We start from the raw sequence: 72,089 nt of genomic DNA, 5'->3' as shown, positions 1-72,089 counted from the left end.
GACAGGAATCCTGAAATAGGTAGATTGAAGTCCAGGTGTCTGCTCAGGTTGGAACTAAGATCCTGTTACAAGAATAACCAGTCATACTCACCCCAGTAAGAATGTCATATATTAAGAAAACTGACAATAACAATTGTTGGAGGGGATGTGGCTAAAAGGGAACCCTTCATTGTTGGTGGGAATGTAAACTGGTTCAGCCACTCTGGCAAGCAGTATGGAGATTCCTCAGAAGGCTAAATATAGAACTCCCCTATGACCCAGCAGCCCCACTTTTGGGTATTTATCCGAAAGACCACAAACAAAATCACAGTAATGCCACCAGCACAACAGTGTTCATCGCAGCACAATTTGTCATAGCTAGAATCTGGAACCAACCCAGATGCCCCTCAGTAGACGAATGGATCAGGAAAATGTGGTACATACACACAACGGAATTTTATGCCTCTATCAGAAAGAATGACATTGCCCCATTTGTAAGGAAATGGAAGGACTTGGAAAAAATTATACTAAGTGAAGTGAGCAAGACCCAAAGAAACATGGACTCTATGGTCTCCCTTATTGGGAATAATTAGTACAGGTTTAGGCAAGTCACAGCAGAGCATCACAAGAGCCCAAGAGCTATGCCCTTATGAACGCATAAGATGATGCTAAGTGAAATGAACTCCATGTTATGGAAACGATTGTTATATCACAGTTGTAACTACTTTCAACGTCCCATGTGTATCTGTAGTTTCTACTATTGATGATGTTCTTGTATCACCTTCCAGTGGTTGTACCTACACTATCTCTGTAATCTTATCTGAGTATTTTGGACACCGTGTATACTGGTATTAGAACTAGGAAATTGAAAGGGAATACCAATATTGAGAGACACAGGGTAAAAAAAGACAAACAACTACAAAGCAATACTTGCAAAACGGTTGGTGAAAGTGAACTGAACACCTCAGGGGGGGAAAGGAGGGACAGGGTAACAAACAGTACAAGAAATGTATCCAATGCCTAACGTATGAAACTGTAACCTCTCTGTATATCAGTTTGATAATAAAAATTTGAAAAAAAAAAAAAAAGAATAACCAGTCACAAAAGGGCTGTAATTCTGGCTCAGTAGCAGAGCACTTGACAAACAAGCCTGAGGCCCCGAGTTCAAACTCCAGTCCTGAAAGAAAAAAAAGTTCTCTCATATGGAAATTCTTAGTACATACCAAAAGAAAGCAGAGAAAAGGAGGGGGGCAGAAGAAAAGAGAAATTCACACAGAAGAGCATCAAACTGACCCTTAACCTTAAGAGTTTGAGATGTCAGCTGGACACTTGATTTCTGCCCTAATTCTGATCACTTGGCTACAACTACTAAATTGGCTCATTCTTGAGTTGGACGTAGAGGATGATTGTCTGTGCACGCATGTGTGCACGTGCACCACACACGTGTATGTGCACATGCATGCGCAATTGAGAGGAAGGAGGGAGGAAGGAAAGAGTGAGTGCAGTTGGTCAAGCTCATAACAAATTTCATTGACTGATAGTAGTTAGGAAAGAGTTTTAAAATGAATATATTCATGTAATGGGTTTTAACCCTTTAAAGACAAGAAAGATTCCCCCACCTTGAGTGGTTTAGAGCTATATTCACAGAGTGACAAACAGTCACATAAGATGGAAGCATTCAGTCCATTTGGGTATGGACCCTCTTACTAGTCTCAGAAAATTGACCTATTTTATTGCATCCTTTTTACAACCAATTCCAGGTGGCTGAATTGAGTATATTTTTCATTCTGACTTGTTGACTTCTGGCCTATTAAGGCAGCCAATCCAATTAGGCAGGGCTTTCTCTTGCTTTGCCTTCTGATAGGGCATCTCATTGGCTCACTGCTCCTGCTAAGTGACAGATCTTCTACAATTGTCCATTATCTTTCTTAAGAGATCATATCTCCTGTTTTCTCTTTAAAATGATTTTTTGGGGGATATTTCTCTTTTAGATCTTTGAGTTTGGACAATTGAGTTTAAAATTTAGGTTGATGACAAGTTAGCTTGATCTGTTAGGGTAGATATTTTGACATAGTCCTTACTTTACCAACTTTGATAGCTGTGTGAAGTTCCTCTAAAATATATGCATATTAATTCCTAGAACTTGTGAATGTAATATGATATAAACCTGACTTTGCAGTTATTATTAACTTAGGGATCTTGAGAAGGGGAAATTCTCCAGAAGGATCCTTAATGCAATCATGTGTATTCCTAGAAGCATACTTGTTTGGACTTGCTGCTTCTAAGTTTCCAAAACTATGAAAGAATAAATTCTGCTGTATAAATTGGTTATAGAAGCCATGGGAAGCTAGAGATCTACCATAATCATCCCTGCTAGGATTTAAACCCCGATTCTGAGAACTGTTTTGTGTGTAGATGAATACCAGCTCTGCTGCTCTTTATGGATCTGTCACACATGCATTCTCAAGCATAATTTTTATGTGATTTTTGGCACTCTAAATTCATTTGTGATATTATCTAAAATATTTTGTAGCTCAGTATGAGAGAGTTTATTAAACCTCTTAGGTAGCAATCCAGTTTCCTAGATCTGTTAGAATTTTTACAAATCAGGGCTGGGGATATGGCCTAGTGGCAAGAGTGCTTGCCTCGTATACATGAGGCTCTGGGTTTGATTCCCCAGCACCACATATACAGAAAATGGCCGGAAGTGGCGCTGTGGCTCAAGTGGCAGAGTGCTAGCCTTGAGCAAGAAGAAGCCAGGGACAGTGCTCAGGTCCTGAGTCCAAGCCCCAGGACTGGCCAAAAAAAAAAAAAAAAAAAAAGAATTTTTACAAATCAAACTCCAACCTTAAGTTTTCTTATAGATCTTTATTTTTCACTTTGCTGTATGGATGCTTTAGCAATTTGGATATTAAGTGTTCCCCCCCCCAAAACAAACAATTCATGTGTTAGGGTCTTAGTCTCTAGTTACTGGTGCTGTTTTAGGAGGTTCTAGAAACTATACAAGGTAAGACCTACTTGGAAGAAGTAAGATAATGGCAAGGATGCTTGGGAGTCTCTTGTTTCTGGCCCTTACACTCTTTTTTTCTCTCTTCTATTTCCTTTTGGCTCTGCCATGTCTTTTCTCTCTTTTTTCTTTTGACCATGTGTCCTTCACCACAGGCTTCTGCCTCCATTATGTTCCACCTCACCACCGGCCCAGAGTCAACAGAGCTGAAGACAGGACTGAAATAGCTGAAACCAGGAGATAAAGCAAATCTTTGCTCCTTTAGGTTGTTCTGTCAGTTATTTTGTTACCACCGTGAGACAAGTAATACTGATGTCTAGTATATATTACCTATTTCTTCTTGAAATTCTGTCTTGTCACATGGATATCAATATTATTTGCAATCTAAAGTATTTCAAGAAAGAGCTAGTGTTTCAGTTTGAATTCAAAGGTAAAATGTTGAGATGCCAGTCAAGAAGCACTCTTATTACCTATAGGAGGTCACCCTGTGATTCTTTGTAGGCCTCCATCTGACTGGTTAAGGCCCCATACTACTAGCCCATATTTATCAGATAAGAAACTGAAATATGAGAGAGGTTAAGTAGTCTTTGCAGTACATGGTACATGATAGAGGAGAATTAAAACAGTTCTTAGAATGCAATCCTGTAAGCTACTGCTTTCTTCAACTTTGTAAATTTTCTTTCTATTCATATTTCTTCTTGGAGCTATTCCAAGTTCCAGTCTTTACTGTAATCACTAATAGTAAAATTTGGAAACTCGAAACTGGCATTTGTTAGTTTCTTTGCCTGCTTAAAACCCATGAATAGCTTTTTGCACAGAGCAGTTTTTTCCATTTCCATTCTCTAGAGGCTTAACTTCCCACTCTTACCTGCTTCATTACTTATCCCTGTTAGACTTGGTTGGTACCCATACTTTACTTCTTTGTAGTCTTCCATCTGGTTAATTCTCCCATACTTTTCCCAGAGATACATTGCTATGCATCTGTTCATATCCAGTTCATGTACTCCATCTGAAAAGAGACTCCAGGGCCTCTACACTTCCATTTCTTCACTTGGTTCCATAATTCTCCTGACCTTTGGTCTTGTAATATAGAGAGCATGCAACTCATTTTTTATAGTTATTTAGTTACCAGCCAATGCAAGTAATTTTTTTTTAATTTGTTTTGTTTTGGTTGCCAGTCCTGGGGTGTGGACTCAGGGCCTGAGCACTGTCCCTGGCTTCTTTTTTGCTCAAGGCTAGCACTCTGCCTCTTGAGCCACAGTGCCACTTCTGGCTTTTTTCTATATATGTGGTGCTGAGGAATCGAATCATGTACTTTACCACTAGGCCATATTCCCAGACCCTGCAAGTATGTTTTCTATTCTGACTGTTGTCAGGTGTGAGCTTGACAAGGACAGTGGTGGTTCCTTACTTATCCTGGAATTGGTTCTTCATATATCCTTTCTCTTTGAAGACTGAACCAGTCATTCCTGCCCTTTCTGGGAGTGTTTTCAACTGATAGTTCTTAGCTAAGTCCTCCTTCATGATTTGCCTCTAGCTGAAGATAGTGACACAAATGCTATAACTTATTGAGATAGGGGCACAAAAGTTTGGCATTCTGCTTCTATATGGACAACTCTTGAAGGGCCATCCCAGTTCTGGAGCTGACTGAATCATTCATTATCAGCATTTCATCTTCTTGTCTGTCTAGTCCTGCTTCCTTTACTTCTTCACAGGCATTGTTCTCAAGACTATTTTCAACATACTTTCTACCTGTAAATCCTCAGTTTGTCTCTCAGGAAACCTGACTATCTATGACAAAGAGGTCTATGTGTGCTGTCAACAGTATGTCAGCTGAGTGGCATCAGAAAACTGTGCTTAGTTCAGGGTATAGACTTCTACTTTCTGCTTCCACTTCTTGTCCTATAAAGTGACTTCTTGGTAGGGTAGGAGAGGGATGGCAGCTTGGGAGGAAGCTAAGAACTCTGATACCTCTTATGCTAACATTCATCCATTTTGTGTTCTTTCTTTATTTTAAGGTGCCAGGGGCCTCTAATTCCTGAACCTTCCCTAGATGATATGGAGAGAACTGGCATGTTTTTATCTTTGTAGGTTTTTAGTTGTCAAGTTTTTCAACTCCTCCAACTACTTCATGATTTCCAAAAATATGTTACTATGTTCCAATTGCAATTGTTGTATTTTCATTTTCTTTATACTGGGAGGTTTTTAGTTTTGAAATTTACCCACTCTGAGTTTAGCAGAGAAACCAGGTTGCACACAAGTGTATAGCATATCATTCTTCCATACCAGGTGTATGAGTAGTTCACTTTTTATTGCTAACTTACAAGCATTTTAAATGTATTTAAGAACAAAGAAAGTTTCTTAAGCAGGCATGTCTTTTTGTCTGAAAATTCATTTTATTAAGGGGAGATGCAGATTTTCTGTAGAGTACTGGGTAGAATTCAGTGTATTTTTGATTCACTAGAACAGTGTAAAGGGCTCCTTTACCCCTGTCTAACTCAGGACTCATGTAGGATCAGTGCCTCAGGCAGGAATGGGAGTTTTCTTTTAGTATACCTTAGCAACCAGAGGAAAATGACACCTTTAGCCAGTCATCAGGTGTTTTGTTGATGTGTCAAGGACCATCCAGAGGCTCCACGTATATGAATGTTTGGTATTCTATAGACAACACAGTTTCAATGGCTGCCCGAACCTCTCCCATTTAATTCTGATGTTTGCTCTAAAGTCTGAATGCATCATTATGTCTGTCAGTGACTATAGGATCTAAAGGTTATAATTAAAGATCAGCTCTTATTTTTGTTCTTAGGGTATGTTTACAGGCACTTTTTTGTTTTATTTATATTTATTTAGTCCATGTTTTGAGAACATATTAGTGCTTCAAAAAGATAAGGGATAATTTGGAGGATTGGCCATGTGAACTAGAGGTGGTCTGCATAGTTTCAGCCTGTCAATCAGAATCTGCCAGCAATGTCAGTCAAGGTCACAAGCCCAGTGAACCACCAATCAAAGTCAGCAGGGTTGTTTATGTTCACTTGTCAGTGTTAGAAAGAGGTCACTCTCTCAGTGGTGTGGCTAGCGTGTAAACAATGCAAGTATTTCAGTGGTCAGAAGCAAATTCTGCCACCTACCCCCTGGCAATTTCAGAATGCTTGCTTAAGCATGTTCTAGCCTATGGGGATAAAAGGCATAAGAGTGGAGGTGTGGGGAACCAACACTGTTCAAAAAACTGGTTATGGATTGTGAATTCTAAAGCAAACATGATTGCTAATTAAATACAATGCTTTTTTGTGAATGGTATTATTGTCTTAGAATCTGTTCATAAGAGAAGATACTAGAAAAAATACGAAATGTAATTCCAGATACCTAGAAACTGATATTTTCTTTGAATATTTTGTGCTTTGTTTTCAGTTTGCTTTCTAGCCTTAGCCCAGCTAATCATTATCTTACTTAGTTCTTAACAGAGAAGATAATCTTTTCACCTAATGGATAAATGACGCTTTTTTAGGTTGTGTTAACATCATAGAATAAGGCTTTGTAAATTTCATTTTGGGGTCTAGAAGACAGACGTGATGGAAACATTTGGTTCTTTATTTCAGTAGGGCCTTGATGGATTTTCAAAACGCAGTCCTCTCTAGGGGTAGAGGGATAATTCATCCTCATTAAGAATTTGCCATTCTAAATTCTTTCAGCAGCCATAAATATTGGGAGGGCAGATGTTCAAAGCAGAGTTTTGTCTTTCTAATGACAAAACTTTCAAATAAGTCATGCTCTGTGTGTTTTACTTACCTAGAAATATCTAGGTATTTCTCCCACCCAAGTACTAACCAGGCCCGGCCCTGCTTAGCTTCCCAGATTATCTAGGTATTTCTATATATCCATATGCTTATTATTAGAAACAATTGGTACTACTTGGTAAAACGTTCACAATTCATCTTTCACTGTAATTGCAAGAAATTTTTTTAGTCATTCTTAATTATTAGCATATTAACAGTTGCATTTTACAAGTTCAGAGAAAGGCTAAAATGAAGCAAAGTTATCTACATGCAAAGTATGAGTTTTAAGGAGAGGTTTCTATAAATTTGTGAACAGTGAATACAAAATGCATTTTTTTTTTTTTTTTGGCCATTCCTGGGCCTTGGACTCAGGGCCTGAGCACTGTCCCTGGCTTCTTCCCGCTCAAGGCTAGCACTCTGCCACTTGAGCCACAGCGCCGCTTCTGGCCGTTTTCTGTATATGTGGTGCTGGGGAATCAAACCTAGGGCCTCGTGTATCCGAGGCAGGCACTCTTGCCACTAGGCTATATCCCCAGCCCACAAAATGCATATTTAAAGTGTGACCATAGTCATTGAAGCCGCAGGGTTGGCAGGGTCTTTGAGGTTAAAACTTTTGATTTTGTGGGTGGTGGCATTACATGTTCCTGTGGGAGGAGTTACAGGGGAATGGCAGACTTTGAGGCATACCTGCCTTGATCCTTGGCCTCCTCCACCAGGCTTGAACAACCCTATTCTCTTCCCCTCTGCTTGGGAAAGCTTATAGTGGAGATAGGTTTTGGAGCTAAAATAGAGAAGAAATACCATAGAAAATAAAGGCTCATCATAGGAAGGAAGTACTCACCATAGAGGGGAAGTTCTTACCATAGAGAGGAAGTGTGCATTATAGGGCGGAAGTGGTCAGCATAAGGAGAAATCACCTGTCATAGGTAGGAGGTGCTTATCACAGAGGGGAAGTGCTCATCAGAGGGAAGACGTGCTCATCACAAGGCCAAAGTGCTTTGGAAGGAAGTGCTTATCATAGGGAGGGAGGGCTCACCATAAGGAGGAAGTGCTCCTCATAGAGAGGAAGTGCTCACTGTAGGGAGTGAGTGTTCATAAAAGGGAAGTACTCATTACAGAGAGGAAGTGCTCAGCAGGAGTCTAGCCTTTCATCTAAAGGGATGACTGTGAGACTTACACAGGGAGAATGGAGGCCCAGGGATTGACAAGGTAGTTGTGAACAAAGAGATTGCTTTAGGTTACACAGTGAAGCAAAGCATTCTTTTTAAAATGAACATTGCCTGCTCTAAAATTTTAAATTAGAAATATTCTTGGCTATTAGTATCAATAACTTTTTAATGACTTACTCAAAATCGTCACATGGAAATTTTAGGCATGGAAAATTTTAGATGAAGAAAATGCCCAGTTTTAGCTTTAAGCCTTTGCTGGATTTGTTTTGATAGTAGAATATGGGAGTGAGGTATGTGAGAAAAGGAATACAAATAATATTTTTATCTATTTTCTCTGGTATCCTGCTAAACACCCCTAGGCTTGGAGGAAAGATTAAAATCCATGAAGACAAAAGAGTGATTCAAGCATGACTGGTTTCTTTCACAGATGTGAAGGGGCTGGCCAAGAGGCACACGGCAGCCAATTTTCAGCTCTGACAGCTGCCGAGGTCATCAGCTTCCTAATGCCATCCCTTAATTCCTCAGAGGCCAATGTGTCCTTTGAACTCAGTGGTTGTTACACTTCCAAAGCTAAGCTGGGAGGAGAGAAACCTGAACATTTGGTCACCTGAGTACACAATTACCTGGTCATTAAGATCTTAGGTTAAGAATGGAAAGGTCTCTTTTCTTCTCTGGCCTACACACCAGTAGTTGCAGATATCTTACACACATACACACACACATACACACACACAAATATATATGAGAATACGTGCATCCAGACACACACACACATGTACTCATGAAGGAGAAAGGAGGTTGTTCACAGCAGAAGAGTTTCAAGTGGCAGCAGGACTTTTGTGAGTTAGCTTAATGTCCTAGTTCAAAGAAGTTACATGGCACTGAGGACCATTGCCATGGAGGAGTTGTTTACAGGAGACTCTTGTTGTGTCTGTATCTAAGGGTTGAGCAAGTGCAAGGAGACTAAGAGATGCAAGGGTCCTTGCTTTTGAATGGATGTTGTAGTACCTGGGGACTCATCAGGCATTTGTGGTGCTTTAGCTCTGATAAGTGGCAGTGGAGAAGTTCTGTCCTTACAGTTCCATTTCCTAGGCTCTTGGCACGAAGGAATAATGGGGAAGAGGAACTCAGGCCTGCAAAGTCTGTGTCAGTGGGAATCCTTGATAGAGTTACTTGAAGAACTTCAGAAGGTTGGGGTATGATCTACTATGCCAACCCCCCTTCCCCATCCTGAATATACAGCAAATGATATTATATTAGCAATGAACCATCATAGGACATAGAACACCTTAGTAAATACAAATCACAATTTTCAACATTCTTTATCTGTTTAGCATAATTTGGCTTAAGTACCAATTTGTATATAGATATAAATAAAAATTTTTAATCTAACTTTCAATTTTTTCCTCTTTGCACTGTTAATTATCTTTATTTTTAGCTGCAATTCCAAATGCAATTTACTTCATTCCCTCCCTGAGTTCTCTTCTGTTTCTGTCTCATGTGGTACCATTGCTGGGGGTCGGGCTGGGGGGAGACGGAATGTGGCAGAAAGCAACACAGATAAGTTACCCTGCCCCAGTCTGCTTTAAGTAGCATGAGAGGCCACTTTGCAAGGTGACTTTCCGTACTACATGACAGTTCTTTCCTTCTGTGCATTCGCTTGTCCAACCTAAGGTTTGGGCCTAATAGGAAACACATTGGGGAACTGGATCTTCAGTGAGGAAGTACCAGAGGATTCATTGTGTGGTACTGATCATTAGGTAAAGTTGAAGGCTGGATGTCAGTGAACTAAATAAAGCCACTTACACCAGAGTAGTAACTGATCTAGAGAATGACCATTGTCAGGAAGGAGTCAGAGCAGCTGGTGTAAGGATAGGGGTGAATGCCTGGGTTCAAGTTTTGTGTCTGGTGAAGTGGCAGAGCATGGCCTAGGCAGAGAGCCCTTCTGGATTGGGAGTGGAAACAGCTCAGTTAACTCAGTACCTTGGACAGCTCTGGGATACCAGTCTCCTAGCAGCTTCCTCTGCAACTGTGTCCTTGGGTTTGTTTATGAGACTTTATTCTATACTTATCTATACAAGGATTTATCTGCAGGAAATTAGTCTCATTAAGGGCTCCAAACTAGAAGACAGAGAACACATTTTGTAGCCTGGGAGGGAGCTACAAGTTCATTTGTTCAGTCATCTCTATTCATGTAATTATCCAGCAAAATTATGAAAACCTACTATATACGAGACCCTTTCCTGACTGTAAAAGACATAAAAATGAATGAGACATAGGCCTTTTATAGGAGCTGACAGTTACTTGTAGAGGAAGACATCTAAAATAAATAAAAACCCATATAGAGTGTTCAGGAATAAATCTGTCTATAAATTGTGGAAGCATATGAAATTCTGCATAATGCTGAGAGAGTGAATTTCAAGATGTCTTTGTGGCATCATGATGTTTTCTGGAGTAGGGAGAAGAGCACTTCTGTCTAGAGAGCAGCTAGCAAAGCACCCTGAGCATAGTCAGTTTATTTTACAGTTTGAGTTATTTTGTTACACACTCTGGGCCTTGCCTTTTTCTGGAGGGAGTTCACGATCTCTATTCACTGAGTTGACATTTTCCTGCCCTTTCTTTCATTCCCAGATCTTCTTTCTGTCATTCATAATTCTGTAACTCCAGCATAGCCCACTGTGTTTGGCTTTTATTCTTGCACACTTCACAGTGACATATTTTATTTTGCTGTGGAGAATCACCATTTTATTTTGCTATAGAGAATCATCCATCTTTAAGGATTTCTCTAGCATGTCCTGCCTCTTCTGTGGCATATACTTTTCTATATCACCTCCCCTTTTCCCCTGCCTCTGCTCTTTACAAAGTCTCTCTCTTGGACCTGTCAGGAATCTTTTGCATTTATCTGACTGCTGACCACATTTTCACCTTATTACCAGATCCTTTTCATCTCTCCTTTCTCAGTGGGAACCATATTCCTGTCATTCTGAATTATTCAGGGTTCCTTGAAAATACCATGCCCTTTCATGCCTCTGAATAAGTTTTCCATCTGCCTGGAATTTCTTTTAGCCTCTCCCTCTCCTTCCTTTCTTCTGCAGACATGACTTCCTTACCTAATCCCACTGGTTACATTGCCTATTCCCCTGTGAATTCCTATGTAACCTGAAAAATCTTAGGTAGTTGTTTTCTCTGTGTTTTTGTCCCTCTTTTTATGTCATACTGTTTTCTTCACCTTTGGTCGTTGGTAGAGACTAGCACTTTGTATAGGACATTTTAATTACTTCTGTGCCTGTTGCTTATAGAGCAAGGACTTGGCCTTTGTTTTTTTTTTTAACTTTGCACCTAGAAACCTGGCCTACTGAAGCCCATCAATGAATGAATGGATGAAAAACAAAGGGAACAAATCATCCAAACCTGTCTACCTTGATGACTTCTTACTGACAGAATGAGAATTGAAAGGGAGAACTAACGCCTTGAGTCCTGACTCAACTTCTATCAGTTCTATGGTAATTTTTCTCTAGGGCAAGAAGCAAGCAATAGGACTCTGTGGTTTTGCAGAAGCAGATAATTAGTTTTTAAATGGGCTAGTTGGAAACACATTGGACAGAGTAACAGACGGGTTAAAATGCCAATTCATTGGGGTTTTACATATTAGAAAGTTTCTATGTATTGTATAGGTGATATTGTAGTAGTATAAATAAGTAAAGCATTATTCTCCATATACAAAATTTTTCAGGGCTTAGAATTTTGCACATCTTAATGAAGTGTCTTTTGTTTACTTTTGTTTTCTGAAACAGGGTCTTGCTGAGTAGCCCAAGCCTGTTCTCAAATCCCTAATTCTTTTACCTCTGCCTTCTAAATGTTGAGTATGATAGAGCACTGCCATATCTGGATGAATGATAGAGCTGAAGTAGAATCATTTTTTTGCAGGGTTATTCTGGCTAAATGTTGTTGAGTATGGAGTTTCTCTGTATTGGGTGTACACTGTCTTGGAGACAGGCGAAAGCCCAATAATTGGGAATTCCACATAAAAATTCATTTTTAAGCATCACAATCTTCTGAAGTTATGTGAGTCATAACATCTGTTTGGAATTCAAGTTCTTTATTGATAAAAGGTCTTGAAAGAAATAATTTCTAAAGTCTGATCAGGGTGGGCATTTTGTTCTGCTGGAGGCGATTGACACATTTTGTAGCTGAGTACTCTTTATAGAGGGCCTCGTTCCAATTCTTAGTATGGACAGAAGCATCGCCAAGCTTCTCAGTTTTAGACTGTCTTTCATGGATAGGTGAGACTCTGTATTATTATAAAGAAAATCAAGAAAATAGTGAAAAGTGTATGGGTTTTATCATTGTATCTTAAGCTCAGTATTGAATTTTCTGGAATGTTAATGATGTTTTCATTTATTCAGTCTATTTTGAGTATTTATGTTAGGTTCTGAGCCATGGATGAGGAGTTAAAGAAGTATACAAGACTTAGATTTGACTTCATTAAATCCATATTCCTGTTGGAGAAAGGTTTTTCTAAATATATATAACCCTTAGGATCAGGATAAGATATTGATTAAGCAGTAGCAAAAATAAAACCCAACCAAGTATGGAGTTCTCAGTAACAGAGTCTTATCAACTATTATGCCAATTAAATAGATAATATAGATGGTAAGTATCAGAGATGTTAGAGATATTCTCATGGTGATGACCATTATTGGGAACAGATTTAATGAGTCCGAGTTTAGGCATTAAGGTCAGAGCAGGAAATTATTGCAAGTGTCTACATAAGTGATGATGTAGGTTTGAACTCATCTGAGTCATGAGCATGATAAAGGATTGATCAAACCTCATTACATGCTATTTTTCCTATATTTCCCTTTTAAAGCATTCCTGCTACCTTTTTAAAACACAAGTTTAAAAAGACTATCTTCTGTCTAAGTCATATTGATACAGGCTGTTATTTCTTGGATCAGATATGGGCATTTGATCTATTGCTAACACACTGAGTTAGGTAGTGGCCAGTGGGATAGTCTGACACAAAAACTATGACCAGTGGGCATGATTGGACAATTCAATCATTTGATTTATTTGAACTTGAGAAACAGAAAGAGTTAAATAGAAGTAAAAACTGAGAGACAAGCAGAGGAACAGTGGAGTCCCTATGTATATTAGAACATAGGCTGTGATCAGTAAACTTCTGATGGAAAGATATGTTGGACAGTAGAGGCATACTATTCCCAGATGAACTTCAAGTCTCTCAAGCAAGTTCTGATCATTTAGAGCCTTTCTGTATGTCTAAGTCTACGTGGTAAAGCTCCTCATCATTGTTTTTCCTACATAAACCAAGACAAATTCTATACCTTGTAAGCAAAATAATACAACCAAAGTTGGAATTCATAGTATGGGCTGGATATGGGAAATTTTCCTGAGGGGGGATGAGGAAAGCAGAAAGGATTTAATGACCAATTTTTATCATTGTTGATTATTTTCATAAGCTAGAGTTATTGGAAAAGAGGAGGAAGCTGTATTTTACAACAAACCATACAAAGCCAGATCTGACACATGTGGTTTCAAGCCATTCAGAGTCTGAATTTCCAACAAAATTAGAGAGGCAATAGACAAAATAAACGATCAAAAGATATAATATCTAGAACAACATAAAATGGAAAATGAATCATGAGCAATTAAAAGAACTGGTATGGCTTAGAGAAACCACAATTGAATCCTGAAGAAGCTGCCTTGGTTTCTCAGCCTTACCATATATTTGTTTCTGCAGATTAATAGTTCTCCACTCAGGGAAGAAATGTCCTAGATCAGTGTTCCATCTTCAGAACCACAGATGGTGGTGCTCACATTCTATTTAAAACCTTAGGGGTGAGTTAAAAACTAAGTAACAATGACCACAACCTGAATGAGCTTTGCCAACACATCCTTCCTAGTCATTCCTAAACAGACACATCATGGCATGATAATGAGCACAGTTCCACCATCTGTGTACAATGCCAATTTTAAATAAGAGTGAGGACATATGTGTGGGTGTGTTTTCATGTGTATATGAAAAAGAGCTGAAAAATTTATGTGACTAATCTAATCATGTCTTGCATATCAAATAACCTTCAGAATTCACCTCATTGAAGGGGCCACTAGTTTTGAAGAATGTAGATTAATAAGCCTGCTTGCTTAAAAAATGAGCTTCAATATTTGTGCGAATCATAGAGTCAAAAGAAAAAATCGATGGGCTATTGACTACTAGGGATGATCACATTCATTTTTGCCCTTTGTGGTTGGTGAAATCCATGCTGCAATTACAGAGACAGGCTGGCAGCAAAGAGCCTCAGTCGGGCTTTCAGCTCCACATTAATCCAAAACTCCCATTTTAATGCAGATATAGATTGCCACGAGTCAATAGCTGACTACTTGAATTGTGAAGTAGCAGCTCCACACAGCACTGGCAGTGCTATGCTTACAGTATTTGGGAATTTCAAAGCTTTGCTGTACAGCATAGCCAAGGCTGGGGAAAGGAGGAGGGGAGAGGTGTGGTTGTGCTGATGTTATTGAAAAGATCTGTCTTTAGGATCTAAAGCACAGATTATAGAAAATTCAAGGTAGGTGGGCTAGAGAGCTGTAAAGGACCTCTGAGGTCACCTACTCCAGTTCTTTTCCTTAAATATGAGGAAATTGAGGTCCTCAGAGGTTAACTAACTTGCATGTGGTTACATGGCCAGTCTGCAGAAGATCCCATACTAGAAAACCTATGACCTTCTCTGCTTTCTACTATTTTACACACATTATGAAAAATCCAAATTTGCTCTGTTTAGTAGATCAGACATTTGTGTAGATCAAGTAGTGGAATCATCTCAGAAAAGACTTCATTCAACTTATTTTTAGTGTACTGTGGTCTGGAATCTCTTCTAATCACTAGAAGCATATATACAGTGATGCCAACATAAAAAAACTCAGTAACAGCTGACATTAAAAGCATTCAGTGAGACAAGAAGTGAATAACTGCTTTGTAAGTGGTAAAGTACTATTCTTATATTAAGATTAAATGTTATTGTAAGGCATTGTTTTTATATTTCACTAATTCAAAGTAGAATAGGAATACTTTGAGGAGAAGAATTAGTGAGAATCAGTGTCTTTCATATCTCTGTCATCAGCAAACATTAAAGCTATTGCTCAGTAAGTAGTCCCTGTATGTTGAGTGTTTATGAAAATCTATGTAATGAGCCCTTGCACTCTAAGTGTGGTCTGTGGTCTTGTATCTTCAACATCACTTGAGAGTTTGTTATAAAAGTCTGTTACTTAATTTCTTCAATCCCTAATTTCCATAGTAACGGCCTGAGGAATCTAAAAATGGTGGGGCACAGGGTTGGAGGAAACTGTCAATATGAAATAAGCAAAAGCCAGAAACTTTGAGTCCCCTCAAGTCATCCTGGATTGAGAAGAATGGTTAATCTGTAAGTGGCCTAAGAAATTACTGGCAGGGACCTGTAGTAGATCTCCCCTTGGGTCCTGCCTCAGACACATACTTTTAACAAGTGTTTCTCAGGCTCATGAAAGCTGGAGAATCTTGTAATAAGTTAAACCCTATTTCAATGAGGGTCTGCACATGGGGTGACAAATTGTGAACCATCAGAATTCTTTCTTTTTTTTTTTTTCAGGCAGAAGAGAAAGTTTATTACCGAACTGCTGGCCTGTGGCCAAGATGATCCATAGCCGGAGAGAAGGTAGAGAAGAGGGAGACCGACCCCTACCCAGCCCTGCCTTATATCTAGGGCAGGGGCAAGGGGTGTGGCCAGGTGAATTAGGATGTGACCTCAGGGAAAGGGAGGTAACTGCCTCCAGGTCTGCAGGTTACCCAGGTAACTGGGTGGAGACTTAATGAGGTGGGGGCATCTGCATGGAGCCCTCGGAGAGGACCTAACATTCCAGCCTTTTAATAGTTATGAAAAAGGATGAAGACTCTCTCTGGCTGCTTCCTGCTGGCAAGGGGCGTTGGCATTAGGGGTAAAAGGCAGAAATGTGGCCTCTCCTGGAGAAGGCGAGCAGCAGGGTCCCTTGGTGGTAGATGCCAGTCCTTGAACGAAGCCTGGAAGAAGTCTCATGAGGCAGGGGCTGGGCAAAAAAAAAAAAAAAATTAAGGCAAAAGGAAGGGTTTAGAGCAAAAATTGGATGACTTGGACAGTTCTTATACTCAGGCATGGACATTAGATGGACAAGCTACTATCTCTTGATCCCCCGGCTCTGATTAATTTTGAAAGGGCGAGACAAAGTGACTCTATTTAGGATGTGACATCATTCTCCTCTTACTCCTCTCCAAGATCCTTGTTCCCTGAACTGGCTGAGTCCCAGGGGTCTAGGTGCTTGTTGCTGGGATAGCTTGCCCCCATTGGCATTCACGGGGTTTGAACTCAGGGCCTGGGCACTGTCCCTGAGCACTTCTGCTTGAGGCTAGCACTCTACCACTTGAGCCACAGCTCCACTTCCAGCATTTGGCTGGTAAGAGATCAATCTCTTCAGCCATGCTTCCAGCCTGGCTCTTCACTGGTTAGTTGGGAGATGGAGTGTGAGAGAGATTTTCAGCCCTGGCTGGCTTCGAACTGCAATCCAAGGCATCTTTGCTACAAAAGCCCTTTTTGATTTCCAATTAAAACAACAAGGAGACCAAGGGGACTAGAGCTTACCTGTACCTTGTCAAGAATTGACCAAATACTTGCCAGAATTCTGCAATGACAAAACTCAGTAGATGTGATGAGTTTTAGCACAGATATATAGCTAGATGGACATACTAACAAATGACATTTACATAGACATACACACTGTGCACATAGGTTTTACAGCATGCAAAAATGAATTTCAGCAGTAGAGTCTTTTGGAATTCCAATAGTAAATGACATTTTTTTTTGCCCAATATTTTAAAACCACGTGGTCGGTTAGAAAAATAATTTTGCTAGCAAACAACAATTTTCAGATTATAAAATGGAGAAACCATATTTTGATAAACTCCAGTGGGATGCCATGTTGAGGGGGGGATGGCAGGAGGACACAAACACACTAATAGAGAATATGTGGCATGGCATAATGGCACCTGAGCTGGTGCCTGTTAAACCCAATATCCACCACGTGGTCAATGTTAGAGAAAAGAACTTTTAGATATTTTTGCTGACAAAGCACATTGGTGGTCAAGCCTCAGTATCGGAGGTCTGTGAAAAGAGGCAGCTTTGTGAGCAAGGCCACGTTATCAGGATTGTACGACTTGGAGTTTTTATAAAGTACGTAAGTAAGCAGGCAGATGAGAGAGGGAGAAATAGGAAGAGAAAGAGAGGAAAAGAGAGAAAGAGAGCCTGAATATAAGTGACTTCTGGCCATTTACCATTGCAGTGGCAAAAACTGTATCTGTTTGAGTATTTCAAGCAGGCCTCATTGCACTGTCAAGAGGCATGCTAGCAGTGTCCCGGCTTGGGTGTGACTGTGATGCAAAACCCAAAAAGCACGGGAGGGAGGCGCCTGGTGAGTGGATGAGAGCTTACCGGGCAGAAGTGGCAGAAGCGGCGGACGGAGCGGCAGAGAACCGGAGCAGCAGCAGTTTCACTCACTAGGGTAGACAAGTGGTGTGGAGGTGGAGGTGGATGTGGAGGCCAGCAATGGTATTAGTGAAAAGTGCTGCGTGGCGGTTCGCGGAAAAAGGGCCGTCAGGACTGGGGATACTCCCAGAAAAAGGAGAAAAATAGATGGGAATTCCGCCTGTCCTGACTCTTAAGCCCCATCTGAGTCATGGCACCATATATGTTAGGTTTTTAAAGTAGGTAGCCGGTAAAGGAGAATGCCACGCGGTATTCAGGCAGGAGAGAAAGTTTATTACTTGGCCTGTGGCCAAGATGACCCATGGCTGGAGAGAAGGTAGAGAAGAGGGAGCCATCAGAATTATTTCTGAGTGGCTCTGAAATCATTCCCCAAAGTAGCAAGATGTTTTACCAGGGGAGAGTAGTTAGGACTCACTATCTCATTACTAAATGGGGCAAATACTTCAGCAGAATGGCAACATTTAAACACTTCTCTTTCTCCAACTTATCTAGTATAATTTGAATTGAATCCACTTATGATGTGATTTTTTTAGGTGGAGTGATTTGCTTCTTAGTATTATGACCCAAATACGTTGCTCAATTAGCCAGGCTCAGTTATAACAACTAGTCATGTTGAAATCCATGGCTTTAACTTTGTAATGCTTCACTTTACTGGAGTATTATGACTCTAAATGTTTTCTTTCAGTTGGGATTTTGAAACAGAGAGATGAGTCATGAATCATCAGTCTCTCATAAAACCTTTAATACCAGTGGGCTTTATGGTTATTTATGGCTGAGTAGTTCCCTGGATGCTACATATATCTCAGAAGAGGCAGAGGATGGACTTGGTGAATGGATCTGTAGGACCTGAGCTGGCTGATACCTGAATTACTACCATACCTAAGCATTATCATTTTTTTGTGATCCTACCAGAGAAAACTCAAATTAGGTTGGGCCTAATCCAAATGTGTATGCAATATCCTATGGGAGAGCATATCCCTGCATCATTAGTAGTCTAGGTGGTCATGTTCTCTCTTGACACTGTCTTTGTGACCTGAAATGCATAGAGAAGGCAGAAACATAGTTGATGGAGCCCAATGTGCCCCTCAGCAATGGGATGTGTAGAATTCAGCCATGTAAGAGGGCTGTCCTGGCAGTAAGCAGCTTACTTTTTATCACTTTTAAAGCAAACTCTATGAGTCTCTGGGCTTCCACGAAGAGAAGTGGGTTTGCCCTGCAGAGAAATCACTGTAAAGATTAAGAAGTAAAATTGCCCAGTGCTGGTAGCTCAGGCCTGTACCTAGCATCTCAGGAGGCTAAGACCTGAAGATCATAGTTTGAAATCAGCCCAGGTAGGAAAGTTCATGAGACTTTCCAATTAACCACTGGAAAACTGGAAGTGGAGTTGTGACTCAAAAGTGGTAGAGCACTAGCTTTGTGCAGAAAAGTACCTAGGGCCTGAGTTCAAGCTCTGTGACCAACCAAAGACATTTTTTTTTCAATGTTCCCCAAGGGCATGTCTCTTTCCTGCAATTGCTGTTCTTTGTTTCATCCCGGCTGTGGCTGTTGTCCTCCATCTCTGCCTTTTGCTTTCCTGGGCCTTTTTCTTTTTCAGACTCCATCATTTTGTAAGGTCTTGTGTCTTCCTATCCATGCATTCCTCTAACACTCTAATAAAAAGATTTATGTGGTTTAGGATGAGCTTTACTTGTAGGCAGGTTGAGCTTATAAAGAAATAGCTACAGAAGGTATCTCTGTATGATCTTTCTGTTGCTTAAATGAGAATAATTCATTAGATCAGTAAACCCTTTTGCTTTTTGACAAAAGATCAGTTTAAACCTGAACATTTCTTTCTTTTTTTTTTAAAGGTAGGATGTGACTTTTTTTTTTTTTTTTTTTCTTGGCCAGTCCTGGGCCTTGGACTCAGGGCCTGAGCACTGTCCCTGGCTTCTTCCGGCTCAAGGCTAGCACTCTGCCACCTGAGCCACAGCACCCCTTCTGGCCATTTTCCATATATGTGGTGCCGTGGAATCGAACCAAGAGCTTCATGTGTAGGAGGCAAGCACTCCTGCCACTAGGCCATATTCCCAGCCCAAACCTGAACATTTCTTGAAACATACTGCTAGGTAGCCTATTTGGTTATGAGGAAAGCCACTTCTGACCTCAGTACATTGATGATGATGAGCTCTTCTCATTGGTTTGCCTTCAGAAGTTAGCCCATCTCCTGAAAACGCTTAAAAATCAGAGCTGTCCTATGTGGTGCGGCTTTTAACCAAACATGGTTCTTTCAGTGGATAGTTTGCTGCAGGAAGACAATTTTTCCCAAGTAGAATTTAGATATTTCTTTTCTTTTTATTGCTTTTTTGATTGTGGGGCTTGCACTCTGGGCCTGGGCACTGTCCCTGAGCTCTTTTGCTCTACCACTTGGAGCCACAGCACCACTCCCATTTTTCTGATGGTTAATTGGAGATAAGAGTCTCATAGACTTATTTGCCTGGGCTGGCTTTGAACTGTGATCCTCAGATCTCAGCCTCCTGAGTAGCTAGGAATACAGGTGCAAGCCAAGCACCCATTTGGTACTTTTTTTTTTGGCCAGTCCTGGGCCTTGGACTCAGGGCCTGAGCACTGTCCCTGGCTTCTTCCGGCTCAAGGCTAGCACTCTGCCACCTGAGCCACAGTGCCCCTTCTGGCCATTTTCCATATATGTGGCGCTGGGGAATCGAACCGAGAGCTTCATGTGTAGGAGGCAAGCACTCTTGCCACTAGGCCATATTCCCAGCCCACTTTTTTTTTTTTTATTAATGCAAAGGCAACATCATGTAATGATTTAGCTACAATTAACTGTTTTTTGGCAGGAGGTTCCATAAGCAAGATTAATATCAATGCCATTATTTGTTTCCTTTTCCACTTACTACCCGTGTATAATTATGGTTAAAGAGCAAGCTGTTTAAAATGGAGATAAAATTCTGTTACACAATTCCTGCATTCCCAAAATTTCCGTGGTAGTCATTACCCAAGGAAGCTAAATGTTGTGTAGAAGGGGTGTGAAGGCTGTCAATACTAGAATTGGAAGTTTTTAGAGTCTTTTCCAGATGTGCTGATGTTACTGGATCGAGGGGAATGACAATCTTCAAGTAGCCTTAGAAATAATATACAGCAGGCACTTTTTAGTAGATGACTGCTGGAATATGCATCCAGAGTGGCACAAACTGTAAGTGAAGATGAGCTCAGGCCATTGTTAGGGGTCTTGATTCTAAAGGCATCTTAAAGAAAGGCATTATGAACCGGTGTCTAAACAGTGGAGGTACTGTGTGGTGTAACACGCACATTGAATCATCTTGCTGTGTTCAGAGCAAGCAGGGGAACTTCTTGAGGGCTATATTAAAATTAAACATTTTGACTTGAAGAAGATAAATGTTTCTGTAAGAAACTAGGAACTAAACATAAGCTCTTGAATATTGAAATTCTGTCATCAGATTTATCCAAAGACACAAAAGCAATGTGTGCTGTATGTTGTTGAGAGTGAAAAAGACAGAAGTCCAAGAATGCTGTGTTTGGCTGTGGTTACATTCACAGGTTAAGGTAATGGAAAGATGTTTTCAGGCTCTCCAGTTCTTAGAAGCCTATGGACTTTGCAGTTTTTTGTTGTTGGTTGTGGGGCTTGAATTCAGGGCCTGGGTGCTTTCCCTGAGTTCTTTTACTGGGGCAATCGCTCTACCACTTTGAGCCACAGTGCTACTTCTGTTTTTTTTTTTTTTTTTTGGCCAGTACTGGGCCTTGGACTTAGGGCCTGAGCACTGTCCCTGGCTTCTTTTTGCTCAAGGTTAGCACTCTGCCACTGAGCCACAGCGCCCCTTCTGGCCGTTTTCTATATATGTGGTGCTGGGGAATTGAACCCAGGGCTTCATGTATACAAGGCAAGCACTCTTGCCACTAGGCCATATCCCCAGCCCTACTTCTGGTTTTTGAGTGGTTAATTGGAGATAAGAGTCTCACGGGGACTTTTCTGCCCAGGTTGGTTTTGAATCGTGATCTTCAGATCTCAGCCTCCTGACTAGCTAGGATTATAGGCATGAGCCACGGGCACCTGCTTTACAGTCTTCTTGACACAATCTATTTAAGAAACACTGTACAGAATGAAAACAGTGAAAATCAAAACGTCAAGAACTGAGGAGAGGTTATACACAATTGTCTTAGTGAGTAGATTTTTGAAAATTTAGTGCTATTCACCTAGCTTATATTCATGAAAGTTAGCAAAACCATAGAACATTTCTCTTAAGCCAACACCACCCAACAAAATTTTCTGAGATGAATGTTCACTGCACTGTGTGACATGTGACTTCTGAGCAGTTAAAATGTCACTAGTATGACTTAGGAATTAACTTTTTAACTGTATTTAACCTTAGTTAACATAAATTCAAACACCCTGTTCCAATTTTCAAATACTCAACAGTGCAGCTCTTAAAGTATGAGAGACTTGAGGGTGGCAAATATAAGAACACTGGGTAAATCTGCTCTCTAGATAGCAAAACAAGTATAATCTTAAGAGTGTTCACTGTGGAGGCTGGGACCGTATGACATTGCCCCATTTGTAAGGAAATGGCAAGACTTGGGAACAATTCTATTAAGTGAAGTAAGCCAGACTCAAACAAACATAGGCAACATGGTCTCTCTCATTTGTAATACGTGGAATAGCTAGGATATTCTTAGCAGAGGATCACTATAGCTCAAAAGCTGTGCGCATATGACCATATAAAGTGATGCTTACCAAAATGAACTCCAAGAAATGGAACGAGCTTTTTCTAGTGTATTGTTTGCATCTCTTTCTTTCCTTTTTCTGCCCTTTTATTTATTCCTTGTTTTCACTGTTTTTTTTTAAATTTTATTTCTGTACCCTTTGTCCTGTATATAAGTTTATCTGATTTGGGGAAGGGGAGGAGAATCACAGAAACAATGGGACAAAAGGTGAATGGATCACTGATAGTCATTAGACATGATGTTGGAAATGAACTTTACAGTGGAGGGAAGAGAATGGGAGAAAATGAGGGAGAAGGTAACACTGTTCCTAAAGAAATGTACTCATTACCTTACTTATGTAACCGTAACCCCTCTGTGTATCACCTTTACAATAAAATATTAAAAGGAAAACAACAATAAAAGAAAACACTCTACCCAAAGAAACAACAAAAAAGAAAAAACTACTATAGGATGTAAAGGAAGTCATGAGTCAGAGATTGTTTTTTATGTTCCTATTTACCTGAAATGCCTTTGAAAGGAAAATTTATAGAGACAGAAAATAAAGAAGTGGACTGGGTATAGAAAATCTTGACTTACAGGGGCTGGGAAAGTGGCTTAGCGGTAGAGTGCTTGCCTACCAAGCATGAAGCCCTGGGTTTGATTCCTCAGCACCACATAAACAGAAGAAGCTAGAAGTGGTGCTGTGGCTCAAGAGGTAGGGTGCTAGCCTTGAGCAAAAAGAAGCCAGGGACGGTGCTCAGGCCCTGAGTCCAAGCCCTAGTACTGGCAAAAAAGAAAAGAAAATCTTGACTTATGATGATTGTTGCATACATTGAACAAATTACTAAAACTAACTGAATTATGGTTGAATTTTATGACGTAAAACATACCTCAATGAAAGTTTGAAATGCTTTATGTTATATGGGTGGACAAAAAGTGGCATGTAGATCTGAGTTTATGGTGACTAGTGGAACTATCTGAGAGTAGGCTAAATCTGTAAGAGCAAGGAAAGAATAAAATAAATCTAATAGGGGCAAACTCTTGGGTTAAAATGAGAAAAAATTAAAATAAGAATTACCTTTTGATCCAGCAATTCCATTACTGGTATGTATCAGAAGGCATTGAAAGAAGTATGTTGGTAAAACTACTGTACCTCCATTTTCTTTTTTTAAATTTTTATTGACAAACTGTTGTACAGTGAGGTTACAGTTTCATACGTTAGGCATTGGATACATTTCTTGTACTGTTACCTCCTCCCTCATTCCCCCCTCCCCCACTCCCCTTTTCCCTTCCCCCCCATTAGTTGTTCAGTTCATTTATACCAAACAGTTTTGCAAGTATTGCTTTTGTAGTTGTTTGTCCTTTTTACTCTGTGTCTCTCGATTTTGGTATTTCCTTTCAATTTCCTAGTTCTAATACCAGTATACACGGTTTCCAATGTACTCAGATAAGATACAGAGATAGTGCAGTGTACCCCCATTTTCAATAGCAATATTCACAATAGTTAATAATTAACCCAAGTGTCCACCAATATATGAAGAAAATGTGTATATATTCAAAATTTACTATTATTCAGCTATTGAAAATAACGATTCTTGTCACAATATTATCCTTTTTTTTTTTTTTAACAGTCCTGGGGCTTGAACTCTGGGCCTGGCACTTTACCACTTGAGCCACAGCACCACTTCTAGCGTTTTCTGTTTATGTGGTACTGAGGAATTGAACCCAGGGCTTCATGCATGCTAGGCAAGTACTCTACCACTAAGCCACTTTCCCACCTCCCACCCCCCCATTTTTTCTTACAATTAATATATAGAATGAAATTCTGTCATGTAGAAAAAGGATAGAACCAAAGGACAAAATGTTAAGTGACAAACTCAGGAAGAATAAAATAAGTTAAGACTGGTTAGGGAAGGGAGAGGAAGGAGGAAGGAGAGGATGAAGGAGGTGACCTGATCAAGATGTATTGTAATCAGAAATTGACATGTTAAAATGAAACAACCTTTTACAACTAATTGATGTGAATACACATTCAGATAGATAAATACTACATGTTCTCACTTGCATGTGTAACTTAAAAAGTTGAATCCCATACAAGTAGGTAATCAAATAGTGGTTATCAAAGCCTGGGAAGGGCATGGGGAGGCCAGGTGGAGAGAAGATGGTTAATGGGAATGTAGTAGGAATGTGGTTGCATGGAAAGAATAACTTTTAATGTTCTGTAGCACCGAGAAAAACTATGATTGATGACAACTAGTTGATTATTTCAAACACAGCTAATAGAGGACTTTTGAATGTTCCTGTCACAAAGAAGTGTGTCTAGGGTGATAGATATGCCAGTTGCCCTGAGCTTTATACACTGAATACATGTACTGAAATGTCCTCTGTACTCCATCTATATGTACAATTGATATGTGAAAATTACCAATACAGATGTATTAAAATAACAAAAGAGAAAAGAACGTGAATCTTGAGTCCATTTAAAACTAGAGTCAGGATTAAACATCAGTGAGAATTATGAATCTTAAATAGAATTAGCAATGCTATTACCAAAAGATAATGTTAGATTATAACTGACACAACTTAGAGGAAAAAGAATGAAATAAATGATCCCAAAGAACTCTCATAAGTAGGTCACTCTGGGTTTGTGATTAAGGGAGTTCCTTCACTACGTTAAAAGGGATTCAAGTTGAAAATGTTTGAATTAAATCATCCTAGTTGTGTTTATTACCTATAGCATTGAAGTTCTAGAATAACTGTTCTTCCTTAGTTATTTTAATCGTAGACTTTTCCTTTTTCTGTTTCTTTTATCTTTCCTTAACCCCCATTAGGTTTTCCTGACCTGTTCATTTTATGTTCTGATCTTTTGAATTAGGATGAAACTGTCTCTTTCCAATACAGTTTACAACAGAATTCACTACTTTTAACAATCCCCGATTGGAATAAGAAGATCCTTATAAACCCTGCTTTCTTAGAGTGGATACATGGGACCTCATTCTGTAGATTTTCATTACTCCTTGTTGTGATTTTTTTATTACTAGTTTTTTTTTTTAAACCAGGATGAGGAAAAGAAAATTGTTATCATCCCCTCAGGCATTTCTTAGTTATGGGAGTGAAAGTTTAACTATTGGTAGAGAGACTCCATGGGAATTTGAAATAGTTTTACTATTTATCCAAACTACCCTCTATCAAAAGAGATAACCTTTGCTACTGATTTAATAACAGTTGTTCAACTCAATTATGTAAACACTTGGTACTTTTGATTCTTCTGGAGTATTATTGAATTTTTTAAATGCCCTTTAACATATGGATAAAATTTATCCTGTCTGCCTATGTAGAAGCATAATATAATATTAGAGTTGGAAATGTTGAAAATAATTTTCTCTTTGAGATATGTATGTAACCTAATTTTTATCCTGTCTTGTAAAATGCCTGCAATTGTGTTAAATACTGAATCTAGCCAAAGTCAAGTCTGCTAGGCTATTGTATAGAACCTATTATTTGAAAATTTTGCTCTGTGTTGTTTTCAGAGTTTTTTTTTTTTTTTTTTTTTTTTGGCCAGTCCTGGGCCTTGGACTCAGGGCCTGAGCACTGTCCCTGGCTTCTTCCCGCTCAAGGCTAGCACTCCGCCACTTGAGTCACAGCGCCGCTTCTGGCCGTTTTCTGTATATGTGGTGCTGGGGAATCGAACCTAGGGCCTTGTGTATCCGAGGCAGGCACTCTTGCCACTAGGCTATATCCCCAGCCCTGTTTTCAGAGTTTGACCTCTATTCATAGGAATAAGTTAAAACCTCAACTGTGTTGCCTGCCACCAGGTTAACTGTGGAATGTAGGTTTTTGAGCTAAATGAGAGTCATATCCTAATGACTTGAAATACATTATCCAGTCACGTTTTTCTACAAAAGTATTCATTTTTATGTGGAAAATTACATTTATACACTTAGAATTACTGCATGAATAGCAAAAATGCAAAGTCTGCAAAGTTCATCCTCACCATTCCATACAAAGAACAATATGACTTAGATTTTTTGTCTGTTTCTGAAGGAAGACCATCCAGTTTGATCTCAGAGGCCAGGCATATCTCTGATTTCTCTGTTTTATTTTGGGCTCAAATGGTCTCTGTTCTTCCACCTGTTTGGTGGTTGTGGGCATTTATATTTGCTTTTTATTCATTTCCAAATCTTTAAAAAAATTTCAGGATTGGGAGTAGTGGGAAAGGGGTAAAGGAGGAGAGTGGTCTCAGAAGCGTAAGAGGACATGGAAATAAAGAACAGGATTAGCCTAGAGTTAAGCAACAGAACCCGGGAGGAGATAACAGAGTTCTTGATAATTTGCCTGTATGTCAGGTGGAAATTGAAGACCTGAACTATACATATAAAGAACTAGGTTTTCTGAGTATGGCTAAGGGGAAATTAAGTTTGCTGGCCCAGCTCCCCAGCTTGAATAAACTTTGGAAGTTGGAACGTGGTGACAATATAATTTCTGGAGGTTTGGAAGTCTTGGCAGAAGAAATGTTTAGTTCTTACCTACCTTAATCTGAGTGGAAGCTCTGCAAAATCTTAAAAATTTGAAAAATCTTGACTTGTTCACAAACCTGGAAGCTTACAGAGAAAATATTTTTGAGGCTGGGAATCTGGCTTAGTGGTAGAGTGCTTGCCTAGCACTCATAAAGCCCTGGATTTGATTCCTCAGCACAACATATACAGAAAAAGCTGTAAGTGGCACTGTGGCTCAAGTGTAGAGTGCTAGCCTTGAGCAAAAAGAAGCCAGGGACAGTGCTCAGGCCCTGAGTTCAAGGCCCGTCACTAGCAAAAACAAAACAAACAAACAAAAATATTTTTGAGCTGCCACAGCAAATCACATACTTCGATGGATTTGATCAGGAGGAGAACAAAGCACCAGACACAGAAGAGGAGGATAATGAGGATGAAGATGAAGCTGGAACTGTTCTACTTGAAGAATATAAAGAGGAGGAAGAAGAAGAGGATGAAGATGAAGATGAGACAGATTCAGAATTGGGAGAGGGAGAGGAGGAAGTGGGCCTTTCATGCTTAATGACAGAAGAAATTCAGGATGAAGATGATGATGACTGTGTTGAAGAAGGGGAAGAAGAGGAGGAGGAAGAAGGACTTTGTGGAGAAAAGAGAAAATGAGATGCCGAGGATGATGGAGAAGAAGAAGAACTAGATCATTCTAAGTTTCAATTTCCTCACTCCCTTGGGTATGCAACAGAGTGATCACATCTTCTTGGTTTTTCATGTATGATAGCTCTCCCTACCAGAAGATAATCTCTAACTTTTTATAGAAGTGTTTTTTTTTAAACTATTTTTGCCTTGTCATTCCAAATAAGATTTACTCTTTTTTTTTTTTTTTTTTGCCAGTCCTGGGGCTTGAACTCAGGGCCTGAATACTGTCCCTGGCTTCTTTTTTGCTCAAAGCTAGCAATCTACCTCTTGAGCCACAGCACCACTTCTGGCTTTCTTCTACATATGTGTTGCTGAGGAATCGAACCCAGGGCTTCATGTATACAAGGGAAGCACTCTACCACTAGGCCATATTCCCAGCACCGTGCCCCCCCAATAAGATTTACTACTTTGATAATGATCATGTTGTATGTAGAGAAAATTTTTCATTAACTCCTTCACCCCTTTATTGTGAAATTCTCTAGCAATGTACTTAGAATCTTAATTTTTCTGGTTCATGCTTACTCTTAGATGTTTTTAGCCCATAATTAAAACATGATCAAATTTACACAGGTGCAGTTAGGTGAATTTTATTTTGAAGGTTTTAAAGTTATTTAGAAATTAACTAAAATTATGATCAGCTCTAATATGAAAGGAAAGTAGCCTTTTAACTGGTAAATTCATTCATTTTTTTTAAGAGATGATTCAGATTTTCAGTTGGAAAGCAGTGATTTAAAATTTTTTTCTGGCTATGATTACTTGGGGGCCATCTTTTCACTTGAATAAATTGGAATGTAGAATCAGAATAATAAATGTCCATTTAGCAATCCATGTAGTTCATGGATTTGGGGGAAGCTCTCCTCAGTAATGTAGTGCATGAGTTTTGGGACAACTGAGAAGATTTTGTTTTGGAAGGAAAAATGCTTATTCTAAGTCCAAAGACATGCAGATGAGCCCTTTCTTCAGGCTCATGACATGCCCGTGGTGATTTATTTTGTTTTAGGAATGCATTCAAGTCTCATTTCTTTATGATCAGCTTCCCTTGTAGCTTCATTCCCTCTCCTCTCCCAAAAGAAAGATGGAAAACTTGTTGTTATCCAGAAAACCTTTTGTCTAATTCCTCAACTACCTTTTCAGGCTTGTCTGGGTTTTACACAAAGTGGGAGAATTACAGTATTCTCTGAGATACAGATATTATGAATACAGGTTTATGAAACACACTTGGCTTACTATTAAATCTTTCTTGGTTGATAACATGCAACAGTATATCCAGATGAAGAGAGAAAATTAGAGGAGGCTTTAGGAAGTAGCATTAGCATTTCTTAAAAGTCAGAGTGATTATATGTTGATGAGACAGTCAATTTTTAAAATTGGTTTTCCAAATGATTTGGAAACTGACCTTGTAAAATAATCACAACTTTTCAGAGTAGAACCTTTAATAGTCTATCAATAGTTTTAAAGCATAATCCTGTACCTCATTTACTTTGAGTATACTAGGTAGTTGGAAGATTATTTGAAACTAAATATTAAAATTGAGATTTAAAAAAATTGTTTGCTCATTAAAAATAGAAAAAAATACTTGCGACCATTGTGTGTCCTTCTTATATGCCTACTAACTAAAACTTGAGAGTAGACAAGTACATCTCCCTTTTGCCAGGGAGCCTCCATGTTCAAGATAATCCTGGTGATTTAAAATGTATTTCCCTTTGTTTTGCATGTTTGTATTTTTTTTAAGGTATTAGGAAATTATTTGATATTCTGCTTCTCTGTGAGGTACAAATCACTGAAGATAGTATTGCTGTCACTCCCCCTTTTAGTTTAAGATATATAACAGTGTTTTAAAAAAAGAACTATGAAGTTTGTGAGAAACTAAAAAGGATGCACAATTGAAATAAAACAAGAGATAAATTTGGTAAGGGAGATTGAAATCTCCAAAAGCTGAACATTTGTCTCCTAATTTTAACAATTGAAATGCCTGTGTTATTAGTTCCTAAAAATTCTCATTGCTCACTCTGCCAATTATAAAGTGCTTATTTTAAAGTGGAATCTATATATTGACTTTTGTAAAATTGTGTTCTGTTGTGGTCTTAGATTTGTTCTTTGTTCCCAAATGGGGAAAACAACTCATAGAAACACAAGGAAAGTGGCAAGTCAAAGAACCTCATCCCCCCACTCAAAATAACCGGGCAATAGAGCAGTCAATGGAAGATCTAGAAGAATAATGCTCAAAATGTTTTAAAAACACTGTTAATAAATAGGTTGGTTGAAAAGATAGAAAGCCTCTGTATGGCTATGCTTGAGTGTGATGAGGCTTACCAAAGATTATTAGAGGAATTCTTGGAATCGACAAACAGAAAGCTGAATGAATTCCAAGAGAAGGAAGGGGAGTCCAACGAAAAAAGCCACTCAGCTAAAGAATGAGAGAAGGAGGTAAAGAAGTCCATACAAGATCTAAAACAAAGCTTCAATGAAGAGATTGAAGATATGAAACATGATCAACTAGAAGATATAGCAGACAGAGTCTCTGGAATTGAAGATTGTCTAGATATTATAAAGAATGAATGGACAATTTTTGAGAACAAATTTAAGAAGCAAGAAAAGTCCTTACAGGAGCTTCAAGACTCATTGGGAAGACCTAATTTAAGGCTAAAGGGATGGGAAATATATTTAAAAGAATTCTAGCAAGAGAACTTTCCCAACATCCAAAATGATAGACCCATTCAGATACAAGAAGTTTTTAGAACCCCAAATAGACCAGAACAGAACAGAGCACCCCATTGCCACATAGTAATCTGCACTGGATCAATAGAGACCAAGGAAAGGATCCTTAAAGCTGTCAGAGAGAAAAGATTAATTCCCCTAAAGGAAAACCAGTCAGAATAACTACGGGTTTCTCAGCTGAGATGGTGAAAGGAAGGAGAGCCTGAAAGGAGGTATGCCATGCTTTAAAGGCAAACACCTACCAACCACGAGTAGTGTACTCAGGTAAGCTCCCCTTCATAACCAAGTGACAAAGACCTTCCACAGGAAGGAAAAATGGAAACAATTTATCTTCACCAAACCAACATTACAGAAGACACTGAAGGGTGTACTGCACAGAAAACCAACAAGAACACAATATTGACAGAGAAATGGCCCCTTTCCTGAGAACGAGATACAGATGGTAAGAATTGATGAGGCACAGCCCCCAAGAAAGTGGATAACATAGCAGGAACACTTCTTAGCCCTAATTCTGAATAGTAATGAACTTAGCTCTCCAATTAAACCACATACATAGAGTAGTTGGTTCAAAAAGCAAGATCCCTCCATCTGCTGTATTCAAGAGACACATCTTGCCCACAAAATCAAACATATTCTGAAAGTAAAAGGCTGGAATAAAGTCTTTCAAGCAAACGGCCCCACAAACAGGCCAGAGTTGCAATATAGTATCAGATAAAGTAGACTTGAAATTAAAATTAGTGAGAAGAGACAAAGAATGACATTACATACTGATAAAGGGCTTTCTCCTACAGGAGGATATAATGATTCTAAACGTCTACACACCAAATACTGGAGTGCCTAACTACATAAAAAAAATACTACTCTACAAACACACATAGATCTAAACACATGGTTGTTGGTGACTTCCACCATTGTTGCCTCTGGATAGATCAACCTGGCAAAAACTCAGCAGAAAGATCTCAAAACTCAATAATTGCATCGACTAACTAGATTTAACAGACTCAGAATATTGTACACAGCAGCATCAGACTATACATTCTTCCTAGCAGCACATGGAACATTCTGAACCAAAAAGATCACATTTTAGGCAACAAAGAAAATCTGTGCAAACTTAAAATTATTCCCTGGGTTCTGGCAGCCTACAGTGGAATAAAATTAAAGCTCAACACCAAAAGCCACCATAGAAAATCCTGCAACTCCTGGAAACTGAACAACACATTATTGAACCACCAGTGAGTCATTGAAGAATCAGAACAAAAATTCAGATGTTTATGGTATTTAACCAAAATGAGCACACAAAATACAAGCTCCTTTGGGACATAGTAAAGGCAGTCTTCAGAGGAAAATTTATAGCTCTGAGTACCTATATCAACAAATTGGAAAAATCTCAAACCAACAACTCAGTGATTCACCCCAAGCTCCTTGAACCCCAAACCCCAAACAAGTAGATGATAACAAATAAAGTTAAATCAGAAATGAATGAATTACAGATTAAAAAACCCAAAAACTCAACCAAAGAGTTGGCTCTTCAAAAAAATTAACAAAATTGACCCTTAGCAAATCTGACCAAATGAAAAAGAGAACACACTCAAATAAAATTAGAGATGAGAACAGGTACATCATGACAGAAATAAACAAGATTCAGAAGCCTGTAAGGGAATAGTTTGCAAACCTTTATGCTGACAAATTGAAGACTCTGGAAGAAATGGAAGAATTTCTAGCACATATCGATATACCCCAAATTAAGAAGATTTAAACCTACCTAATAGTCCCATAACAAGTAATGAAATTGGCAATAAAAGACCTCCCCTCCAAGAAAAGCCCAGGACACAGCTGAATTCTATCAGAACTTGATTGGAGAACTCCAGTACTCCTCAAACTCTTCAATGAAATTGAAAGCAAAAGATTACTACCAAACTCGTTCTATGAAGCCAGCATAACCCTCATCCAGAAACCAGATAGGGACTCATCAAATAAAGAGAACTGTAGACCCATCTCTTTAATGAACATTGCTGCAAAACTTCTCAATAAAATTCTGGTCAACCAACTTCAGCAACTAATAAAAAAAAATCAAACACTATGATCAAACAGGATTCATTCCAGTGATGCAAAGCCAGTTCGATATACACAAGTCAATTAGTGTAATTCAATACATCAACAGGAGCAAGTATAAGAACCACATGATCATCTCAGTAGATGCATAAAAAAGAATTTGACAAGATCTAACACCCCTTTATGATAAAAGCTCTGGAAAAGCTAGGAATCTATGAAACATTCCTCAATATAATAAAGGCTATATATGACAAACCTACAGCCAGAATTATACTTAATGGTGAAAAGTTAAAACCATTTCCTCTAGAGTTAGGAATGAGACAAGGTTGTCTGTTCTCTCAACTCCTCTTCAATATAGTATTGGAATCTCTAGCTAGAGCACTAAGGCAAGACACACATTCTAAAGGGGATAACATATGCTGCATAGTAATTTGTAATAACAAGAACATGTCTACAAATCTACAAGTTCATCCAATGGTTAGTAAAAGACAAATAACTATGCTTGGACATGATTAACTAAACAGCACTCTAAGCATTCACATAGTAAGAACAAAGGAGGATCACAATGGCCAAATAGATATGTGCATATGACCATATAAAATATCTTATGGAAATTAACTCCAAGAAATGGAAACAAGGTGTTTTTTTTTTTAAAATTGTACTGTTTGCAGTTATTTCTTTTTATTTTTCCCCACTTTGTTTATTCCCCATTGTCACTGTTTTTGATTTCTGTACCCTTTGTCTTGCATATAAATTTATCTGACATGGAACAGGGAAGGGGAATCACAGAAATGGTGGGACCTTTAAAGGGTGAACCGATTTCACAGTGGTACTCATTGGACATTATGTTGGAAATGCACTTTACAATTTGTGGGGGAGGGAGGTTGGGGGGAAAGTGAGAGAAAATGAGGTAGGAGGTAACACTGTTCAAAAAGAAATATACTCATTGCCTGACTTATGTAACTGTAACTCCTCTGTACATCACCTTTACAACAAAATTTAAATAAAAAAGAAGCTAGAGTTAAAGATAGTGACCTGTAGAGAGAAAGACTCAAGATACTATAAAACAAAAATAAACAAGCAAAATTGTACCACCTGAGATATACAGCATAAAATTTTGATGCATGTATACATTGTAGAATGACTTGGTCAAGATATTGCCTTTTTCAATTCATTTTCTTGCTTTTGGTTGATGTTTTATTATTATTATTTTTGCCATTCCTGGGGCTTGCGACTCAGGGCCTGAGCACTGTCCCTGGCTTCTTTTTGCTCAAAACTAGCACTCTACCTCTTGAGCCCAGTGCCCCTTCTGGCTTTTTCTATATATGTGGTGCTGAGGAATCAAACCCAAGGCTTCATGTATGTGAGGCAAGCACTCCACCACTAGGCCATCTTCCCAGCCCCTTGATTGATGTTTTAGATATTGACATCTTATAAGATGTTTTGTTTTCCAGAATACAATCTTCCATTTGGAAATTCTCTCCACTCTTGATTGTTTTTTTGTTTGTGTAAAAGTTTATCATTTTGATATTATCTCTTTTACATATTTTGCTATGTTCTTGGTGATATTGAGGTTTTATCCAGATGACCATTGTCTATATCAGTGTGATAGAAGTTTTCTCTATAGTTTTTTCCAGTAATATTATGATTTGGGGACTTAAGTTTAAGATTTCAATCCATTTCAATTGGGGTTTTAATATATTCTGAAATGAAAACACAATTTCTTTTTTTTTTTTGCACCAGGATATCCAGTTTTCTAAGCATTATTTATTGAAGAGACTTTTTTCATTGTGCATTTTTTGTACCTTTTTCAAAAATCAATTGGCCATAAATATTTGGATTTATTTCTGTGCTTTGAATGTTGTTCTATTGATTGATATGTTTGTTTTTATGTTAGTATCATGCTGTTTTGATCACTATAGTTTTATAGTTAATTTTCAAATTAGATAGTGTAGTGCATTTGGCTTTATTCTTTCTTTCTCTCTCTCTTTTTTTTTGTCAGTTGCAGGGCTTGAACTCAGGGCCTGGGCCCTGGCCCTTAATCTCTTTGTGCTCATGGCTATCACTCTACCACTTGAGCTACAGCACCACTTCCAGTTTCTGGAGTGGTTAATTGGAGATAAGAATCTCATGGGGACTTTTCTGCCCTGGCTTTGAACTAGGATCCTCAGATCTCAGCCTCCTGAGTTGCTAGAATTACAGGTGTGCCACCGGCACCCAGCTTATTCTTTACCTTTTCATAAAACTGTTAACTGGTAGGTGAAAATATAAAAGTGTACCTATTTGTGGATTACTCTGTAATACTTTAAAACATGTCTACAAAATACAATGTACAAATAAGTTTAAACATATTTATCTTCTGAAATATACCTACATCATTCCTTTAGGGTAAAACTTTAAAAATCCAGACATGAGTTTTGGTCATAAAGGATATGGACCCAATCCCTGCCCCATTTATATGTTTATGCCCTAACCCCCAATGTCACCATATTAGGTAAAAGGGCTTCATGGATGTTGTTAAGAGTAAATGAGATTATAAGGGTGAGGTCCTAATCTAACAGGATCGATAGCTTTATACGAAGAGGAAAATCTTCCTACCCTCTGCTCTCCCCCAAGAGAACAAAATCAGAAGGCAACCATTTGTGATCCAAAAACAGAGCTCTTAGCAGACACCTCACTTCCACATTGGTCTTTCACCTTCTAGAATGATGGGAAAATAAGTGTTGTTTAAGCCAGGCCATATACAGTATTTTGTAATGAAAGCCCTACCACACAACTTAATATGTGCATACATAAACACATTGATGTAACTGGTACTCCGATGAAGAAGTGGAACAGACTAGTGTACAAAAGCATAGCCCTGCTTTAGGTAACTGCTTCTGAAGGGAAATACCATCAGTCCTGATCAGATTTACCCATTTGTTAATTTCATAGAAAGGAAAGTATAAAGAAAGATACCAAGATAATTATAACTTGGTGCATTATTTACAGGAGGGAATCAAGTAGTACAATTATCTGGCAAGTACGAATGTTGCATTATTGGACTTCTGTCTACCTTTTCCTTCTCAGTCACAACTAAAGATAATTCTTTAATATTTAATATATCAGATGGGTTAATGAATCTCTTGATTCAGCTTCCATAGCAGCTAAACAATGTAGCTTTCTGCCCAAAGGATTTTCTTCACATCTGGGGAAGATTGAGATGTAGCTAAAACAACTGTTTGCCTTATTGAAATGGCTACTTTCCATTCAGATACTCATACCGGTTAGATACCCACTAAGTGAGGCATATGTATGTAAAAGCATTCCAAACTGAGCAGATACAAAGAAAGATTATCTTTTAGAACCCATTTGATCCCCCTTTTTTAACCCAAGAAAACATAAATGCAACAATAGATCAATTTGACTGTAAATATTATCTAAGTATGTCCTTTAAAAGCCAAAGAAACGTCAGATACAATTTATTTTCTACCAGTGCAAGCTGAGACATTAAGTGGCAATTCTACTTCCATTAGCTAAATCTGGCAAATATGCAACTGTTTAAAGGCATTGTCGATAGCCATTGCACAATTAAGTATTTGTACTGATGCCTTATTAAATTACCCTTTTCAAGTGGGCATAATAAACTAGGAGTTCACTGTACAGATTTTCATGGGGAAACTCAGACCAGTATAGGATTTATCTAGAGAGAGTTTAGTGCTCTGTGTAATTAGGTAAATGTCAAATGTTTTGATCAAATGTATCTTAATTTTCTCAAAACTTTTTGGAAAAAGATATGGCAAAAATAAAAAACACCTGCAAGTAGCATTGTCTTGATTTTTAATGTTATTGAAACAGCTTTAACATTTTGACTTTTTTAATAACAAAATCTTTTTTTTACACTGAGAGCATTTTTCTACACAAGAATTTCTAATAGTCCTATAGAAAAGCTAATATTTCAAACTTTAAGATCCTTCAGACTGGCTAATGATGTACAGGTAAATAAGGAAAGGGATGAAGAAGGGAGGTCATGAAAGAATTAGAATTAGGAGGCTATGGAGGAGATTACTAAACCAGTAGCTGCAGAGGACTTGGGGATGTACTGGGAAATCCTGATTTTCTGCATAGGCCCTTTCACTTTTTAACTGAAGGTCGTTGTTGTCTAGCAAGTTCCTAGTGCTCCCTAGTTAGTACTACATTAATCTTTCTTTTTGATTAGCCAATGGGTAAAGTACTTCCCACGTAGTTCTTAAACAATAGCTGTGTACTTTTGGGTCCTGGAACCACCTTTGTTTATGTAAAAATAATTCTCTTATTTTCCTCCTTTCCCAACTGTGCGCCCAAGTTAGAAATGTTTGGATTCTAGTTGGCGTGGGGGTTTGGGGTCGGCGTACATGTGCCAATAGCTTTTACTTAATGCTTGGGTGCTGTCCCTGAGCTTTTGTGCTCAAGGCTGGCACTCTACCACTTGAGATACAGCTCTACTTCTGGCTTTTTGCTGGTTAATTGGAGGTAAGAGTTTCACAGACTTTCATGCCTCGGCTGGCTTTGAAAAGCAGTCCTCAGATCTTAGCCTCCTGAGTAGATTACAAGCCTGAGCCACCAGACCTCATTTCTGGTTTACTTTCAATCCCTGAGTTTACCTAATACCAACATTTCCAGCACTCCACATTTTAGATCCTGCTGGTCAAACCTGAATTAAATAAGTGAATTAGTGAATTCTCTTCAAGTATTATAAGTTTGTTTAGTTTAGACCAATTGTTTGGATAGTTGAATTTTTGTAGCTTTCAACTACCTGTTTAATGTCCTGTGAGGACAGTTTCTACAATGTTTTATTTTTTTCTAAAAATTGCCAAGAGGAACACCACTTTGCTATTATGTAAAACATTATCTTTGAAAAAATTTGTTCTAGTGGAATGTTTCTATAAGATAAATTGTACTTGAATAATTCCTAGGGTCTTTCTGAAGGGTTTGTTATGGTGTTTTTGTTTTTGTTTTTTTTTAGAAATGGAAATGATTTACTTCTAGAAACTTGTTTTAAATAGTAATAATAATTATTATCATTATTATTTTGTTACTGGGGATATGTTACTGTTACCCAAGGACCTCACATTTGGTGTACTGCTTGAGCTACATTCTTATTTTTAGTTGTTGTTATTATTTGCTTTGTTGAAGAGTAGGGTCTTAGCAACTATCTGGCTTATGTTGGTGGTCCTCCTGCCACTGGCTTCTGTTGATTTTCATAGAATGAGTGAAAGTGAAAACATTTGTATCTTAATTTAAAAAATATGAACTGTTATCTAAGTTTACAATATTTACTTACTTACTTATTTCTTCTTCTTTTCTTCTTTTGTGCCAAGTCTGGAGCTTGAATTCATGGCCTGGCACTGTCCCTTAGTTTTATTACTCAAAGTTGGTGCTCTACCATTTGAGTTGCAGCTTTATTTCTGACTTTTTGCTGGTTAATTAGAGACTATAGTCTCATAGACTTGGGTGCCTGGGCTGGCTTTGAACCTGTCTTTAGATTGAGCCTCCTGAGTATGCAGAGTGACCATTTCCTGGAGCTTATTGAAATTTAAGAACCAGTTCTGTGGGATGAAGTCATCTATTTCTATCCCCCACCCTCTTGCCAATTCTCTTTAAAAGCCATATTCAAGTATTAGTTTGTTTTAGAGAAAACAGGAACTTCCTAGCTTCACTCAGATTGCTAATGGTTAAAGAGTTAAAAGAGTCCAGCTTGGGTATATCCTAGCCAGCCAGTAGATCAGGGCATCACAGATCATTGAAACTTTTCAGATGGGATCTTTATAAATAACAAATACTTACAGTGAATTGTTGAGTCAGGTGGTGGTGGCTCATGCCTGTAATCTTAGCTACTTAGGAGGCTGAGATCTCAGGATCTTGGTTCACAGCCATCCTGGGCAGGAATGTCTGTGAAACTCTTATCTCTAATAAACTACTCAGAAAAAAAAGAAGCTGGAAGTGGCTCTGTGACTCAAGTGGTAGAGCACTAGCCCTGAGCACAGAGAGGCTCAGGAACAGCTCCCAGATCCAGAGTTCAAATCCCAGACTGTCAAAAAAAATAGAATTGTTGAGTGTAGTTTGGAAGGAGTATATGGTAAATTATTATCCTGTGGTACAATGACTTTGTCAGAGGAGTGTCCAGTTCAGGTGGGACTCACCCTTCTAGTAGTCTTAAGTATGAGTAATAAAGGAAAGTTTCAGCAGAGCGCACACCAGAGTGAGGACCTCCGTGGTAGACCAAGGCTACATAAAGACAGAAGTAACTAGGGAGCACACATTCTACTTTGCCTTCTCCCCTTAGCCTTGCCTAGGAGAGCAATTAAAGAGCAATGACAGGTATTCTGACACTTAACCAGAATCTAGATGGGGCTGTGTGCCTGTGCAGTTCACGTGGGTTTTCTCCCTTGGTTAAAGAAGCTTGCCGTCCTCTGTCTTTATTAGCAGCTCCGCAAAGCACTAGGCTGAAGTCCTCTATTGATCCTCACATATACAGCCAAGCTCTCAGCTGCCCTGACAGTCGCCTCTACTCAGAGCCTCAGAAACAAGGCGAACATTTTCACTTTGGTGTTTTCTGGGAAGGGGTCTTTCTCATACCAACACTCTCCAGTCCTACGCAATGTGGAGAGAGGAAAAAGTGACTCCTGAACAAGAGCTTGCTTGCAATTGTGGGAGGAGTCAGTGGAGGGAGGAACAGCGGCCATCTTCTCCGAGGGTAATGAATTTAGGATTTATTTAAACCACTTAGACTACCTTTTGTCTACCCGATCTTCTGTCACATTGAATGAAACTGATTCTCATTAATTCCAACAATGAGAAGGTTCTTGACTTTAAATTGGAGAATCTATAGTGCCTCTAGCCATTTGTTTGGTGGCATTATTTTGTTATTTCAGACAGTATGTTCTTGTATAAATATCTATATCCATAATCTGTATATGTATTTAAAATTATAGCTCGATATATTTAGTTGGTTTATGCTACATGCAGCATTTCATTGACATACTATAATGCCCCCCTAATATTCTTGTTATTGATTTTAGTATTTCAGAAGTATTATTCATGATGACACCTACTGGGAAGCAAATTTCAGTTATATCAATAGATATTATTATAATATAAAAGACATTAATATTTGATGGTGACAGAAGTACGACACAAAGGCAATATGCTCATTAATAAATGCACACGTATTGTTAATAGAGCACTCCAAGATGGTGGCTATGAATTTTCAGCTTTGGTATGTAAAGTTCACTATTCATTTACCAAATGTATTTGTTTGCTGTTCCCCAAAAGTAGTCTTAATTAGTGAGGCTGATCCTCCTTTAGGTAACATAGAGCTTGAAAATAATTGCAATGATAATATCAAATCCATAAGTTTTCTAAAGAGGGGATTTATCAAAACAGCAATGCTTCTCTCTTTTTTTTCTCTTCTTTCTTATTTTTTTTTTTTGTGTGTGGATGTTGCTTGGCAACCAACATTGATCCATTCAAAAAAAAAGTCACATGACTTAGGAATTGCTAGTGGCAATATTACTCTGTCATTTTTCTTTCTCATAGCAAACCGATGAAGGTATTACTAACTGGAATAGCTATTAATTGTTTTTCTTTGTTTTTTAAAGTTTAATTACCATGCACACCACTCATTCAAAATGGTTTTGCTAAAGATAGTGGCCTAGGAGAGAGAATCCGAAAGAGTAGAGTGGAAATTACTTCTCTCTGAGATAAAAGAAAAGTAGCCCATTTAACATTTTATTCATGATCCCTCAGGTCAGTTTTGTCTTCCTAAACACCAGTCATTCAAAAAAACTAAAGTTAGACAGCTCCCTTTCTCCTCACTTATATTTTGAAACTAGAACCTCAAATTCTGCTACTAGTCACCATGAGACTGATGGATGTAGGTTTCTGTTTTTCCTGATGCACTCTAGCATCAATTCAAGCCACCATGGATCTTCCCCTCAGTCTAGTTTGTTCCATACCTGCTCACACCATTTGTTTTCCTGTTTCATATCACCCTCCTTTGAATGGGGCACTCAATTTTCAGGGAAAATCTTTGATCAGAGTTCATGTCTTTTTTTCTAAATAATGCTGCTGCTTACAAAGCATCTACTACTTTGGGGCCCATACTCCCTTTGCTGCATTTTTTTTTGGTTAGAATTAAATAAAACTCAGGCTCTGGTCAAAGGAATTTTATGTAACTCCAGAAATTGCTTTTATAAAGTGTTTTTCTGTAAAGGATCAGCCTTGAAGAAATTATGCTTGCTTTGTCTGCAGTAAGGGACAAGCGGCAACAATGACCTGTGATCAGACCATTGGAAGCGTGTCACCAGTACTTATAGAATATTTTCCTTTCCATGCCCTTTGGCTTTCGTGCTCAGTTACTTGTTTAAGGGTTTTGAAACCCTAGTCCTCATTTGAAGTGTTTCTGGGTCTCCCTTTCTTCTATGTTACATTCTCCTGTTTATGGGAACTGGTGCTGTTTTTCTTTTTTCTTTTTTTCTTCACACTGCTTTTGTGGCTTCTCCCACCTCACCCTGTGTGTCTAACCAGGCAGAAGCTTCAGACCCTATTTACTGTCTAATACCTGCCCCCTACCCCCATTACAGCTCCAAGTGACCTGTTTTCAAGGTAAAAGGTCATCCTCATCCCTATCCCTTTGGAATCAGCGTGCCCCAACCTTCTAACCTCTGTCTCAGAGAGATGATGGCTGTTTGGGCCACAATCCCTTCATTACAGATGGTCCATATTTTATTATTTACTGTGGGAGGTCAAATTTAGGAAAGCAATTTCTCTTAAAGCTAGGAGTTTCAATAATCCAATGTCTTCTATTGGCTTCTATTGGCGAGTGAGCAGTAATGGGTTTATGGGAAGTGCCTGCTAGTCTGCCTTTTCCAGGGAGGGGATTATTCCTGTCAATCTAAATTTTTAGAATTGGTGGGCTCCCATTGTTTATTATTCAGCAAGCTTTTATTAGATTGTCTCTAAGCACAGAGAAGCAAGTGGAGCATCCTTCTGAGCTAGCTAGCAGGCTGGATCAATATCTGTAGGCATTTAAAATCTTGGATAAAATAATGCTACATTTTCAATTGGGCTCCAGAACAGGCTTTGTGTATATAGTTCTGTCTCTGGAAGAAGGTAGAGGAAGACCCCGGATGGCATTAGCATGTACAGTAATTACTTAATGATGACAGAATCCAAGTAAAAGATTGCAGTTTTTAATGCGAAGATTTGAGAATTTTCCTCACTTTAGACATTTAGTCGAAATCTATAAAAATATAGCACTGCTGAACTACACAAATACATTTATTGTGCTGACTTTATATGAGATACCAAAGGAAGATGGCATTAACTTAAAAATAAGCAATGTAAATAAAGTAATATTTACTATTATATGTCTGTATAGTGTGAGACAAAGGCTAGATGAACTCATCTGTCTGTAGCAGATGAATCAAATTAAGACAGTGACTTGGGACCTAAGAGAAGCCATGTGACCCCAGGGTCTTTGGTTTTGCAAGGAGCAGAAGAGGGAAATGTGGGCAGGCTAAATAGGCCACAGACTCCTTTTCTTCATTGAGTGTGCTCATCTTTAATGACATCTAGAAACAAAGCAAACATTTTAGGCTTTGCGTTCAGATGTGGGACTTAATAAGGCATCCCATAATCGGACTTTTCAGTTTACCTGATTTGGTAAGTAGGCTAGGGATAGACCAGACTCCAGGAAGGAGAGGCTCCTGAGTACCTGCCATGCAGCGACCCTCCTCACCTACTGCCATTCCTGCTACCACAGTACAGGTACAGACAGGTACAGTGTCTCCCTGAGGTAAATCCAGAAGCTACTTTACGTCATCCTTGTCATTTTCTAATGAATTTATTTGTTGTTCCTCAACAAATTCCTCTTAAAATGCAATAATTTCTACTTTATTATCAAATATTTGGCCTCTTAAAAGAGAAACTTATTAAGGAGACTTACGATGCCCACTTGGTACCCAGTGAAAGAGTAGAAGAATCAGTGGGACTAGAATGTTGGAATCAGAAGAGAGGAATGAACAGAGGTCTAGGCAGTGATTCAATTTCAGAGACACAAGCACAAACTCAAGGTTTAAAGTCTGTGCTTTTAACTCATGCATCTAAAGCTTTCGTTCAACATTAAGTTAAATTCTCTTTATTTTTACAAAACATTTCAAATGTTTTATGTCTAAATCCTGACTATAGTCTTGCAGTTGGCTCAGAGGTGCAAAAGTCTAGCCAGGGCTTTTAAAAGAGATAAATAAGAGGATGCAGGAGAGGCAGATCTCTGTGGATGTTTGTTTCTGTGATGGGAACAGTGTGAGAAGTGCTCACCATGATTACCCTGGGTCCTTCTGCGTCTGATTTCCTTGTATGCAAAATAAGATAATGACATGACTGTCAAATGACTTTGTTGGTTCAAGAATAACCTGCAGATGAAGTAGTGAGCATTTTCTTTAAATTGTTCAGGAATAAAAGTTAAGATGGATATTTGAAAAGCATGTGGTAAAATGATGAACCATAGCACTTAGGCAACTATTGAATATGAACCCTGTGCTGAACATTGTGTGTTACTGGTAGGGATGGAGAGGGAGAGAAACCCAGCTGAGACTGGGGAGAATGGGGTCCCTCGCTTCAGGAATGCAGAGCTTTGCCTCGGCAATTTTGTGCTTTTGTCTGCAAGAGAGAATGCAGGAAACATAAAGCTACAAGTCTAGTGATGAAACTCCATCTTGCTTTTCTTCAAAAGAAGTAAAAATACTGGAGGCATTTCTCATTGGGACGCTGAAGGCTTCATGGAGGTGGTACTTCAGTTTCGCCTCACAAAATGAATAGGAGTCTAGCAAGTTGAGAAAGAAGGTCGGGAACTTGAGGCAGATTCTTTCATTTTTTTTTTTTTTCTCAAAACAATCCAGTAGGAGTGTGGCAAATACTTCATGATGTCCTCAGTGCCAAGGTATACTGGGATGAGACTATTCTGAGAGTTGAACACAGCTCTCTTTGTCTCTCTCTTTTTCTCCCTCTCTCCATAGGGTGTGGGTAGCAGAATTGCAGTTAACAAGTCTTTGTGGTCCGAAAGAGAAATTGATACTTGCTGACTGCACTGTGCTGAACTAAAATTACAAGAGTGCATTAAAATCCTTTGTAAAGGAGGTTGAAGACATTACAAAAATGTGTGGGCATCTTGGACATTAATATTTGATTCAGCATCTTTTAGTTGCATATGGCATATTATGATGGAAGAGGCGTGTAGAGATATAAATACAAATTGTAGAACCACTAGAGCCAGAAGAAGATTCTTGGCTGGCAGGATTCTCTCAGTCTCCCAGTACATAGACTTTTGGAGGTCATGTCCTCATGAGCCTTTTCTGCCTATTCTGTTGTTCATAAAAGGAAGGTTTCATTGCTCCTCAGGAGAAGTGAGAATTTCTTGCATCCAACAAATACATCCCAATCAATGTGCATCATTATAGAGTTCCTGCTACATTCAAAGGCTTTGGCTCCAACATTGAGATGGTTACCCAAAGATGTATACAGTTTCAATTCTTACAGTAAGAGCCCCTGGAGAGACACATATACATAAATGGCCAATGAATATAACCATAGCTAACCTGTTTGATGGGGGAAGGGTCAGATCTTGCATGTTTTACTTCATTGAAAATGTTTTTATTTACAGTAAACCACTCAAGACGTTGACCAGTATAGACACATTTTCTTTTCATTTGAATCTCTTGTCCAGTGCAGCCCTTCTATAGCAGCTTTCCTTGTTGGTGTGCAAGAGGCTTCCCTTACCCCTTTCCATTAGCCAGGGTTCAACTGTAGTCCAAAGAGCCCACTCTGAGGTAGGTTAGCAGAAAGGGGTTTACTATGTGTCTTTACTCAGTATTTCTTTATTTCTCTATTCTGCCATTGCTTTTTTGTAGGACAGAATTGAATTGGCCCAGATGGCACTAAACCATAGATTTCTAACTAGACTTTGAAAGCTCCTGTTTTAGGTCTTCACTATCAGTCAACAACTGTGTCATGGCTTGGGGAGTGGGTCACATGATCTATTGTCTACTTATCAAGACTGTGGCATCAGATTTTCTGAAAAGGAGGCTGTAGATAGTCATTACATCAAAGCTTGCCTGATAATAGAGCAAAATTCTCCAAGGATCTTGAATTGCCAGGCTGGTGGGGAAGAGATGCTGGGGATCTGTTTGCATGAGGGCCTTAAGAGGCCCTCAGAGCACTTACTCAATGAGACAAAGAGGCAAGAATGTGCTACTTGGGAGAGTCGTAGTGAATGGAGGGACAAATTGTGTGATAACTATGATTACATTAGTCGTATCTGGCTTTTGGTCATCTCACGTGCCTATTGGAAAAATAGACAGGGTTGAAAGAGCTTTTAAAAAGCTAAAAAGTTAAACTCAAGAAGCCATGTTTTGAATTCTCCTCAAAGGAATGTAGTTACACATTGCATAATAGTCAATAGTAGACTGCAAGGCTGAGTGCAGTAGATCAATCCTATAATTCTTGCTACTTTTAAAGTGGAGATAGGATTGTGGTTCAAGCTAGTCCGGGGAAAAATTAGTGAGACTGTGACTCAACGAGTAACTGGGCATGGCGGTGTATGGTTGTAATTCCTGCTACATGACAGGCATAGATAGGAAGATTGTAGTCCCAGGTTAGCCTTAAGCAAAAGTGTGGAATGCTATCTGAAAAATGGCTAAAGAAAAAGAGGTAAGGGCATAGAGTAAGTCAGCACCTGCATAGCAAGCATGAGTCCCCATGATTAAATCTCAGGGTTGCTGCCCCAAAGTATACTACATATAGCATAGTGAACTGACAAGATTATAATGAGGATAAAAGTTCCCATTGCCTAGTCAACACATAGCTAAAGAGGCAAGAGAAAAGGAAGGCCTTAGGAGGCTTTTGCAAGCTCCTTAAAAGAGGCAAGAGAAAAGGAAGGCCTTAGAAGGCTTTTGCAAGCTCCTTAAAATGTTTGAAAACATGGATGCCAGAAGCTTTCCATTTCAAAAATTCCATATGTATGTAAATTGGTCAGTACATCTAGTTTTAGAAGAGGGCAGGATTTAAGGATTTTGCAGTAAGTTTTCTCATCTTTGAATTAAGGATTAAGTTCAGAGAAGGTGGAATAAAGCATCCAATACTTGGAATCAGGATCTAAACTTAATAACTACCTCTTTTGCATTCTTCTATTTTTCTATTATCATGTTTTGTTTTCTTTACCAAAAGAAAAAAGGTTTTCCCCTTTTCTTTCTCTCTCTATTCCCCCCTTCATTCTTTACTCATTTTCTTTTCTCTCCCACCAGTTCTTCTGGGGTTGGAGATAGATGGAACAGATTTTCAAAAATTGGTAGTTCTCTACTGGGGGTGATTTTGCTGGCAGGGGACAGTTGATACTGTGCTTTTCATAACTATGTACAATGGCAAACCACAGTATAAGGCACTGAGTAGGGGCCAGAAATGCTGCTAAAAATCCTTATAATGCACAAAAGAGGCCACAAAACAAAACAAAAAATACTGAAATTCCTAAAAAAACACCCCAAGATGTGTTTTGTAGAAGATGGGCTGATTTTCTTTTAAAATTTCAGATTTGGAAGCCTGTGACATTTGGTCCAGGGTAAGCATACTTAGTGACTTGTCTAGGCAGAGAAAGATGGGAGGAAGCAGAGATTGAGAACAACAGAGAGAAGCCCTTGTGATGCTCCCACAGAGCTTCCTAATGTAAACAGAAAGTGAGCAGAGTTCAACAATAGAGAGGGGGGCTCAAGGTGCTCTGTTCCTCTTGGGCCCAGGACTAAATTGTTGGCTGGTCCTTTAATTGAATTCTTCATCTACCACAGTAAGTACATGTGTTCCGTGCAGAGACCCATCACTCCTGGCAGCAGTGATTATACTTTCAAACAGGAAAATCATGAAAGGAGATGTGAAAGGAAAACATTTCTCTTGGTTCTTTTTTTTTTTCCTGCCCCAAATACTAGACAGATGATATGCTAGGAAGAATAAATGTGGACAAATAAACTGTGGTGGAAATTTTCATCTAGCTATTACATATTCTCTGGGTTACTATGACAGTTGTGACAGATTTAAAAGATTAAAAATCAGATTAATAAAGAAAACAAGGAAGTATATAAATATCTGGCCTTACTATAATTGAGATGGTTAACCATAAAGCTATGAAGGAAAACCCATAGAAGACATTTTAGTTCACAAGTGGCAAAAAGAGTTAAAAGTTACATTGGTTTAGACAGGGAAATTATGATGATAAATACTTGTGGTGCCAGTTCTAGTGGCTAAATTTAGTTGTGGACCAAAATCCTAGATGCCATTGCACATAAGATGTGAATACTAGTGGCCCAATTTAATCTGGGTCATTTGACCATAAGCAGACAGAGGAAGAGAGGAAATTGACATCTAAAATTTATTTCCTTCTCAGATTACAAAACAGAAGAACTACTAGCCAGGTTGTAACCTAACTAAATTGGTCAGTAAAACCAATCACAGTTTTTATAGAGTCTACACTAAAGCTTCGAAAGATAAACTACAACTCAGCAGAAAATTTACCAACATGCCAGAGTTAAATAAGAACAACAAGTTGCATGATACTATACTGGTAATAGCTAACTTTAATAAAATTGGACACAGCAGTCAACATACCCTGGGAACTAAGCTCAGTATTGCCAGAGGCTCTGGGGAAGTTTCTACACAAGGCTAGAGTGGACAACTTCGGGCAGGACTGTGTTCCACATTACGCTGACCTTTGATCTTGGCTGGGCCTTCAGAGTGTTACCTAGTACATAGAAAACTTTAATCCAGTTAATTTCTCAAGTCGGAAGTCTTAGACACAACAGCTAGGCTGACCTTTTGTTATCAGTCTTCCCTCAGTCTTTTACCTTTGTTTTTTTTTTTTTTTGGCCAGTCCTGGGCCTTGGACTCAGGGCCCGAGCACCGTCCCTGGCTTCTTCCCGCTCAAGGCTAGCACTCTGCCACTTGAGCCACAGCGCCGCTTCTGGCCGTTTTCTGTATATGTGGTGCTGGGGAATCGAACCTAGGGCCTCGTGTATCCGAGGCAGGCACTCTTGCCACTAGGCTATATCCCCAGCCCCTGTTTGTTTGTTTGTTTGTTTGTTTAAAGTATCTACTTCTTGACCCCTATCTTCATACCTGGGTCTCCTTTTCCATCATTTGCATGGTATCTCTGATATCTCAGCTTCTTCTCTTAGCTTCTGACCCTGATTTGTCTTGTATCCTAAATAAGTCTGAACTTCTCCCCTTCCATGGCATTGACAGCTTCCTATAGACATTTTAATACTATTTCTCTTTGTCCTCCTGTTTTGAAGCTGACTCCAAGTTTACTATATTCCTCTCTACTGTGTATGTGTGCGCTCGTGTGTGCGCGCACACACGCTCATACACACCCATTTTGGGGCTTGAATTCAGGGCTTGGGAACTATCCCTGAAGTTATCATTTGCTTAGGGCTAGCTAGCACTGGACCAACCTGACACAGCTCTACTTCTAGCTGTTTTGGTGCTTAATTGGAGATAAGAGTCCCACAGACTTTCCTGCCTGACTTTTAACATCACTCCTCAAATCTCAGCCTCCTGAGTAGTTAGGATAACTGATGGGAGCCACTAGTACCTGGCTTCCACTCCATTCTTTAAGGGTTTCATAACATCGTTTTCTTTTTCGTCAGCGGTGTGACGATTTAAGCACCCCCACAGAGTAGTACATACCTGACACACACCTTACTCTTTCCTTGGAATGTCTTCCTCTCCATTCTTTTCTGCCTTTGCCTGGAAAATTTACGTATTTTTTTCAGATTCTGGCTTGAATACTACCTCCGCTGCTGCTTTGAAAGGCTAAATTTCTCAGTATTGTTCTTTCTCAGTATTATCCTGCACTTAGCTGAAGATCTTTTTCTCCAAGTTAGGTTTCTAAAATAATCTTTCAGTCAGTCTTCTATTTAAATCAGAAACAAAAATAAACTTAATCTTCATTACTAACAAAATCTTATTACATATGTATTTCTATTTGTTTATGGCGGCAGGGGTGGACAGTTTTCCTAGTCATTCCCTTCTCTACCTTCTGTGTCTTCTTTATCTTTTCCCCCTTTTTATTGCATTTTTTTTTTTTTTTTTTTTGGCCAGTCCTGGGCCTTGAACTCAGGGCCTGAGCACTGTCCCTGGCTTCTTCCCGCTCAAGGCTAGCACTCTGCCACTTGAGCCACAGCGCCGCTTCTGGCCGTTTTCTGTATATGTGGTGCTGGGGAATCGAACCTAGGGCCTCGTGTATCCGAGGCAGGCACTCTTGCCACTAGGCTATATCCCCAGCCCTGCATTTTTAATTAGCATTGACTCTGGCTAATTAGCATTTATTTCTAGCATTGTCTCTAGTTTCATATAATGTTTGTTAGAAAATTCAAACTAAATTTTTTTTTAGTTTTTTAAATTTATTTGTTTATTAATTGAACACAAATTTTTTGACAAGGTGTTGTGCAAAAAGGGTACAGTTACATAGTAGGGCAGTGTGTACATTTCTTGTGATATCTTACGTCCTGTTTTTCTATCTCTTCTCTAGGTCAGGTAGACATATATACAATATACAATGTATCAAGAACATATACAGTTGCCAGGTGGCCACGCCCACGAAAGTTCGCCTAGGGCTTTAAATGTAATGTCGATATTAGACCATATGTCGACGGTAGTCTTATATGAACGTACATACCTAGCTTTTGAGCTACTGTATTCCCCTGAGAGGTCAATTTTTGACCTTTATATGTTGAGTAATTGTCAAACTAAAATTTTTAACTTTCTTAACCTGAGTTATTATAAGGCCACTGGGTCTTTCTTTCTTTTTTTTTTTTTTTTTGGCCAGTCCTGGGCCTTGGACTCAGGGCCTGAGCACTGTCCCTGGCTTCTTCCTGCTCAAGGCTAGCACTCCGCCACTTGAGCCACAGCGCCGCTTCCTGTATATGTGGTGCTGGGGAATCGAACCTAGGGCCTCGTGTATCCGAGGCAGGCACTCTTGCCACTAGGCTATATCCCCAGCCCCACTGGGTCTTTCTTTAACAAATAGTTTTTTTTTTAAAAAATGACATTGTTTTTCCTGAAGCAAGACAGTATATTTGTAGTATTTGTGGAAGTATAGGTTCAAATGTAAATACAGGCTCATACTAAGAAAGAAAATAAAAATTGAGAACATACTGTCATCTTCAAGGGCAATCATTCTTAAATATGAGTTATTGTAAAACACAACTGAATGTCATTTTACCAAGCATATTGTTTTTTTTTTTAACTCTTTTTGGTTTTGTCCCAGAATGAGATTTGAGCCTGGCATCTGATGCTTCTGCTTATCAGCTACCAAGTAAGCCACACCTCCAACCCCTGAACTTTTGTTTTATGATGCTACTGGGGTTTGAGCTAAGGGGTTTGTTGAGCTATGGCCCCAGCTAGTTAAGTTTTAATTTATAAATTTTCAGAGAAAAGTATTTACTAAGAAAATAGACTCTGGTGATATGGAAATCCTATCTATAATCATAAAAAAAAAAGTCTCAGCTATGGCCCTACACAGCCTTATGTTTTCCTTGGCTGTTTGTGTGTTAAAGGCACCAGTGTCACTGATACTTCTGTGCCCCATTGCCATGCAGATTGATGGCCAAAACCATCCTGAGCAACATGGCTTTTAGATGTCGCCTGTCTAGACACAGTCAAGATTACTGGAAATCTGTCTGTTTTCTTTATTTCATGGATACTTTACCCTTTTGCACTTAAACCTCAGTCTCTAAGGGGATGGACATATCTTTTCAGCATTGATATTTTGCAGGGATGATGGGTTTTGTTTTGTGATTTTGTAGTTTCACTACATTAAGCCCTACTCTCTCCTCCCTTTCTCCACATGCATTAGTGGGATGGGGTTATCCATGTAACTTTGAAGAAGGCTTGGAGTATTTTGCATATTATCATGTGGAATAGGCATCATACTTTTGAAACAGGTACCTTTTGTCTCTTTATCACCTTTCTGTACTTCCTCTCTACACTCCTCCACCATTATGGTCACAGCAGGAATGTGTAGTGCACAGTGTACAATGTGTGTGTTACATATGAAAGGAATACACCAGAGCTTGGGGGGTGTTTGATCCCAAGAGAAAGAGTGAGAGAAAACCCACTGTTTCTTCTGGATCTAGATAAATCGTGGGGGCAAGAGTGGGTGAGTGAAGGGTGGAAGAATCAGTGTGTTCTTGAGCAGCTTCTCAATATGATGCTATGTGGACCTAAAATCAAACTCCTGTCTCTTCTTGCTGTTAGGTCTCCTGTGTACTGAAATACCAGTTTAGGGAACTGTAACACTGAGTCTTTAAACCAAATAAGATGACCATGTTACCTAAAGCATTTGTTTGAACTATGATTCCTCTGAGTTTACTAGATAGGACCAAATTTAATGACTCTTAACTTGGCTGCCCTGGATTTTGTGAGTTTGGAGGAAGATTAGTTCAAATATGAAAACAAAGAATTCCATTTGTTTGCATATTTGCATGTATTTTATGTACTTGTGTACTTTGCATATCTGAGTATATTTTGTAGGTAAGAAGGCATGCTTTTGTCTTCTGAGGCCAGAGTTGTGAATGTAGGTTGGAGTATAGGGCAGGAAGATGAGAATGATGAACATAACCTTAAGATGGAAAATAGTTCTACACATGCTAAGGATGTAGAAAGTGCCAGACTTCTCTTTAGGGGATGACCACTTGGGAAGGGTGTGGATGCTTCTTAGCTATTTTCCCTGTTAGGCTTTTGCAGATGCTATGACTAGTTTGTGGACCTTCATTCCACACCAGCTATTATTGCAGTCTTAGTTTCATTGTCAGTAATGGGTTGAGGAATGAATTTGAGCCAATGAAAGACAGGACAAATCTTTGTAAGCTCTTCTTGGAAAGTTTTGAGAGACTGAAGTACCAAATTAGACTCATGATCTGGCTGGCAAAATGGAATGATGAAACCGGGTCTGAAATGACTTACCTTCACTAACACATTGGCCATTGGCCATTGCTATTTTTCTCCCTGGCAAAGAATTCAACCATCAGAGAGACAAACTAGTTTGATGACTGTTTTGACTCGAAGTATATATCCTACAGGGCATTTCTGAACAATCTAGTTGCAATGCTGTCAAACAACTGAGAAATTAGTGTGCAAATTTGGAACATCAAATCTACTTGCTGAATCATCTAGTAACTTTAGCTGTGGGATGAAGGTGTTAGACACAAATTGCATTGGTCCTTAGATCCTAAGTGTAAACTTCAAAAATACATAGAAAGAGTACCTAAAATACAGATTCTCAGACCCTAGAATCTGATTTTTGTCAGTACCAGGGCTTAACCTCAGCCTTTCTGTTTCCTTGGCTGCTGCTCTACCACCTGAAGCATGCATCCATCCCTGCTTTTTGGAGAGAAGAGTCTCACGGATTTTTTTTCCTAGCTTAGCTTTGATCCATGATCCTCTGGATCTTAGCTTCCTGAGTAGCTAGGATAAAAGGCATGGATCAGGTCTTGGATCCAGATTAATTTTAAACATGTATAGTACTGAAGGTAATTTAAAGTAGACTGAGGACCACACTGAGAATACCTGAACTGGAGATACAGCAAGATCTTTTCAAATTACCTATCAGCAGTTCTTAACCTCTATTTCTGCTTCCTGTGTAGCCTAGGATGACAGATATGTGGCATCATGTGGCATGTGTCTAGTTGTTGATAACAGGGCTAGCCTTAACCAAGATCCTCCAGAATTCTCTTTTTTTTCATAATTATCTTTTTAAGGCTAAAAAATTTATACTTCTTTTTATATTTTCTCATATTCATTTTTTCAAACATCAATAATTTTCATTATGTTTCTGTGGGCCTGCTTGAATTTCCTATGTCTTGAACTGGTGTTTGTAAATAGCATAAAATAATCACTCTGATCATTTCAGGGTCTATTTTAAGGCACATAGACAGGTCATTATAGTGGGAAAGAGCACAGACTGGTGTCAACCTGCTTGGGTTCAAATTTGAGACCTGCTACTTTGGCAAGTTACTTGACCTCGGTCTCAGTTTTCATGTCTGTGAAATGGGCATAATAATAGTGCCTTGCTTCTTAATGTGGGTCAGGAGATTAAGTGGGTCAGCATTCATAAGAAAAGTCACAAAAGCACTTGGTACAGGATTATTGTAATGCAAGGACTATCATGAATAAAAAGAGATTGCAGAAAGATTATCAGATTTCTGAAAAAACTAGCTCTACTTACAAAAAGACCAAGTTGTGTCTGTAACTGGCTTAAGGACTACCAGCTGTGAAACAAGAACTTTGGAGTGAAAACTTTTTTTTTTTCACCAGTCCTGGGGCTTGAACTCAGAATCTGGGCACTGTCCCTGGCTTCTTTTTACTCAAGGATGGCACTCTACCTCTTGAGCTACAGCGCCACTTCCAGCTTTTCCTGTTTATATGGTACTAAGGAATCCAACCCAGGGCTTCATGCATGCAAGCAAGCACTCTACCGCTAAGCCACATTCCCAGCCACTTGAGTGAAAACTTTTACTGTTGCACATTCTGGTGGCTCTTGGCAATGGGGAGTAGAGCACCAAGTTTCAGGCTATTATTAGTTCCTTATTAGTGTCCCTTATTAGTCCCTTAAGTGTGTTTGGACTCAATAGATACATCCATAGAAGCGATAAGCATAACGGTGAGAGTAAGAAAAAGGATTATTTGAAGAATAAAAGGCATGTTGTAAGTGCTCAGCAAATGAGTCCTGGGAAGATAGTTTTCTATGTAAGAGGGGGATGTAAAGAAGAACTCAAAAGAATCCATTCTTCTTGGTCTTTCTAATCCTGTCTGACTGTGTGTGGGAGTCAACCCATGACTCATGAGCACCTCAGGTTTGGAGGCATGAAGGTTCAGATTGTGAAGTAGGGAGCAAGTAGTGAGATGGCTGAGCACATTTGTTGAGGTGAGGTATTGGTGGGAGATGGAGGCAGGCCCAGAGCAGAACCAAGGAGGGGGAGGCCAAACACGAGCCACATATGATAATGCAAACCACATTTCCTGGCTCAACCACTTAGTTCTTCCCCTTGGGAAATTTTTACTGGTATTTTGCTTTGCTGTGAGTCTTTGCACTTCCTGTTATGAACTGGTTAAGAAGATAATTATAACATGGTTATGGGAAATGGTAATGAAATACACCTCACTATACAGCAGGAGAGAACACGACCTCTGCCAGCGGGAGAGACCACAAAAGCAGCTTATTGTTCTTTTTACTAATATTTGTTACTTTAAAAATTGTGAAGAACTATTTTCTTTTATAAAACTTTAAAAACATACCAACATAAGGATTGTGTTCCTGAAATTGAATAATAATTGTTGTTTGTCTTTTTGTTAATTTTATTTTAATTGTGCATGTGTTATACATGCTATTTATGTCATTGAAACATTTACTATAATGCTTAAGCAAAATATGCCTAAAATATACATGTGTAAGTATGTGCATATGTATACACATATGTATACATATACAAAGTGTAATTGTCCTATGTTAGTAATACTGTAAAATTTCTTATAATTACATATTCTCAAAAAGTGTATTTTATTTTGTGTCTTTATTATAATTGATAAAGTCAGGTTGGCATTTCTGTTATTTCCAGTTTATGATATAAATGAAGCTGTAGAAAATACTGTTTTCAGAAAAATTCTTATGCATATCTGTGGTTCTTTCTTAAGGATGAATTGCTCTTCAAATAGTTGAGGTTCAATACATATTGCCAAGTTACTTTCTAGGAAGATGTGGCAAGTGGTACTATCATAGCTCCTATTTTAGAGTATACAGCTTCTGAGCCCTCTTACTTTTCCCTTATTGTCATTAAAGTAAGAATATATTCTTTGAATACATTCTAAGAATGCATTCTTTGAAAAGATTTTTGGATATTTGTGTGTGTGTGTGTGTGTGTGTGTGTGTGTGTGTGTGTGTGTATACATACGTAGGCCAGTCCTAGGCTTGAACTTAGGTCCTGAGCTTTTTGCTCAAATGCTCTACCACTCCAGCCACAGCTGCATTTCTGACTTTCTGGTGGTTAATTGACGAGAAGAGTCTCATACATGGACTTTGCTGCCTGGGCTGGCTTTGAACTGTCATCTTCAGATCTCAGCCTCTAGAGTAGTTAGGATTACAGGCATGAGCCACTGGTGCCCAGCCATTGTTTATATTTTAAAAATTTATTACTATTAACGTCTTTTGGTTACAAATCAGATCTTTTATCTTAAATTTGTTGTAAGATTTAGTATGTATGTATTTTTTATGTATATATGTATTCAGATGCAGTCTCATGAATGTTACAAACATTTCTCCTTCACTTGTTACTTGAATTTACATTCTGTTTATATTATTTAATGTGACATCTTCCAAGTCAGTATGTTCAACTCTATCAATACTTTTCTTTATGTTTTTAATTGTTAGAAGTTCTCAAGACCAATGTATGGTTCTTTCTAAAAAAAATATATATATACATATATATATATGTTTATGGCTTACTTTTGTTTTGGCAAAATGAAACTATTTAATCTTATGAGAATTTATTTTAGTATAGTGTCTAAGCTCCTTTCCAAACTATCTTTTCTTTTCCATAAAATTAAAGGCGTTCTTCTTGTTTTTGTGTGATGCAAAGATTTCCCTGAGCCAAACACAGACTTCAAGAACCCAAACTGTCTTGTCTCCTAGGTTCCGTGACCCACATGAGGTGGGGCAGGGACTGAGGGGCTGAGACACTGGCCCCTAGCTCCAGGAGTGTTTTAAACCAGGAGCCAATGTTGCTATCACAGAGCTGGCCTGTTTCTGTCTTAAGAGAGAGGCATTTAGAAGCTTATGCTCTCAAGATTCCTGGTAAAGTCATAGAGGTAACAATCTTCTGTTGATTGAATCTTAACTTAATTTAATTTAATTTCCTTGGCAATCACAGATGGTGTCATCCAGCAGCTAGAGGCTAAAAAGGGGGCACTCTACAACCAGAATGAAAACATATTGAGTTATAATCAGAAGCACAAATGGAAGCAAACGTGTGACTATCAACAGTAGTTTGCAGTGTGCATTCACATATACTAAGGGCCTGTACTAGTCTCCAGTTGCTTTGTGAAAGTTTAAGCACCAGTGGTAATGCCATCTCAGAAGATATCCTCTCTAGATTTGGATCTGCTAAGAAGAATTTGAAAACATAAAAATGATGCAGGAAAACCACGGGGATGTTTTGAAATTAGTAGAATCAGTACTATTTAAATTATGTTTTATTAAAAATGACAGAAACATTTTTAGCTAAGCATGGAATTTTATCTTGGTTTGAAGCAGGGAGAGACAACCACCTAGGCTTTGATCTTTGGTTTTATCATAGTAAAATATATACTCCCCCAAATGATTTCTTTTTGCCAGTTGATAGTATATGTGGCCTGGGGTTATGAAACTGTTTTTATCTGATGAAGAGATAAGGAGTGATGCCTGTCTCCTGAGGGAGGAAACTAGGGGAGTGTGAGGGTAGGGAGTTTCTGAATCATCTCAGGACCTCTGCCTCCCATTGTATTATTCATCCAGTTAACAGCCACTTCTGCAATCAGTGAAAGCTCCCCAATGAAGATGGAGCCAAGAAGGATCTGGCTGGGGGGTACATCTGTGTCACTTCTCAGCCTGATGGACAGAACACGTGTCTACGTCCCCTGAGCTGGAGACAGCTGAGTGCTCGCCCCTGCTGTTGTGGTCACCTTTGTTGTAGGCTATAGAAGCTCCAGCCTGGGCCATTTTCTGTTGTAATACAGATCTGAAGCTACTCTTTCTTCCAGTCTTTGCCATAGACTTGGCTGTTTCAAGCCATCTTCAATGGGATATGAACTCACTATTGTTCATTTTTTTCCAATTTTGCCAAATAAATGGTATTCTTTTTCAAAAATTTGTGAAACGAACTCCTGATAAGCAAGTGGATTTAGAAGGTAGCTGTCAAATATCCCCCCTCTTTTTTTTTTTTGTAAAAATAGAAAACCACTACTTTGAAATGCTCAAATTGTACTATTTTCTAAACCCTACTAACAGGTCAGGTGCCAAAAACTTGATGAACGAGATAGAATCACACAATGGGATCAAAGGGATAGCCAGCCCAGTTTATTTCCAGGCGAAAAGCTTACCAGGACACAAAGGAGAAGAGAGGGCTCAAGTTGAAATCAATTCTTTCCTGAAGTACAAATCCAAGAGGAGTAGGCACATCTATGGCTGTAGTCATCCTCTGTAGTCTGTTGCTAGAGAAGTCAGTTCAAGGCAGTTCATTTAGATTAAAAAGGAATCTCCAACCAAACTGTATCTTTAAAAATTATCTAGTTAATTAAAGTGAAAGCAGCATTTTCTCCCATCTGAATTAAGTAATTGAGTACATAAGGACTAAACTTTTTGTTTTTGTACATTCTCCATCTCTGTCTTCTTTTATGTGACTGACTCCTGTGAGAACCAGGTGTTTCTGTCAATAATGACCAGCCAGCTGTCATTGGTTCTCTTTCACATGTTCCATGTGTAAATTTGAGCCATCAAAACCTGTGTGGGTAACATTCCCCAAATGGCCAAAAGCACCTAAGTGGTTCTTCTGCTCTGAGCCCATCCTATCCCTGACTGCTTTGGGGTATGTGAAATCTAATTTGTGGCACAGCTAGATTTTTATCCACGGAAGACATCTTATTATAGGGCCAGTTGTGTCCACACCAGAAAATGTCAGGAAACTTGTGTGCAAGGCTTCATGTACTGTGAATCTGGTCTAAATGATCATTTGTTTTCAAGTGATTAACTATAGTTTTCCTGATGAGGTACTTTCATCAGCACAGGGGCAAGAACCCAGTGCAAGTGTGTGAGGCCTGACCCTTGGTAAAAGATGCCTAACACATGCATATATATGTATATGTATATATATATATATATACATACACACACACACACACACACACACACACACACACACACATATATATATATATATATATGGATGCCAGGTGCAGGTTGTATTTATTTTAGTTAAATTTAAAAGGTTAGCCAAAATTCTGAATATACTGTTACATGCAGATTATCTCTAAACCTGAAACCTGGACCCTGGATTAGGATCATGGCTTTGGAGAAAACATTTCGCATTTGTAAAAGGGGGATAATGACACCAGCCAGACCTCCTTGGGTTGTCTTAAGAACCTGAAAGCACACAGTGAGCAGTATACAAGTGGTATAGGTATATGACAAAGAGATTTACTGTTTAGAATAATAGCAGTTTGTACTGGACATTGACTGTGTGTTAGGCATTGTTTAACTATTTTACGTCTAGTCATTATGTCATCACAACTTCATAAGATGGATGCTAATAGAATTCGTTCCACTTTTCAGATAGAGACACTAAGACACAGGGAGGTTAAACATCTTAGATGATTTGGGTGAAAAAGCAGCCAAGCTAGAAAGGTTGAGCTGTTAATTTCTGTTCTTATACCCCCTTTCTAGGAGCAGCTTAAGTTGGTGAGTAGATGAGGATCTTTGAAAAGTGCCAGTCTCACCCTGGTTTTGGTTAAACTAGCTAATTGACTTGTCTAACTAATAGAGACCATCCTTATTGGGATATATGGGCTGCAATCTTGGGGGCCCAGTGGGCATGGTAGCTGCTGCAAGATAGTCATTAGAGTATCCATGTTCTTCCCTCCCAGCTTCTCACCTATTCTTTTTGTCTCTTTAAGAAGCTCCAGTACAACAGTGACATGCTGTGGGAAAGGTGGGAGCTCTAGTAAAGAACATTCAAGGTTTTCCCCAAATTATCCTTCCCACTTCTCAAAACCCAGCCATAATACTGCCCCTCAAGGAAGCAGGAGCCAGTATAAGCTCTTTTGTATTATGTAGGATTCATAACACCTTCTTTTGGCTTGTAGGAGTGTTTATAACATCCTTTTAATCAGATGCATGCCTACTGGTTAGGAATTATCAGTTCAAATCCAGGAAACCCAGTGACTGAATCTCTTTAGGCTTTTCTTTTCTAAGCAATAATAGACAAGCCATTAAGAAGTTTGAATATTTGTCTCATCAGGCCACATTCCTTTGTTGCTTATAAGACACAAAGAAATTTTACATGGTAAGTCATGATTTTGGGCAGGATTCTGCTTGTTGGCCAATGAATTTTGATTTGACTTTAGAACAGTATGAAATAAAAATACAATTAGTTTTGAAAATTCAAAAAAGTCAAGAGATTCAAGTGTGTGTGTGTGTGTGTGTGTGTGTTTGTGTGTATTCATACCAGTCTTAGAACTTGAACTTAGGGCCTGGGGACTGACTATTCCTGAGCTTTTTTTTTTTGCTCAAGGCTAACATTCTACCACTTGAGCCACAGATCCGCTTTTCACATTTTGGTGGTTAATTGGAGATAAGTCTCATGGACTTTGCTGCCTGAGCTGGCTCTAAACCGTGTTCCTCAGATCTCATTCTCCTGAGGAGGTAGGATTATAGGGGTAAGCCATAGGTACCCAAGATTCAAGAACTGTTTTCATGCTTTTAGGCATTGGTTCTGCTAACCCACATGGACTTGTGCTCTCCATCATGATCTGACAACTTCAGGGCATCTTTTGATTAGAAAGAATATGTAAACATCTCTGAGATGGAGACATAAACTATTGGATGATTGCTTGTATTTGTTAATACGGTGAAGCAATATTAAAAAGCCATTTGAGATTTTAAATTCCACATAACTTCTGCAAACTTATTTTGGCTTTCTTTCTGAAATAATTTACTGTATCCTAAAATAATAATGAGCTGAGGGATGTGACTCAAGTGGTAGAATGCCTGCATAGTCAGGATGAGACCCTGAGTTCAAACCCCAGTACAGTCAAAAAAAGAAGGAAAAAAGTAATGGTTATAGTTATTAGCTGTCTTCTATGTGCTAGACACTTTTTATTATCTCTATTTTCCCCAGTAACCCTTGCAAAGTAGGTGTTATAGTGTATTGTTTTAGCTGTCTTTTGAATAAGTCCTCAGGTTTTAGCCTGAGGCTGTTCTTGGATCACACTTCCTATCTACACCTGCAGCCTCGTTGGGATCACAGGTATGTTCTAGAATACCAGGTATATTTGTTGAATTGAGGTCTCACTAACTCCCTCGCCTTTCCACTGGCTGACTTTGAACTGCAGTCCTCTTGATGTCTGCTGGAATTTCAGGTATGAACCACTGCACTTACTGTTGGAGGCACAGCTTATGAAGTAGATGCCCCTCTACAGACAAGCAAATTGAGGTTTGGAGACATTAAAGCAGTCAGGTCATATACTGCACGAATGCGAAGCCTGGATCTAAACTGTCTGCCTATCTTTGATACTGAGATTTCACAGTACTAATTCCTTCTGAAACGAATCTGGGTGAGAAATGGCAATGGGAATGATCACTGAGACCTCCCAAGGTGGATCACTGAGATTCCAGTGGCTGTGGTTCTTACAACTAGAGGTCTTGACGCTCATAGTGTATGGCCCCTGTGAGTCACATAAGGGGAAACCTCTTCCTTTCATATTCTTTTGTCTGAAAGAGTAAGTCGTGGTATTGTAGAAAAGATGCTAAAGTCACATGAAGACTTGAAGAATAAACAGACTTCAACCACATGTTGGGCTTTTTGATCCTGTTTTCAAACACTCAGGGAACTTAGCTTACTGGTACTGCTGTCAAAGGCAGTTGGTAAAAAAAAAAAACAAAAAACTTTAGGAAATACTGACTCAGCCAGTGCACAAAGCCCCTTCCTGCTCTGGGAAGTGATCACTGAGCTCCGATTGCTTTATACAACTCATTCCGGCAAGAAGCTGTTGGCCATTGATTAGCAATGGACACTTTTTTCACCAAAGGCTTTGCCCTCCCTTTGCTCTGCTAATCCTGTTTGCAAGCATTTCCCCACAGAGATCGCTACTTCCTAATAATGAATAAGCTCGCACTTGTGAGTTCAAACTGGCAAATTGCCACCAGACATTTATTAGCTCTGGATTAATGGATCAAGTCTGAAACTTTCTAGTTAAAAGAACAAGACAAGCCCTTAGGATTCAAGACTCTTAAAAAAAATCCTCATTCACTTGGCATTACCATTTCTTGTAGTCCAAGGAGTTTTTTTTGTTTTTTGTTTTCCCTTTTCCCTCCTCTCCCTTGTGGAGTTCAATTTGTAAGTAAAGCAGTAGAGAGGACTTGTTTTTCTACCCATTTTGGAGAAGTGAAAACTCTGTTTTCAGAAAACGATCATGTTGTAGGAATTTTGAAGAGGATTGATGTTCTGTCAGAAGTTACTGCTTATTGTGGAGGGTGCTGGAATATTTAGAATATTGAAAGACCAGCATGACTTCTGTCCCATGGGCTTGGAGCCACAGGAAGAATGAAGGTAGGGAGAGTGGGCAGCCTGAAAAAGATAGCTCGGCAGACTTTGTGAACTGTGTGAGGCTTGCTAGTGGGCTGACCCGGAGGGAAAATGATCCTTCTTGCTGTTCCAGGGAAGCTCTAGAGAAGCTGAGTGGGAGCCTTGGAAGGCAAATTTTGGTCCAGAAAGAGTTGGGATTTCTAGAATAGCCCAAAGGCTAAAGTTAGCATGGCTGTTTCACGAAGCGTTTAGGTCCTTATTCTTAGATAGATAAAGGTAGGGGAATAGAGAGGTTTGCTTTAGTGAGCATATGCCATGAGCCAGGCCTTTGCTTTTCCTCTTGTTGATACCACCATAGCCCCCATCCTAATGCAGTCATCACACACAGAAGACCGACTCCTTCCTACTCAGAGCTATGGTGTCAGTGGAGCCTTAAGGTCTACCTGACTAATGAGAGATGAGCCTATTCACTGCTCAAGAGAGGGAGGTGACCATGTGTCAGGGAGACCATGTGAAACTCTAAAACAAGTAAGTTAGTAGAGTAAGCGATGGTGTTTAGATTTAAATCTGGGTATGGAATATGCCACACAGAAGTAATGACCAGTGAAAAGACCTAACATAGAAATGTGCATGGTGTTTTGAGAAACAGTAGGTAGGTCACTGTGGCTGTAGCAGAATAAATAGGGGTGGTGGTGGTGGTAGAAGATGAGGTCAGAGAGATAACCAGACCCCAGTAATTTGGGATCTTTTAAGCCTTTTAAGGGCAAATTTTACCCCAAGTGAAATGGAGGGCCATTAAAGGATTTTGAGCAGAAAACTGACATGATCTCTTTCTAGTGCTGTGTTGAGAATAGATTATTAGGGACAAGGACAGAAGCAGGTTGGGGTTATTACAGCAATCCAGGATGGATGATAGGGACCTGAGGTATTAAAGTAGCCAGATGGTGTGTAAAGTACAGAACCCATAGGATTTCCTGGTAGAACCTCTTAAGGTGTGAGAAGGGAAGAGTACCAACAAGGAATGTATTTTTTTCATAGTCTAAAACTTGAAATATCTGTTAGGTGAAGCCATCAGTTGATTATTGAATTGCTTATGGAATTCAGAAGGGGGCTAGCAATTGTTGACAGTAGATTGTGAAGACATGGATTTGGTTTCAGCAACAAGGAAGTGAGTGTGGGCATCAACTAGAAAAGAAGAAAATCACTACCCTAAAAGTCTAAGAATAACTGTGAAAGGAGGAAAGTCAAGATTATGTGGTGGTGTTCTGGAGAAATAAAAAGAATGTGGTATTCTGGAAACTAAATGAAGACAGTGTGCCAAATACCACAGACAGGCTAAGATGATTGCTAGATTTATCAACACAAACAGCATTAATGGTTTTGACAAAAGTAGGATGGACACAGGGCCAGTCAGGGGTATTTAACCCATATACATAAGGATCTCTACTTTGGAGTTTGGGGACAGGCATTGGCCAACCGTGTTTATGGAAATTAGTAGCCAAATGCAAAGGACTGAGTCTTTAGAATCACTCTGAGCTGGATGTGAGCCCCTGAGATACTCCTGTATAAAGACCAGCTCTTGAGCATAATGCAGTATTTGCTTCTTAAGGATTTGGTGCAGAATAAGTTAACTTTACCACCATGAACATAGTGAAAGTTTCCTCAAACTGACAGATGTTCCTATTTTATGCCAAATTATCATTGTACTACTACAGAGGTGACCCTATCACCCAGATGACACCGAAGTTCCAGAATAAAATTCATAGTGCTTTCTGGAATATCCTTCTTTGTAATTGAACTTGATGTATCAAGTGCTGTACTGTCTTGTGTTTGTGCCCATCAGCTTCAAACTTCAAATAGTAAAGATGAAAACAAAAATTATGTTTTCTAAAAAAGGAGAGAGAATGATCCCTTTCAGTTGTTTTGCTTTCCTGCAGGCCTTTTGTGAATTTCAAAATATAACCATTAGTAGTGGTATACTTCTGTACTCCCAGGCAGTAGTCCTGTACTGAGGCAGGAGATTGTGAATTCCAAGCCAGTTTAGCCCACGTAATGCGACTATGTCTGAAAAATGAATGAATGAATAAGAACAGCACGTTGTTGTCTAAGGGAAACATCAAAATGAAATTGCAATGATTGCTGGCTTAGGGAGTTAAATATCAATTGATTGTTCTTAGACCCAGGCCTCTAATTAGCCAACAGTTGCAAGTTTCAGTATCAGAAGGGAATATGATCTGGGTAGCACTAAACTGTGTTAATCTGGCCTGTGTGGGAGACAAGGGAATTGATAATTCTTATGGGAGAAAGGGTCTGCTTCTGGAAGTCAACAGTGTAGTTGCATTGAAGTCAGTATGGACAAACAAGGGATTTATAGAAGGATAATATTACTTACTTTTCCAGTGTCACAATATGTACTGGGAGATTCTATTGTGTTGTTACCAATACAAAATATTGGAACAAATCTACATGATACAAATGAGTAGTGTGGAAGATTGCACTATAGGTTCCTGAGCTTGGGAGTTACTTTATTTCTGTGAGCCTCTGTTTCTTCATGTAAAAATGCATTCTTGATATGCTCATAGCTAACATTAAATTATTACTTGCCTACTTAACCACCAGGAACTGTGCTGGAGAGTTTATATAAATCATCTCTTTAATGCTCATTGTAATCTAGTGAGAAAGAATTTTTACTCCCATTTTAGTTATTTCAACTGCCATACTATTCTTATTTGCAGTATATTTAACTTCAAGGAGTTCTGTAGGAAACTGCTCAATGATCAGTTGGATCCACAAATGATGTTTGCTAGCAGTGTTGGAGTCCTTCACTTCTACTTTGGTGGCCACTGCATTTTAGTTTTGCTACTTATATGGACACATCTTTGATTCTGTGTGCACTGAATACTGGCCATTCATATTGTTTACTTTCATTATAGGCCTTTTATATAATCAGTGAGCTGAATTCTATAAATCGGAACTGAAATATTTACATTTTTACTTTTTTTTTGCCAGTCCTGGCCCCTGGACTTAGGGCCTGAGCACTGTCCCTGGCTTCTTTTTGCTCAAGGCTAGCACTCTGCCACCTGAGCCACAGCGCCACTTCTGGCCATTTTCTGTATATGTGGTGCTGGGGAATTGAACCGAGGGCTTCATGTATACGAGGCAAGCGCTCTTGCCACTAGGCCATATCCCCAGCCCCTACATTTTTACTTTTAAATTGAAATATTTTAACTGGAAACTGAGGAACCAGAAGACTTTGGCTCTCACAGTTATTTCTATAATAACCTAGCTTTGAGTATATTTTGAGTATTAATTTCTTTGTCATATACGTGTGTGTGTATATGTGTGTGTGTGTGCGTGCATATGTGTATGTTGGCAAATGGGCAGAAATTAGAGTTTAAAAGAAATAGCAACAATAAAAGTAATATAGAATGATAACAGTTAACTTCAGTTGGGTTCCTGGGTATAACTTGCTTTGTGCTAGTCTAATTATCTGATTGATCCAATTCTGTAATTTAATTGAATGCTCTTAATGACTCTCTAAAGTTTTACTATTATCTCCATTTTTTTTTTTTTTTCAGATGAGAAGGCTGAGACTACAAGACACGATGAGGCCAAATTCACCCTCACATTCAACCGCATGTGCGTGGCTTGAACCAGGAGCTCTCATTTCCTGTCCTCAGTGCCAGTCCTCTCCAGCTGTCGTCTGTATTCAGGTAAGAGCCTTGCCGGAGGCTTCTCAGCAGATGGCTTTTGCTTTGCTCTTCCTCATCTGGAATGCCCTCCTTCTCTCTGCAACTATTAGACTGGAATCTATTCTTCAATATCTGCCTGAAAAAAGTCAACGTTATCTAAAGTAGATTACCTGGTTCTCTAGTTGGGTACAATTTCCCTTTTCTTTGACTCTTCCTGGTATTTTGCTCTCATCTGATATACTGTAACAATAGTAGTAATGATAATAAAGAGGAAGGGAAGGAGAAAGAGGATGCATGGGAAGAGAAGAGGCTAAAGGAGAAAGAAGATGGGGAGGAACTATGTCATATGCACTTTACATGAGTTATCTCACTTAATATTCATAACCACCTTGAAGCTACAGAATGTTATCACAATTTAAAGATGATAAAAACTGAGTTTGAAATGGGTCAGATAAATGTCCGGATTCTAGTCCATTTACTAGATGTTCTTCTCTTACCACAAGAACTTACCTCAGACTCCTCTCAGTCTCTCAGTGCTTTGTATCAGTAGTCTCTAAAGAAGTAGCTTTTAATTGAGTACAACAAGGAATCAACCAATGAAATGACCAGTGCTCCACCTGCCATATACAACTATAGGGGTTGCTTTTTCATGTTCTTCCTTTTCATCTTTCCCTGGGGACTGTGTTGGTGAGGCAGAGGTAATGTCACTTGTCCATATAGGAGCACTATTGTCTCACATCTCTGGCTTTGAGTGAACTGTGTTCTATCTACTGGAATTTTAGTAGATGTTCACCTTCCCAGGCCTGGCCTATAAAATGTCCTATGTCCCTCACTTTCTGTCTGTTCATGACATAGAACTTCCAGTGGGAAATTTTTGTGTGTGTGATCTGAAGACTGTGCAAACAGGAGTCTATGACTAACATGTACTGGGTTAAGCATGAAATAGAAATAACTTGTTATTACATAAGGAAATTGAGATTTATAGTTGTTATAATAGCTACCATTGTGTCTCCTGATTAATAATAATGTACTTGACACAGAGTCTAGGCATGTAGATGGCACTTCTTGCTGTATAGGCCTGCATCTTCAAATGAAGACCCTTGGATCCTTACTGTGGCCACAGTGATGGATCCAAGGGTCTTCATTTGGGTACATTAACAGTCATCTTCATGTGGCTCTGCGAGGAGTCTCTGACCTCTTAACTCAGATCTTAATTTAGGGAAAAGGTGTAATGGAGGATTGTTCAAATGCTTACCTAGTGTCATACAGATTGTTCACATAAAACAATAACAAAGAAAAACAAACTTACGGAGGCTTTCCTCCTTGTTCACCATTCTGTCCTTGCCTTCTCATATAAGATCTTTTCCTCTCAAAACTGTTTATGATGCTGGAAAATTCTCTATGGCTTCTCTGGATGGCTCCAATATCTAAAGATGTCCCTCACCTCTGGATTTATTACTGGGCTTCTCTGAGTGGGGTCAAAGGGCATTCCAAGCCCCATATTCTGAGCCTCCTCCTTCTCTTATGTGCTCCATAACTCTCCTTTGCCATTTATTGACATTTAAGACACTTGATCTATGACTGCCTTTCCCCCCCTCCCCCTCTGTATCCATGCCTTGGTTTCTAGGGACAGCAGGAATATATTATTTCAAGAATGGGGACAGAGCCAACTTATTCATCCTCTATGAATGAATTACTAGGTGGCATTATTTTGCATAGGGGACATTATATTTAAAGCTTAAGGCTCAATATTTCATCAAACATTAAGATTCTAGATCTAGTAACTTAAAGATCGAAATCAGCACTAAAGACCCAAATCGTGTTTTTTAATTCTTGGTTTGTATGTTCATCCTCTCACACGTCCTGGGAGGTAGGTGACATCTCCATGGTATGAGAAACGAAGACTCAAACAATTGGCCATGATTTGGGTAGGATTGGAAATGAGCAGGTGTTCTAGCACTTTCTTTTATACCATAGCAATCCTTTATAAAGGGTTACTCAAAAATGAGCATTTATGTGGTGCATATCAGACTATTCTTGGAAAAGCATACTGGATCTGAGAGTTTTCAGTATCTTACAAAATCAGCTTGGCTTCATTGCCCTGAGAATCATCTGTAAGCCCACACTGGCTTCTTGCTAGATGCTAGCTCTGTTCATCAAAGGTCATAGCCCTGGCCAGTTATGTGCTGGACCAGAAGGGGCTGCTGTGGATTCGTAGACTTGGAAGGCTTTGGTTTCTTTATTCTCTTATGAAATCAACCTTCATTTCTACAAAATGACTTAGAGTATTGACTTCAAAAATCATCAGTTCCTGGGCTTTAGGGAACTGTCATGATATTGGTAACAATAGCTTAGCTCTGTGGTTGCCAAACTCTGATCTTTGGAGGATGCCTGTCCAAGATGGATTTTCTATTGATGCAGAATCAACGAGAAAAAGAACAATAGTGAGGTGCTGTTTGTGTTCAAATTAAGCCTGCCCTTTGTTCCAAGATTATATATTTTTCCTTATTTTTATTGTAAAATGATAGGATAGATTTTTTTCTCTTCAGGTTGTTAATTGGTAAATTAAGAAATTAAGAATTATATGCTTAAAGAAAAATATAGAGAATGTGTAGTATCTATATATGTATACATAACATATGTATATATTTATACCTATATAAACATATCTATAATATTGGCTTGTGAATCAAGTTTGGAAGCTACTAGATTAGAGGTTTTTCCTTAGTAATATTTGTGTCCTTTGGGGAAGGAAGCTTCTTTGGGATGTTATCAGCCTCAGCAATCTGTCTTTATTTTATCCAAGCAAAATAATTATCTTCACCTTCATATCAATCACCTCGTGTGGAATAGCTTTGGTTTCCTTTGGCTATAGGACTTTAAATCTCTCTCCCTGCTTTATCTCTCTGTTCCTTTCTTTCTTAGAGGAACAGAGCTGACTTTAAAAGGACGGGCCATAGGAAGTGACTTAAGCAGTTTTGGTTTTGTGACATGTAAGAATAAATAAATTCGCTTGCTGTCAGCTAAATTGATATTGAATCAGTTTTATTTTTATACTTAATACACTATTTTTAGCAAAATAATAAATTATTAAGTAAGAAAAATGCTTAAAATTCTATATTTGTAACACCCTTTTAAAATAAATTAGAGCAGATACATCAAAAGTAAAATATATTTTTTAGTTTTAAATTTTGGCTTACATAAAGGAAGACTGAGGACTAATTTAAGGACTGGAAAGGCTTCCATAAGGAAGTCACTGCTTGTTTCTCTGTTGATTCTTGGAAATCTGAATAATAAAGTTGAGTTGAGAGAGAAATTCAGTAATCACTCACTGTTGTTACAATAAAGCAACACCAACGTGCACTGCTTCAAGCCCACTATGGTCTTTCTCTGACATCTAGGCACAATTGGGAGCATTTTGGTCTTTATTTATTGGGGCTGCATAATCTAATTATCTCTCATTAGTCTACAGCTGATTATTTCATTTATCTTTGTAAATGTGACAACAAAAGGCTCACTTTAATTAAACAGATCAGCAATTAGCTCTTGTTTTATAGGAGTTTTAAACATCCCTGTACTAATAGCAAGAGGCATGATTATAATCAGAAGTCCAGGGAAGAATGGTGGCAAAGGACAGTTTGATTTAAAGCCCCATTTAAGTGAAAGCCATCTAGGCAAAGTGGCTCTCCCAACAACAAAGGTCTAGAATGTGCCAAACCAAAGGATGGACTTGAGGGGGTTAGGCCAGGAACTACTCACCTCCATTACCATACAGGCAATGACTTCCTTCCTTTAAAAAATGTACGTATTTGTAATAGTAGTTATTACTTATCTATCACCCATTATATCCCAGACCTTGCTTGCATCTATTAATGTAACTATAGGAATCTTTTTAAATCTCATGATAGTCTATTGAGGTAGTTGTTCTTAGCTTATCCTTATTTTACAGATGTTCCAACTGAGAGTTAGAGCAACAAAGCCACTTACTCATGCTTACACATCGAAGGATTACAAACGTTGCCTGATTTGTCTCGTTGCAAATTGGTTTCCTTACCCTGACTACTTCACTCATTCCTTTGTGCTTCCCTGTAAGGTACTGTACACTGGCCTGGAGATAGTAAGATAAGTAAGATGCACCCAGGACTCCTGAAAAACTTGTAGCATCATGGAGACAGGCACATAAACCAACTATGAACTCCTGGGAATCCTTTTGATTATCCATGTTCATTGAACTGCAATTTTTCTTTTTTGTGATTTGAACTCAGGGCCTTGCACTTGATAGGTGAGTTCTTTACCACTTTGAGCCATTTCTTTGCCTTCCCTGCACCTAGTAAAGCATTTAGAACAGAGTTAAATGCTCAGTGGATAATTATTGACCAACTGAATAATGAGTAGGAAACTAGGCCAGGACTTCTGGTTCTAGAATGAGCTCCAGTAGCAGGTGTCTGTAGAAAGAAGGGTCATCATCATCGTATAAAGGTTATCTGGGAATGGGAACAGCCAAGAGACTTAAGATGAAAGTAAAGTATAAGGATTCTGGTTTATCCTTAAGTCAGTAAACCTGAGGGGAAACAGAGCAGAATAAGAAAGGACTCCTATACCCAAGGCCATATTTATTGAGGACCTGTTATTTGGCATGTGGATGGGGTGAAGCTAGAGGCACGTTATTCTATCTGAATCAGAGACAGGCTTTTTAGAGAGGGGTAGTAGAGGGAGTCTTTAAAGGTCTGGGGAAGCAATAAGCCAGTCCTCTTTCCCACTGGGAACTATGAAGCAAGCAGAAAAGTAGAGGTTGTGTGGGGATTGGGAAAGGCAGTGATGCTAGAGCAGAGGGTTCTTGCCGGTTTTATGGAGTGGTAAACAACATTTCTCTTACTAGACCAAGGAGGGTTAAAGTAGGGCCAAGGTAGACTGTTCTGGCATTCTGTGAGGACCCGCATGTACCTGAACTTTTTGTTTAAAGAAGTCTTATGACCACAGCAAGAAAGTGCCATTTTTAAATGGGCATCTCCTGGTAGCCTCAAGGCCTGAGGACCCCTAAATGATACAGTGGTTTTTGTCAATTACACATAAGGTTGGCAACATCAGAGAGAAAAGCCAGTGAAGTAGGAAAGATACAAGATAAAGCTAGAGGGTAGATACTTGAAATAGAAGACCCAGGAGTCTCAAAGGTCACAGTTAGAAGATACCTCGTGTCGTATGCAGACGTCCCTGTAAAAATTACACAAAAATAGCCACATGAAACTGGGAAGGAGTGGGGTCTGGAAATGGAGTAGCATTCATTCCAGTCTAGAAAAGGACATCTGTTTCTCTGCAAAGGAGTGGTGATGAGAGGACAGGGATCTAGACAAATTATTTCAGAGTGAGGAGCTGGATTGTCAGGGCTTCCACAGCAGGAAGTGGAAGTTTCACCTCTTCCTTCACAAATATTAGCAGATTTTCCTCTTCTTTCTTCTGCACAAGGAGATTGAATGCCATGAAAACACACAGACTTTTACTCGATCCAACTTGCCTCAAATATTCTGCAGTGCCTAGAAGAAGTGGTCTTGTAGGCAATGGACAATCCAAAGATGTTTTCATTGGGAGCTGGAAATTTATAAGGAAAGGAAATCCGTTTGGAAACAGTTTCCAAGCTTCCAAACAATGACCATCTTTCCAAAGGAGAAAATTATTAGCTTTTCACAAAGTAGTTGTTCTCCCTAGGTTTAACAATATACAAAGGTTTTTTAAAAAAGTATTTAAATATGGCATATGCATGTCTACAACATATATGTTCTATATAATTATATATATATATATATATATATATATATATAATGGTAGGGTGTTACTTATAATGTGGTCCAGGTGATAAGGGAAGAAGTTAAATTCACATGATAATCCTGAGTTGACTTGAAGTTTTCTTCTTTTAAATTTCAGGGAAGTATTGGGGCTTGAACTCAAGGCCTCTTGCTTGTTAGACATGCCCTTTGAGCCACACCCGAGTCCTTTTTTGACTAGTTATTTTTCAGATATTATCTGGTGGCTTTGTTTGGAGCAAGCATGGACTGTGAGTCTCCATATATAGCATCTTACATAGCTGGGATCACAGATGCATACTTATTGATTGAGATGAAGTCTTGCTAACTTTTTCCCTGGGTTGGTCCTTAGCTGAAATCCTCCTACCTCTGCCTCCTGAGTAGTTGGGATTATAGGCAAAGGTCATGATGCTTGATCAGTGCAGAAAGGTATAGGAGGTACAAAGAATTGATTGTTCTTTAAAAAAATGCTCAGTTGGCAAGCTACACTATAACAACTAAATGAAGTGGATGGAAGGATACATGTATTCTCATAGGTAAGGACGAAGATTCCCAGAATGGAAGACTAAAGTAGCAGTTTTCCTGTTGCCTGACTGACAAGAGCAGGCAATGTGAAGGGCAGCCGAGGATGTGAATCTTTGAGCTGGACTTACATAGCCTATTCCATGCTAGAAAGGAGATGTCTTATTTTTCACACACACTTTTCTTAGCATATAGCAATTGTACAAAATAAATGATCAATGTTTTAATTTGATCCTCTTCACAACCACTGGAAGCTAGGCAGATTTTTTTTTTTAAAAAAGGAGATTTGGTGAGGTTCCATAACTTGCACAAGGCCATGTATTTCAAAATGGAGGGGCAACATTTTGCACTTGGGTCTTCTGCTCCCACAATTCAAGCTCTTTCTCACCAAGCAATTAGATGCTGTGTTCACGCTTGTGGCTGGCCTCTAGGGACTTGGGAACTGACACTTACAAAATGCCTGCTGGCTTTCCCCTCTTGCTTTTGTTCATTTGGTTACTTCATTTCTCCAGATTAGTTTTTCTGCTTAATTGGTTTTGACTTTGAGGCTTTTTATAAAACCAGTTATTCTCTCTATTTGCTTTAGGAATCATATGTCGTATTCTGTTTGATATTTTCTGACCTTACTCTTAGGTAGAAGAATCATAGAGCATTTTATACAAGGATGAATTGGGATGTCATGGGTGGATATGTGGGAGCTCATAAATCAACTGTGATCCTCGGGGACCATGAGGGCCTCCTGGCCCCAGCCAGTGCTCTTTAGACCTCTTTATGCTAATAAAACAGAGATTTCTTTCTGAAGGGCTCCACCTTTGCAAATGACATTCATAATAAGCTTGGAGCCATGTTACTGTGAAAGACTGTTTACCTGCTAGTAATTGGTAATTTAGCCAGTGTAAAGAGGCTAATGGCTCTTTTTCTCCATGCTGAGAATGAAGAAGTAGGATTTTGCCCAAAGAAACTGGATTTGTCCGTGGAGAGAGGCAAGAACATGGAGTATAATTTTAAAGAGTACCCTTATGAAAATACAGGTGTGTGGGGTTGCTTAGAGAGATTTACTTCCAGATTTCTATATGAATTACTGAGTTTTTGTGACAAGGCTTTGTATTTGGCTATCTTGTTGGTAAGCTGGAAATAGGACACTTTACCAAAATGGCAAAGAGCAGATTATCTTGATGTGTTGTTCTAGTAATTATGACATGGAACAGTGAATGCTAAAGACTACCACAATTATTTAAAATGGGCTTGCCTTTAGTCTATATAAGATTAATGCAAATATTTTGCTCCAAGGCCTGGAGGTACAGAGAGGAGGAAAGGAAAAACAGTGCAAATTTTCTTAATTAAGTGATCATAAATAGGGACTTTTAAAAAGTGATGTCACTATAATAAAGAATTATAAAGATATTAAAATGACTATAGCAAAGAATATATTTGATGTGTACATACTATAAAGTATGGAATTGTGTGCTGCGAAATGCATATAAACTAAGTGTGTATCTGAACAACGGTGGGAAATCAAT

At 38.9% G+C, this 72,089-nt stretch overlaps 1 pseudogene; it reads left to right on the top strand.

Annotated features, from left to right (window-relative positions):
• The first annotated feature begins 26,470 nt into the window (after nucleotides 1–26,470).
• Nucleotides 26,471–27,268, top strand: LOC125340434 (annotated as a pseudogene).
• The last annotated feature ends 44,821 nt before the right edge of the window (nucleotides 27,269–72,089 follow it).

Source organism: Perognathus longimembris, chromosome 23, assembly GCF_023159225.1.
Source record: "Perognathus longimembris pacificus isolate PPM17 chromosome 23, ASM2315922v1, whole genome shotgun sequence".
Lineage (NCBI taxonomy): Eukaryota > Metazoa > Chordata > Mammalia > Rodentia > Heteromyidae > Perognathus > Perognathus longimembris.
The sequence above is the reverse complement of the archived record's forward strand: the minus strand, read 5'-3'. Positions and strand labels throughout refer to the sequence as shown.